A 72089-nucleotide genomic window follows, 5' to 3' on the forward strand; every position below is an offset into this window, starting at 1 on the left:
ATGTGTTTAAACACATTTTCCTTTCCATTGTTCTGTTTAATCTGATAATCACATTTTCCTTTCCATTGTTTTGTTTAACCTTCTTGAGGTTTATATGATCTAAGCAGTAATAAGTCACTGCTTTTGTAAGCACCTCGGTGTACAACTCTGTCAGTAAGAACCTGTTACTATTGTTGATGACATTCCGGTATCCACCGATGGATGAGAACTTTGCCTAATGGTCCGCCTCATTCAACGAGCAGGAAAATGGTTCTCTTCGTCCCTCGCCCTTGGTACCGAGGTTGTTGCTGACATAACTAACAGGCTATCCTCTGACATGCCTTGCTTACATGATCGTGCAAGACGTCGCCGCCCTTCCTAATTTTAACCCACATGGTGGACCCATAACCCACAGTTCCACAGGATCGAAACCTGACTCTCCTGTACATCCCTGCTTCAAAGTTATCCCTTATGCTTGGCTTCGTAGGTAATTCGCGAGCTACCTTCCTACTGCTCTATTCTGGTACCAGACGCAATGCTTACTCTCGCCACTCTGAACCCTTTTCTCACTCTGGTTCAGACTTTGAGCAGCTATCTATCCGCTTGGACCCTCTCCTTGTACCTTCGTATTGTACTCTCGATGTATTTTATATGTTCAACTCGAGAGATAATCTTATGCTCATTCATGGTTAACCCCAGATGGTTTCCCTCATAAACATTTTGTCGTGACTGAGCTGCCCCTTACCTATTCGTAAGTACGTTGGAGTGCCTGAAGAAAAGGACGACTTCACCATAATGACCTGAAGCAGAGAAATGAAGACATCAATATAATGGATCGACCACTTCGAGAAGAGCAACCAAGACCGAAAAGATTCGTTAGAATTTCGTAACCAAATCCCTTCCCCCTTACTCCCGCTCCTAAATCTCGGGACGAGATTTCTTGTAGTGGAGGAGAATTGTGACGCCCGGGTAATCAAGCTACAGTAACCCTCTGGTAATGACGCCACGTCACCTCGATTATTGTTGATAATCTCGTGTTAGCTCGGAACCGAACCAAATTCAAATTTGAATTAAAGTCAAAACAATTAAACTTTTCAAAAGTCAAAACTAAATTGTCCCTAATGTGTCTGATAATCCATAATAAATGCTGGTGAAGAAATCATCTCTTAATAAAATACTTAAATGCACTAAATAAACTAAAACAGTAGCAAAAATGATTATTTAAATGCTTTAAAATGATAAACAATTACAAACTAATATATTTAGGTGCCAAGTTAATTGTGGCAGTGGTATAATTCCTATTACCAATTTAGGGATCATTTTTGCTACTTCACAAAACTAAATTACAATGTGGAACAAAATAAAACAGAAAAGAAAATAAATAAAAAAGAACAGAAAAAAAACAGAAAACAAACACAACAACAACAAAAAAAGAACCCCCTCCCCCTGGGCCGAATGGCCCAGCTAGCCATCAGGCCAACAGGCCCAACCGGCCCACCCCCACTCCCCTTATCCCTGGACCCCGAAACCCTAGCCACTACCCGTCGCCCCACTCCCCCACTTCCCCCCCCATGCCTCTGCACCCGCCCCCGATCCAGATCGGGGCAGCGCCCCTGCGCTCGCCGCCGCTCGCCTTGCGCCCGCCTAATGCCGCCCGTCGTCGCCCGGGGCCCGCGCCGCCGCCTGGACCTCGCCGCCTCGACCCCCGACGCCACCGTCGCCTTCCTCCTCGCCGGCACCGTCGCCCCCGACTCCACCTCAACCACCGCTGCCACGTCCCTACGCCTCGCAGTGAGGCCCCGACCTCCACTCTTTCCCCTCCATCGTCGGCGCCGTCCGCGCGCACGCACGCGCGCTCACCGCCGAGCCCCGCCTGCTGCCTGCAGCCACTCCCTCCCCTGACCAGCGCTCGACGCGACCGGGTCGTGCCCTGGCCATGCTTGGCCCCTGCGCGGACGCGCTCGCCGCCCGCGCGTGTCTGCACGCCCGCCTCGCTGCCGCGCCCCCCTGCTCCGCGCTCGCCTACGGCTCGCCCCTCCCCTTGCGCACCTTACGCCGCTCTCCCGCCGACGCCCGCAGCTCTAGGCGACCATTCCGGCCATGCCGTCGTGCTCCCCTCCATCGGACGCGGCGTGAAGAGGCCGTTCCAGAGAGCCTGGCCGCGCCCGATTTGGTGCCCCGTAGCGCGATTCCGGCCAACTCCGGCGAGGGGCCGCCTCTGTTGGGTCGCCGGAGTCGCTCCGGCACCGTCCGCCGATGTGGCTAGGCGGGCCCCACCCCTGGGTCGCTGCCTGTGGGCCTGGGGGCCCCAACTGACCACGTTGACCAAGTCAACTTCGCTGACGTGGCAGCTACTGCCACTGACATGCGGGCCCCATGCCATAAAACAAATGAAAACAAATAAATAAACTACTAATTAAATAAGTTAATTAACTAAAGCCTAATTAGACACTGACTGCTGGGGCCACCCATTAATTAACCCATTTTAGTTAGTTTTAAAACTTTGTTAAGGCCCTTGACAATGACATGTGGGTCCCATTGGACCCACCTGTCTGGTTTGACTGGTCAACCGACCAGTTGACCTGCTGACATCACTCTGATGTCATGCCTACGTCATCACACACTGTTTTGGATAATGTTGGAATTAAATATATAATTAAAATCAGAAAATGATTTAAATCTTTAGAAAATCATCTCTTTTAATCCGTAACTCGGATGAAAATACTTTGTACATGAAAGTTGCTCAGAACGACGTGACGAATTCGAATACGCAGCCCGTTCGTCCGCCACGCATCCCTAGCATACCAAACTCGCAACTTTCCCCCTCCGGCTCCTCTGCCCGAAAACGCGAAACACCGGGGATTCTTTCCCGGATGTTTCCCCCCTTCACCGGTATCACCTCATACCGCGTTAGGGCACCCCTAGCACTGATACTTGTCGTGTCATGCATCGCTATGCATCTGTTTGCTTAAATATTTATTGTTTCTTCCCCCTCTTCTCTCGCTAGACACCGAGACCGACGCCGCTGTTACCCAGTACGACTACGGAGTTGACGGCCCCTCTCTCTTGCCAGAGCAACCAGGCAAGCCCCCCCCCCTTGATCACCAGATATCGCCTACTCTTCTCTATACTGCTTGCATTAGAGTAGTGTAGTATGTTACTGCTTTCCGTTATTCCTATCCTGATGCATAGCCTATCCTTGCTACTACTGTTGATACCATTACCTGCTATCCTACTGCTTAGTATAGGATGCTAGTGTTCCATCAGTGGCCTTACACTCTTGTCCGTCTGCCATGCTATACTACTGGGCCGTGATCCCTTCGGGAGGTGATCACGGGCATATACAATATACTTTACACAGTTACCTTACCTGTGATACTGTTCGGAGATGGGGGCTGAAGGGGCAGGTGGCTCCATCCCGGTAGAGGTGGGCCTGGGTTCCCGACGGCCCCCGACGGTTACTTTGAGGCGGAGCGACAGGGCAGGTTGAGACCACCTAGGAGAGAGGTGGGCCTGGCCCTGGTCGACGTTCGCGGATACTTAACACGCTTAACGAGATCTGGGTTTTTGATCTGAGTCTGGCCATTTGGTCTATACGCACTAACCATCTACGCGGGAGTAGTTATGGGTATCCCGGCGTCGTGGTATCAGCCGAAGCCTTCGTGACGTCAGCGACTGAGTGGCGCGCGCCGGATTGGACTGGAAGGCCACTAGGCTAGGTCTGCTTTCGGCCGCGTTCGCAACGTGCAGGTGTGCTAAGGGCGATGGGCCCAGACCCCTGGGCGCTTAGGTTTAGACCGGCGTGCTGACCTCTCTGTTGGTCTAGGTGGGGCTGCGACGTGTTGATCTTCCGAGGCCGGGCATGACCCAGGAAAGTGTGTCCGGCCAAATGGGATCGAGCGTGTTGGGGAATGTGGTGCACCCCTGTAGGGAAGTTAATCTATTCGAATAGCCGTGATCATCGGTAACAGGACGACTTGGAGTTGTACCTTGAACTTATGACAACTAGAACTGGATACTTAAGAAAACACACCCTTCCAAGTGCCAGATACAACCGGTGATTGCTCTCTCACAAGGCAATGAGGGGAGGATCATCGGTTAGGGTTATGCTATGCGATGATACTTGGAGGACTTCAGTCTACTCCCTTCTACATGCTGCAAGACGGAGGCTGCCAGAAGCGTAGTCTTCGAAAGGATTAGTTATCCCCCTCTTATTCTGGCACTCTGCAGTTCAGTCCACATATGATACCTTTACTCCATTTGATACCCATGCATATGTAGTGTAGCTCCTTGCTTGCGAGTACTTTGGATGAGTACTCACGGTTGCTTTCTCCCTTTTTTCCCCCTATCCCTTCTTCCTGGTTGTCGCAACCAGATGTTGGAGTCCAGGAGCCAGACGCTACCGTCGACGACGACTCCTACTACACCGGAGGTGCCTACTACTACGTGATGCCCGCTGACGACGACCAGGAGTAGTTAGAAGGATCCCAGGCAGGAGGCCTGCGCCTCTTTCGATCTGTATCCCAGTTTGTGCTAGCCTTCTTAAGGCAAACTTGTTTAACTTATGTCTGTACTCAGATATTGTTGCTTCCGCTGACTCGTCTATGATCGAGCTCTTGTATTCGAGCCCTCGAGGCCCCTGGCTTGTAATATGATGCTTGTATGACTTATTTTATTGGTAGAGTTGTGTTGTGATATCTTCCCGTGAGTCCCTGATCTTGATCGTACACGTTTGCGTGTATGATTAGTGTACGGTCAAAACGGGGGCGTCACAAGCTGTTAATGAGAAGAGGATCAACTTGGACCCAGAAGCCATCAACCCGGACTACCACACGGTGAACATGGTGAGTGTGGCCTCATCCCCTGCACCAGGTCAAGAGATGGAGCACGAAGAAAAGTGGGTGCCACTCGCGCAGGTTGAAGACCAGCTATCTAGCCTCATTCTGTCCACGACGCAAGCACTTTCACTCCATCAGGGGGCAACCCCAGCCATCCAAAAGGAGGAGCCTTGGAAAATGGTTCGCCGGAAGCCGTACCCGAGGAGCCTTCCACCTCGACCTCCACGCGCAGCTCCCATGGCGCAAGCCGCCCCAAGGATCCTAAGACGAGTTGATCCGAGTCAACACCGCCCTCCACCAAGATTCGTCCCTAAGTCGGAGGGAAACGAGTCGTTCCCACGGCCAGGGCGCGTGTTACCCACCTTGGAGCAGTTCATGCCACGCGCTCGAGTGCAGGTACTGGCAAAGGGGAGGCAAGAAGACCAAGAAGGAGCTAGACCATCCCAATCATCAAACATAGAAAGTTGCAACGCCATCCTCAGCTATAGCGACACACCAAGCTCTGATTCGGAAGATGTGTTCACACCCGAAGAGCAAGAGGTGTTCCATGCCGAAGACACGAAGAAGGACGTGCAAGCAGAAGAGGTGAACATGAACTTGCGTGGAGGCAAGGTTCTACCTGAGCCACTGAAGATCAAGCCAACAAGGGTGCCCAAGTCGGCTGCCTCAAAAGAGGCGCCCTTGCAAGAGGAAGTGCATGAAGAACAAGGCCAAGGGAAGACGAAGCAACATGACATCGACTACAACATCATCGCCCACCTCAAGCGAATCCCCGCACTTTTGAGTGTGCATGATGCCCTGATGATGGTGCCCAACCTTCGCGAAGTCCTCATCTAGGTGCTTCAAGCTCCGGAGCTATACGAGGTGTCAATGGCGAAGCATCGCCTCTTCTCCAACCCCCTATTCATGAATGAAATAACATTCGACGGGGAAGACAAGCTCATAGATGATAGTGACCACAACCGACCGCTCTACGTGGAAGGTAACATTGGCACTGCACACCTTCGCAGGATCCTCATCGACCCAGGGTCTGCCGTGAATATTCTGCCCCTTCAGAGCTTGACGTGGGCTGGTTTCACGGTGGACGACTTGGAGTCCACAGATGTAATGATCTGCGGCTTCGACAACCAGGGAAAGGCAACATTGGGTGCCATCACGGTGAAGATCCAGATGTCTACGTTCAGCTTCAAGGTGCGGTTCTTCGTCATCGAAGCGAACACCTCCTACTCGGCCCTTCTGGGGAGGCCGTGGATTCACAAGTACCGGGTCGTGCCATGCACTCTTCACCAGTGCCTGAAGTTCCTTGACACCCAAGGCACGCAGCAGTGCATCATCGGCAACATCTCTCCTTACACTGTGTAGGAATCTCACCATGTAGATGCAAAGTACTACTTCCCTGTAGAAGGCAGCGATCAGCAGTTAGGGCGGACGACACCTTCGGCTGATGTCTTGATCAAGCCAGGTGTGGCACCGGCGGCCGAGATAAAGCGCCTCCTCATGCCGTGCTCACCTTCCGGGGCAAAGGACTCCTTCCCGCGAAGCCATAGGAGCCAAGGACGTAGGCGATCATCCTCAACAGGGCGCCACGACTCCAATCGCTCTTCCCCTGTAGAGATCGGGAGCTCTACTTCGACCTCGCGTGGGACAGGATCTTTTGAGCCTGTTCCAACAGCCCCGTTACTATTGAAGGCAAGATTCCCGACATCAACGTCAGCCAACCTGAGGTCGGCAACGACGCCTCGTCAGGAGGCTACCCCTTCTTCATCGACCTCGGCGCACCGAGACCCTAGCTGTTTAACACTTGGAAGCTCTGCAGGTGCCCAGGAGGGTCGAAAGATGCTAATAGGCAGCAATGATGCGCCACCAACCATCACGTTGCGGGCACGCAGGACTCCGAAGGAGGAACCCGCGCCCGCACCAGGAGTGGTTAGAACAAGAATAAAAGAGATGGAGGAAGTCGCAAGGGGAGCTCAAGGCGTGCAGCCCCCGTCACTCTACATCTCAGTGGCTTCTTCGTTGGAGGTTTGGGCGATTCCCAACTCACCCGGATGTGGAGTCCATACCATTTTCTACAAGGTTCCCCAGGTAAAACAATGTGATTCTATATGTGAGTTTCCCAAACCTTGCAGTGACCCAGAGGAGGTGCTACACACGATGAAGGCTGAGCCCAAGATGGTTCGCTTGCTGGAGAAGGCCGGGATCACTCTTCGTCGAAACAACAGGATGCCTCCACCGCCGGCTATATGTGAAGAATGGTGGAGACAAGCAGAGGGCCTCGTCAAGCAAAAAGGCAAGGCCCAACCAAAGTTTGGGCTCGGCTACATTGATCTTGACGACCCTAGCGATGAAGGGAAGCTTGGCCCCGCGCCAACACCACGAGAACCAGAAGACGAAGGGCGACCAATGCTAGAAGGGGACCTCTACAACACCAGCATGCCTTTCGGGTTGAAGAATGCTGGTGCAACATATCAGCATGCCATGACATGTGTCCTTGGCGATCTGACCCGCCCTACGACGAAATGCTACACCTATGATGTCTCTGGAGATGAAGGGGAGGAGCCCGACGACGGAGCACGAGTCAACTGTCATGCCACGTCGGTCTCGTCGAGCGACGACTCTGACACTTCGCCCATCCTTCCTCATCAACAACACCCCATCAACGTCGAGCCAAGTGATGATGAGTTCATCTCCTCACCAGCACCCCAAGAACTCGAGGATGGAGGGCAGCCGACCATTGACGAGCTTGTGCAGGTCAACCTCGGGATTGAAGATGATCCACGCCCCACTTTTGTTAGCGCCATGCTGACAGAAGAGGAGCGAGAAGAGTACCGAAGCTTCTTGATGGAGTACCGAGATTGCTTCGCCTGGAACTACAAGGAGATGCCGGGGTTGGACCCTCGTGTCGCCACCCACAAGCTGGCCACCTACAGTTCCCTCTTGGCCATTTGACGCCTGGGGAATCGACGTCATCGGCCTCATTGACCCTCCGTCATCCAGGGGGCATCGTTTCATCCTCGCCGCGACAGACTACTTCTCCAAATGGGTGGAAGCCGTTCCACTACGGGAGGTGAAGAGCGACAACGTCATCAAGTTCCTAGAGCGAAATATTATATATCGCTTTGGGATACCACACCACATCACCTCCGACAATGCCAAGGCCTTCAAGTCCAACAAGATGTACAGGTTCATGGAGAAGTACAAGATCAAGTGGAACTACTCCATCGGCTACTACCCTCAAGCCAACGGAGCGATCGAAGCCTTCAACAAGACGCTCGGCAAGATACTCAAGAAGACGGTGACAAGGCACAAGAGAGACTGGCATGATCGTCTCTTCGAGTCCTTATGGGCGTATCGTGTTACAGTCCGTACCCTGACATAGGCTACTCCCTTTTCTCTTGTTTATGGGAGTGAAGCCGTACTACCATTGGAAGTCCAGCTACCCTCTTTACGGGTGGCTCTCCAGGAAGGACTCACCCAAGATGAACAGGTACAACTTCGTTTCCAGGAGCTCGACCCCCTTGAAGAGGAGCGACTTCATGCCCTACAAAACCTAGAGCTCTACCGCCAGAACATGGTGAGAGCCTACGACAAGCTCGTCAAGCAGCGCGTATTCCGAAAGGGCGAGTTGGTCCTCGTGCTCCGTCGACCCATCGTCATCACGCACAAGACGAAGGGGAAGTTCGAGCCAAAGTGAGAAGGACCATATGTCGTCGAGCAAGTCTACGACGGGGGTGCATACCAGCTGATTGATTCTCAGGGAGTCCGGCCTATGCCTCCAATCAACGGAAGGTTCCTTAAAAAATATTTTCCTTAAAATGTTGCCTCTTTCGTTGCCTTTTTCTTTTCTTTTCTTGGGAAGACCCTTTTTTAGTGGGCTATCGGATCCATGATGCACTCTTCATTGCATGTTGTGGATATTTTCTTGGTCTCCCCAATTTTAACGGACTCAGTCTAAAAAAACTGGCTTTTACCCTACCACATCATGCTGTTGATTGAAGTTTCGGCTACCCTAGGACTTGTCGGAGGGTGGCACAATGTGTCAAGTTGCAGGCAGAGCGGCTCCTACACCCACAATGCACGACACATATCAGGTGTATGCTTTCGGAGGCAGTGGAGACGATTACTTAGGCACTTCTGAGCGCCGAGACCCCACACCCTTCATGTTTCCTGTCATGCTTCATGTTCGCCGAGACTCGCATCCCAGGGGAGACTATAGGAAAAGATTCATGGTGGCTACCTGGCCCAATGCAAGTCGGTTCGGTGCGAAGCCACATGACAACCCTGGGATACGCCATCAAAAAGCTCCAGATAAAATGCCTGAGGGTTTTCTTAGTCCACAGAGGTGAACAGGTGCCTTCCAAGTTCTCAAAGTGGGTCTTCGAGAAGTCATGGAAGAAGAATCATCAAGAAGTGTAAGCGAAATCCACAAAAGTTCAAGCAAGTTCATGAAGTCCGCGGGCAATCAATTAATCCACACAAAAAAAACAATCCCAAATCTCCAAGAAGAAATCAAAAAAAACCACAAGAGTCCAAGAAGCAATCAAGTTGTCCCAAGCAGTAAGAGACACACTGGAAAGAAGGCGGAAGGTAGATGTTCACCACCCCTCGATAAGGCATGAAGAAAAATCGCCAAGCTGTTCTCCCAAAACCATCTACCCTGAACCTACCATACCCAAGTATCTGGGTTCATGAGGCATGTACAAGGGGCATGGCGAGTTGTGGGGCCCCTCAGCATGATGATGGGCTAGAATATGAATTTCTGTTGCCTCTCGGAAGCATCCCGAAACACGGCGTCTTCATACACGTACACTGAGGCTTAAGCAGTTGTTGATTTGTAATCGTCATGGTACTTCGACGATTCCCGATGACAAGTCCTTTGGTAGCCTTCTCGGATGTCACACCCATAGCTGGTGTATAACGGGAAAGCCAACATTTTAAAACCCAACCAAACCTTCCTTTTTGTTTTCTTCCTCCTTGTTCGCTTTCTTTTGTTGGGTATTTCTAGTCGTTGCGCTTCCCCAACATCTTTTGCAGGCAATGAAAAGGTACTTCTCGGCGTTGCTGACGCCAACACGACGTCGAGTCTCTACACCAACCAACAACACAGGCATCGGGGCAACCCTGTACGCCTGTGGATGTCGATGATATCCCGACGTCAACCTGCTATGCTGATGGCATCCCGGCAAGCAATCATCTGCACCAACATGAACAATGGGTGTAAGAAAGAAGCACCTGAGCTCAGGAGGTGCTGATGTCACTCCGGCACCCTGTCTACAACAACAATGAAGCTTGGGGGCAATATCATCCCTCGATCATCCATAAGGCTGATGGTGTCCCGGCATACCACCTGGCGGTACACTATTTGTGGTGAAACAGAGTTGTCGATGGTCTACCGACGCCTCACCTACATCATCATATGAAGATAATGGGAGCAATGCAATGCGCCAGTGCGGCCAGCATGAATCTGTGAAACCCTCCGATCTAGTCGTCTAGCACCGCAACAGTTAGGCGGTCACGACAAGTTTGATAAAATCTATTTTGTTTTTAGGACAAGGCATGATGTTTCGCCATGAAATGAAGACGAAGTAGGGCTGTCTCGTCGGCTGGCATCGTCCGTTGGGCGATCGCAAGGAACTCACTAAAGAATGCGCGTACGGAAGAACATACCTGCAACTACGTGCCTACATGGTGTACATGGCGTCCAGAACATGTTGTTCACGCGACGAGAAGTCTCTTACCTCGGCGGTGATGGTGTGTTGCGGTGGCGCCGAGCACTACAATGATCAACAAAGACCAGGAGTTTACCGTCCTTATCACGGTTATGGCAAGGCAACCTTTTTTTTCTGTTTTTTTCTCTTATCTCTTTCTTTTCCTTTTTCCTCTTTATTTTCCATACAGGTACAATATAGAGGACGTGCAGGATATGCGTGCAAGCAACGGTGGAGCCGGCCGGACGGAGCTGACGACGCGGTGGAGCTAGCACAGAGTGTATGGAGGAGCGAGGGGAGCCTGAAAGGCCGCGGCGTCCGCGAAGTCATTGTGGTCGGCGCTCGCCGCCGGAGGCGGAAACAGTGATGATTCAAAACCGGCACGAGCGAATGCATGACTTACTCAGTGCGATCGTGAATACGTGCGTGCATGGGTCATGCATCTAACCCTTCACACGTATACTTTGGTTTGTTTTTTCTGTTACACAGGTAAAACACGGCAGGCGGTCAAGATACACGTACCCATACACTAGTCACCGGCCTCGGAGTTCGTAACAGCCGCAGTCGAGCTAGCCGGGTACCTGATGAGCAGGAGAGGATCGTGCGCGTAGCGAGCCGGAAGGACGACGACGCGCAAACAACCCTTCGTCACCGGAGCAGAACTGCAGAAGATGATGAAACGGACCGGCTCCTCACCCAAGAGGACGGTACGACAGGATGATTGCGATCTCTGGGGGAGTGCCGCTAGCCGCCAAGAATGCGCCCGCCTCTTCACGGCGTCTCGCATACAAATCGGTCTCCTCGGAAGAGATCCGAACGGCTTGTTTGTGAGCTCTAAGGTTCTGGGTGCAGGACGTCGTCATCTCAGTCAAGACTGTCGCACGCTTCTCAGCTTGCGTTGCCAACTTTGCATGCTTCTCCGCAAGGGCCGTGTTATCCTCAACAAGCTTGCGGTGTCCCTCGGCCATCCTCCGATGAACTTCAGCTTGCTCCAACTGCCGGCGGTGGACGGACGTCAGGTCGGCAAGGCGTTCCTCCAGACGTGGCCCATCCTCTTCAAGACGGTGACGTCCAGAAGCGATTTCCACAAGAGCTGCATCAAGTTTACCTATCAGGGAGATCACACGCTCAGGTGCGGGGGCGTCTGCAGGAACGGCGTCACCATGCCCTCGAAGCCAAGCAACCACCACCTGGAGGCGTCCAATTAGGACCTCGAGATCGGGCGGGGTCTTGCTCCCGTAGCAGCTCTTCCATGGGCCTATTGCTGAGGTGATCATCTCTATGGCTTCTTCCTTGTCAAGAGGCCGCTTCCTGAGTGCTTCTTAAATATCAGCAAGTTCCCAGTTTATATATTTCTAGCTAGCTGCCGGGAGGATGAGGCTGGGCGTAGGTGTCTTTTCAGCCGGAGGAGCTTTAAAGCTATCAAACGTGACGCCCTCCTCTCCAATGATCTTCTGGTGCTTTGACACCAAAGCCCGGAGTTCCTTAGCTTCGGGAGAGCAAAAGTCGTCCAGGTTTGGTGTGTCATTCGCGACACCTAAAAAAAAGTGCACGAGAAATATATGTAAGAGAAAAAAAAGAGGGGTCATCCAAAGGACATGCATGTGGCAAGAGCAACGCTTACCTGCAGGAGGAGGTGATCTGGGCTTCTTGGAGACTACCCCAACGTCTACATCGCCAGGTGATCGCTTGTTGCCCACTTCTGTTGCACTGGTTGATGGTGCCGGAGACAAGGGCTTCTCCGCCGGGCTACCGGTCATCGGTGGCGCTGACTTCACCACCGGATCATGCACCAACGGCGGTGCAAGTGTCACCGCGGGAGCATCCTTCACTGGAGACGTGGCCTTTGCCACAGGCTGCTCAGTCATCTCCACCGCCTCGGCCAAGAGGCGCTGCGCGCCGTCGCTCACGACGACGTTCGGCAATACATCCTCCAGCTGGTCCTGCGTACACGAAGATGAAGATAGTTAAAATAAAAAAAAGAGAAAAAAAGGTATTTAGAAAAAAAAGGTATGTAGACATTTTTTATTTACCTCAGGGATATCCAATGGAGCGTCCGAGTCAATAGCAATGACCGTCCCCTCGGAGGTTTTGGAAGTGTGGTTGGGTCGGTGGCGTGAACTCCGCGGCGCCGTGCTGCCCGGAGGCGGCAAGGGCGGAGACAAACGGGTGTACTCCATCCCGTCGGACTTGTTTCCCGACCTAGAAGGCGCCAGAGGAGCTGAGCGATCCTTGTGACGGCGGCTGCTGGACGAACCTCCGGCATCGCTGCTGCCGTAGTGCTTCGACGTCTTGGCGTCACCTTTGCCATGGTCTGACTTGTTCAGCCTCTCGCGACCCATCCTAGCAAGGTACAACAAATGAAGAGAAGTCATGGGAGAGTGCCTGCATGCAGAGTCGCCTAATCGCCAACGCCAGGGAGAAAAGGTAGAGACTAGCTAGCAGCAGCATACCTAGCTGGACGGAGGAACTTCGGCTGGATGGGAGCACGTCTTCACGATCGGATCTCTGTATTTGGCCGGCGCCGGAGGAAGGTGAGTACGAGGCCAATGCACGGGGCCCTTAGCTATATTTATAGCCTTGGCCGCCCGTGCAAAATCACAACGGCCTCGCCGTTTGTAGAAAATGTACGCAGGTCGTTATGATGCGATCACACGTATGATGCGCCAAAAATCAGGCTGCACACGTATGATGCGCCAAAAAAAACTAATCACCAAATAAAGTTCGACCTGCTACGCGCTCGAACTTTCTTCGGTGAGGGGGCATTTGTTCGATGTATTTTTGTGATTACTATTTTCAGAAGATATAAGTATAAATGTATTTTTTTCTATATTGCAAGTTATACACATATATGTTTTTATTGGGTGTATACGTACACACACGCATTAGGCAATCCTCGATGCAATGGTACGTGCATGCATGCATTTTGAGTTTGCTCACGTACTAACCAATGTATACTTGCACTTGATGCTCCGTGGCATAAACTTATACACACATGCAGGTTACAATCAGAAGGCGGAGTCCACATCTACGGCGCGCCCACAAGATGACATACAGTATGCGTATTTCTTTAAGTGTCGTATATACCGGCCGGCAAGCGCGCGTATACGTACTTGAATACCTGTGATTATTTCAACTAGCAAACCCCGGAGATAAGCATGAAGGGGGCGATCGAATGAACCAGGCCCACCGTCAGTCAGGTAGCTAGGTACGCATGAGACGGTTTTCATTTTCTGTGTGCAGGCGTACGCGTCAAGAAGAAGAAAGATAAACATCAGCGAGATGATAAGATTCAGGGGGAGATTGCATCCATATCTAGTCCAAAAAAATCGGGACGTTTGGCCCGTCTCCATCCGCCGGGTCGCCCATCTCCTACCTATAAATACACACACCTAGCTACGCAGAGGAAGCCTCACGTACACATCCATTCTCAAGGCAACTGACGCACGCATACATCCATCGCACAACACCTCCGGCACCCATCCATCGCACAACACCTCCGGCACCCATCCATTTGTCATCTCACGCACACATCTATTCGTCAAACCACGCAGCAACCAATCCATCCGCAACCCACGCACCCATCAATCGGGACTCATGGCCAGGCCGAGGGAAGAACGCACGTAGAATCCTCATGCATCGGCCGGAGGCGGAGTGGATAGCCTCTGGCAGAGTTTCAGACGACTGCATCCCTGGAGCAAGGCGAGGAGGAGGAGGCGAACCACCATGGAGGCCAAACTCGTGTTCCCGAACGGTAAAACTTTGATCTAACAAATCTCTTGCTTAGTTCTTTCTTGGCATATAGCATGCACGCACACAAGTCGGGAGCGTTGCCCGGCATCGTTCGCATGTTGGACCGCCGCCGGAGATGGAGCCGCCGGACTGGATGATGAAGTCAACGTTGCCGGGGATGGTCTTCACCAAGCCAGCGTTACCAAGAACGACGTGGAGGTCGCCATCACCACCTGCTGTCCACCTCGTCACGACGGTTCGACTAAGATGATGACATGGAGCACGCCACAACGCCGCCCACCATGGAAGTCGGCGCCATGGAGGCCGACCCCGCTCACCACCGCTCGACGAAGACGACGCGTCGCCGGAGCTCGTCTTCACCAAGCCCGCGCTATGAACGTGGACGCCACCGAGGTCGGTGCCCTGGAGGTCGGCGCCACGGTGGCCGCCCCCACTCATCACCGCTTGATGAGAACGACGCGCCGCCGGAGCTCGTCTTCACCAAGCCCGCGCTATGGACGCTAACGCCATCAAGGTCGATGTCCCGGAGGTCGACGCCATGGTGGTCGCCCTCCACTCATCGCCGCTAGACGAAGATGCCGTTTAGCCAACCGTGGTGCTCCCCGCCAGATTCTTCACCAAGCTAGCTCTATGGAGGCCAACGACACACAAGTCACCATCACCATTCACGCCCACTTCGTCGCGAGGCGCCGCGGAAGGACAACGACACAGAGCACGCCATGATGCCGCCCACCGTTCGATGTCGCCAAGCCGGCGCCATGGAGGCCGACGCCACGGAGGCCGCCCCCACTCCTCGCGCCCACTTCGTCACAACAGCGCCGCAGAACACAATGACACAGTGCACGACACGGCGCTGCCCACCATCAATATCGTCAAGCTGGTGCCTTGGAGGTCGATGACACGTAGGTCAACCTCACCGCTCTATGGAGCCCGCCGTCCGCTTCGTCGCGCCGGAGAGACGCCGCTGAAGACGGTGATCTGGAGTTCGCCGTCGGGCCATTCGTTCACTTCATCAAGATGGTGTCGTAGAAGTTGACGACGCAGAACTCGCCATCACACTGCTCACCTCCATTTCATCACGCCGAGGACCACGACATGGTGCTCGCCACGATGCCTCCCGCCATTCAAATCACCCGTCACACCCTTCGCCCACCTCGGCGAGCCGGTACCATGAAGGACGAAGCTGCGGACCATGTCGACATCACCGACTCCTTCACGTGGCACGACGGTGCTGCTCGCGTCTCCTTCAGGGGAAACGAGATCCCATTTGGAACCGGGGTAGTGCCTATCCTTCATCTCGCCCGGACTCGATGGTGCCTTGGCGATGGTGTCAGGTTAGTCCAGCCAAACATCATGAAGTGGTCTACACAAGAACAAGAAGGCATGCTCCTGATACGTACTCGTGTGCGTCCAAGGCGTGAAGATGGCCGTTGGGCTCACCACCGCATGAAGCAATGGACGTGGTACTTGGGATGTCGCCGCACCTGCCGTCCATTTCCAGCCAGAGGATTTCGTCTACATCAAATGCTATAGAAGAATGAAGCTGAACATTAAGTACGTCTGAATGTGTGGCAGTGCACTACGTAAGTGGCCTTTGCACATGCATGGGCCATGCACGTAGCCAATGGCGAGGTGGCATGCTCACCGCTGGTCGTCGTTCGCTTTAGCGCGTCTTACATCATTCAAGAAGAAGAGGTGGAGCTCGTCACAGCGTCGTACATTCGTGGCGCCGCACGCTCAAGGAAGAGTCCCTGCAAGTGACGCCACATCGTGAAGATGACACCTTACAACGGCGCCTGTATCCTGCTTGTGAAGATGGTGCCTTGCCATGGTGCCGCTGCTACACGCGTCACGCTCATTCATAGGCCGGAGCCGAGCAGGTTGGCACCGCCCGAGGACAAGGCGCGGCTGCAGGACGACGCGACTTCAACAACAACACCGCTCCTCTACGATCTCGTGAGACGATGCCTTGACTACGCCGACTGCCGTGGACTCAGCGTCTGGCCGGGACGAGGTGTCGACCACTCAGGCCACGCTGGCGCGAGCAACGCGACGGTCATCACGGATGATGGTCTCCACCGACAATTACTCCCGCAAGGCGTAGCCCCTTGCACACCCTGAGAAGCTACTGGTCGTCGAGAAGTCTGAGCCGAGCGCGATCCATGCTACCCCAACAACAACTCCTCCAACGCCGTCAAGACCGACGAGGCACGACGGCGAGGGCAAGCGCGGCCACCGCAAAGGCCACGCTACTTGCGGCGCGTGTACCGACGAGGACATGGGCTCTGCCGCCGCCCACACACACACATCGCCATCATCATGCATGGAGAACGCGAAGCGAAGACGACGAAAACGACCACACAGCTCAATCGGAGGTATCCCGCGGAGCAACCCGCGGGAGTAATTAACCGGGAGCCTTCCGAGGCCCCGGGAACAGGAGATCACACAATCGCCACAGCCAGCTTGGCCGTGCTAGTAGGCCACGGAGCGCACCTTTTTTTATGGGATATTGTAATTTTATTTCTCCAATGAGATTAATGAAATACATGTTCCCGTATCTCTTTTTCTTTGTGTACTACGGTACACGGGCACGCCCGCATACTCAGTTTTCTTTTCCCGGCGTCTGAGAGAAACACACTCCCTTCTCCCTTCTCCCTGGAGTTTTAGATATTTTTCTCGTGTCAAACACGTCTGAAACCCTGATACTCCGAAAGAGATTGTCCAGTTTGTACATGAAGTGCGTCCAGTTTTTGCCGTGACCCTCTCTACTCTTTCGCACATACTATGCGGGTGAAATAATGATACTATGCCAAGTTTCAACATTTTCACAGTTCATTTTGTAGTGATTTTCAATTTACGGTCATTTAGCTCTCTAAACAATTAGGCAAATGATTGAAAAACAGCAAATGATGTCAGAACATGTTGGAAATTGATTACGTCGCTTTGAATGCTGCATACTATGCGGGTGAAATGATGATACCATGCCAAGTTTCAACATTTTCACAGTTCATTTTGTAGTGATTTTCAATTTCATGGTCATTTAGCTCTCTAAACAATTAGGTAAATGACTGAAAAACAGCAAATGATGTCAGAACATGTTGGAAATTGATGACGTCGCTTTGAATGCTGCATACTGAACGCAAAAGAAGTCCGGAGTTTAAATAAGTTTAAAAAACATTGAAGTGCGCATGTAACAGATGAGTTCTCGTCCAAAACCCTGATACTCCGAAACAGATTGTCCATTTTATCCACGAAGTGCGTCCAGTTTTTGCCGTGACCCTCTCTACTCTTTCGCACATGCTATGCGGGTGAAATGATGATACCATGCCAAGTTTCAACATTTTCACAGTTCATTTTGTAGTGATTTTTAATTTCACGGTCATTTATCTCTCTAAGCAATTAGGTAAATGACTGAAAAACAACAAATGATGTCAGAACATGTTGGAAATTGATGACGTCGCTTTGACTGCTGCATACTAAACCCACAAGAAGTCCGGAGTCCAAATAAATTTAAAAACATTGAAGTGCCCATGTAACAGATGAGTTCTCGTCCGAAACCCTGATACTCCGAAAGAGATTGTCCAGTTTGTACACGAAGTGCATCCAGTTTTTGCCGTGACCCTCTCTACTCTTTCGCACATGCTATGCGGGTGAAATGATGATAACATGCCAAGTTTCAACAATTTCATAGTTCATTTTGTAGTGATTTTCAATTTCACGGTCATTTAGCTCTCTAAACAATTAGGTAAATGACTGAAAAACAACAAATGATGTCAGAACATGTTGGAAATTGATGACATCGCTTTGAATGCTGCATACTGAACACACAAGAAGTCCGGAGTCCAAATAAGTTTAAAAAACATTGAAGTGCCCATGTAACAGATGAGTTCTCGTCCGAAACCCTGATACTCCGAAAGAGATTGTCCAGTTTGTACACGGAGTGCGTCCAGTTTTTGCCGTGACCCTCTCTACTATTTCGCACATGCTATGCGGGTGAAATGATGATACCATGCCAAGTTTCAACATTTTCACAGTTCATTTTGTAGTGATTTTCAATTTCACGGTCATTTAGCTCTCTAAACAATTACGTAAATGACTGAAAAACAACAAATGATGCCAGAACATCTTGGAAATTGATGACGTCGCTTTGAATGCTGCATACTGAACGCAAAAGAAGTCCGGAGTTCAAATAAGTTTAAAAAACATTGAAGTGCACATGTAACAGATGAGTTCTCGTCCGAAACCCTGATACTCCGAAAGAGATTGTCCAGTTTGTACACGAAGTGCGTCCAGTTTTTGCCGTGACCCTCTCTACTCTTTCACACATGCTATGCGGGTGAAATGATGATACCATGCCAAGTTTCAACATTTTCACAGTTCATTTTGTAGTGATTTTCAATTTCACAGTCATTTAGCTCTCTAAACAATTAGGTAAATGACTGAAAAATAGCAAATGATGTCAAAACATGTTGGAAATTGATGACGTCGCTCTGAATGCTGCATACTGAACGTAAAAGAAGTCCAGAGTTCAAATTAGTTTAAAAAACATTGAAATGCCCATGTAACAGATGAGTTCTCGTCCAAAACCCTGATACTCCGAAAGAGATTGTCCAGTTTGTACACGAAGTCCGTCCAGTTTTTTCCGTGACCCTCTCTACTCTTTCGCACATGCTATGCGGGTGAAATGATGATACTATGCCAAGTTTCAACATTTTCACAGTTCATTTTGTAGTGATTTTCAATTTCACAATTATTTAGCTCTCTAAACAATTAGGTAAATGACTGAAAAACAGCAAATGATGTGAGAACATGTTGGAAATTGATGACGTTGCTTTGAATGCTGCATACTGAATGCAAAAAGAAGTCCGGAGTTCAAATAAGTTTAAAAAACATTGAAAAGTGCCCATGTAACAGATGAGTTCTCGTTCAAAACCCTGATACTCCGAAAGAGATTGTCCAGTTTGTACACGAAGTGCGTCCAGTTTTTGCCGTGACCCTCTCTACTCTTTCGCACATGCTATGTGGGTGAAATAATGATACCATGCCAAGTTTCAACATTTTCACAGTTCATTTTGTAGTGATTTTCAATTTCACGGTCATTTAGCTCTCTAAGCAATTAGGTAAATGGCTGAAAAACAACAAATGATGTCAGAACATGTTGGAAATTGATGACGTTGCTTTGAATGCTGCATACTAAACCCACAAGAAGTCCGGAGTCCAAATAAGTTTAAAAACATTGAAGTGCCCATGTAACAGATGAGTTCTCGTCCGAAACCCTGATACACCGAAAGAGATTGTCCAGTTTGTACATGAAGTGCATCCAGTTTTTGCCGTGAACCTCTCTACTCTTTTGCACATGCTATGCGGGTGAAATGATAATACCATGCCAAGTTGCAACATTTTCAAAGTTCATTTTGTAGTGATTTTCAATTTCACGGTCATTTAGCTCTCTAAACAATTAGGTAAATGACTGAAAAACAACAAATGATGTCAGAACATGTAGGAAATTGATGACGTCGCTTTGAATGATGCATACTGAACCCACAAGATGTCCGAAGTCCAAATAAGTTTAAAAAACATTGAAGTGCCCATGTAACAGATGAGTTCTCGTCCGAAACCCTGATACTCCGAAAGAGATTGTCCAGTTTGTACACGGAGTGCGTCCAGTTTTTGCCGTGACCCTCTCTACTCTTTTGCACATGCTATGCGGGTGAAATGATGATACCATGCCAAGTTTCAACATTTTCACAGTTCATTTTGTAGTGATTTTTAATTTCACAGTCATTTAGCTCTCTAAACAATTAGGTAAATGACTGAAAAACAACAAATGATGTCAGAACATGTTGGAAATTGATGACGTTGCTTTGAATGCTGCATACTGAACACATAAGAAGTCCGGAGTCCAAATAAGTTTAAAAAACAATGAAGTGCCCATGTAACAGATGAGTTCTCGTCCGAAACCCTGATACTCCGAAAGAGATTGCCAGTTTGTACACGAAGTGCGTCCAGTTTTTGCCGTGACCCTCTCTACTCTTTTGCACATGCTATGCGGGTGAAATGATGATACCATGCCAAGTTTCAACATTTTCACAGTTCATTTTGTAGTGATTTTTAATTTCACGGTCATTTAGCTCTCTAAACAATTAGGTAAATGACTGAAAAACAACAAATGATGTCAGAACATGTTGGAAATTGATGACGTCACTTTGAATGCTGCATACTAAATGCAAAAGAAGTCCGGAGTTCAAATAAGTTTAAAAAAACATTGAGTGCCCATGTAACAGATGAGTTCTCGTCCGAAACCCTGATACTCCGAAAGAGATTGTCCAGTTTGTACACGAAGTGCGTCCAGTTTTTGCCGTGACCCTCTCTACTCTTTCGCACATGCTATGCGGGTGAAATGATGATACCATGCCAAGTTTCAACATTTTCACAGTTTATTTTGTTGTGATTTTCAATTTCACAGTCATTTAGCTCTCTAAACAATTAGGTAAATGACTGAAAAATAGCAAATGATGTCAGAACATGTTGGAAATTGATGACGTCGCTTTGAATGCTGCATACTAAACCCACAAGAAGTCCGGAGTTCAAATAATTTTAAAAAACATTGAAGTGCCCATGTAACAGATGAGTTCTCGTCCGAAACCCTGATACTCCGAAAGAGATTGTCCATTATGTACACGAAGTGCGTCCAGTTTTTGCCGTGACCCTCTCTACTCTTTTGCACATACTATGCGGGTGAAATGATGATACCATGCCAAGTTTCAACATTTTCACAGTTCATTTTGTAGTGATTTTCAATTTCACGGTCATTTAGCTCTCTAAACAATTAGGTAAATGACTAAAAAACAACAAATGATGTCAGAACATGTTGGAAATTGATGACGTCGCTTTGAATGCTGCATACTGAACACACAAGAAGTCCGGAGTCCAAATAAGTTATTAAAAATAAAAAAGAGGTGCAATGCTGGTTAATTTGCTTCATGCCTTTCGGAATAGTGTAGACTGCACTGCACATAGCTCAGTGCAACCTATGCTATTCCGAAAGGCTTGAAGCAAATCAATGTGCAGGTGAGCATTGCGCCTCTTCGTCATTGTCTCTGCACGCACGTCTTATATACCGCTCATACTGCCTCTCCCTTGACGAGGTGGGACTAAAAATCAGCTTAATAAGAAACTCTAGTACCGGTTCATGCCATGAACCGGTACTAAAGGTCTTCGTGGGGGCCCCAGCCTGACCACAGCCGCACTGGCCTTATTAGTACCGGTTCGTGGCATGAACCGGTACTAAAGGTTGCCCACGAACCGGTACTAAGGATGTCCGCCCGCCTAGCCGTTGGAACCGGCACTAATGGTCACATTAGTGCCGGCTCAAATTCAAATCGGCACTAATGTGCTTCACATCTGACCCTTTTTCTACTAGTGGGGTGACCCCATGTCCCCAATGTTATTTAACATTGTTGCTGACATGCTGGCTAGCTATTCTGATTGACCGTGCCAAGCAGGATGGACAGATTGCGGGAGTAGTGCCACACCTTGTGGATGGTGGCCTCTCTATTTTACAATATGCCGATGACACGATTCTTTTTATGGAACATGACCTAGACAAAGCTCAAAATCTGAAACTATTGCTTTCAGCATTTGAGCAAATGTCGAGCCTCAAAATTAACTTTCATAAAAGCGAATTGTTCTGCTTTGGAGAATCCGTTGAGGCGGCGGCCGACTATGCTGACCTGTTTGGTTGCGCACTTGGCCAATTCTCGATTAAATATCTGAGAATACCAGTTCATTATCGGCGTCTCACCATTGCAGAGTAGAAGCATGTGGAGGAGCATCTAGAGAAACAGTTGAACAGTTGGAAAGGAAAACTACTCTCAGTTGGTGGTCGGCTGGTTTTGATTAACTCCGTCCTCACAAATATGGTTCTCTATATGCTTTCTTTCTTCCAACTCCCAAAAGGGTCCTGCAAAGACTGGACTACTTTAGATCCAGATTCTTTTGGCAAGGAGACGGTGAAAATAAAAAATACAGGCTGGCCAAATGAAGCGTGGTTTGTAGGCCTAAAGACCAAGGTGGCCTTGGAATTCATGACCTGCAGGTCAAGAATGAGGCCCTTCTCAGTAAATGTTTATTTAAACTTCTTAACGAGGATGGTGTTTGGCAAACCATGTTGCGCAACAAGTATTTAGGCCAAAAGGCGGTATCCCAGGCATATTGGAAACCTGGCGACTCGCACTTTTGGGCTGGCCTAATGGCGGCAAAGAAACACCTCTTTCGCTTTGGGTCTTTCGCGATAAAGGACAGGTCGGAGATTCGTTTCTGGGAAGACATCTGGCTAGGCAATGCCAGTCTCAGAGAACAATATCCAACCTTATATAACATCGCTCGCGATAAGAATAATACTATTGCGCACGTGCTCGCTTCTTCCCCATCAAATATTTCGTTCAGGCGGGATTTGATTGGCCCCCGGCTTGTGTCATGGCATAATCTTTTATCCCGGCTGGATTCGATTAACCCGACAGAAGGTCAGGATGTGTTTCGCTGGAACCTTACTACATCAGGGTCTTTCACAGTAGACTCTATGTACCGTGCACTCACGCATTCTGAGGTACCAACGAGTAATAATAAGAAAATTTGGAAGTCTAAAATTCCACTAAAAGTGAAAATCTTCATGTGGTATCTCCGTAGGGGAGTTGTGTTCACTAGTAGAAAAGGGGGCTTTGGTCCAGGTCGGGTAACCCCATTAGTCCCGGTTCAGTCCAGAACCGGGACCAATGGGGGCATTGGTCCCGGTTCGTGAGCCCAGGGGCCGGCCGGGCCACGTGGTCCATTGGTCCCGGTTCATCTAGACCTTTTGGTCCCGGTTGGTGGGATGAACCGGGACCAATGGGCCTCGCTCCTGGCCCACAACCATTGGTCCCGGTTCGTGCCACAAACCGGGACTAAAGATTAGACCTTTAGTCCCGGTTTGAGGCACGAACCGGGACTAATGGGGATGAGACCTTTAGTCCCGGTTCGTGCCACGAACCGGTACTAAAGGTCCCATTTTCAAACTATACCCCCCCAGTGGATCGCCTTTTCAGTTTTAAAAAAATAAAATAAAATGATGGAAATATCAAAAAAATAAAAGAAAATAAGTTTCCCATGTGATATGTGGTCTAGTTGTTGGGAAAATTTGCAAATGTGAATTTTGACTTTATTTGCAAAATCTCTCTGAAATTTGTAAAAATGGGCATAACTTTTGCATACTAACTCGGATGAAAAAGTTTTTTATATGAAAAATCATCTACTCGAAAAGTTACATCCATCCTCAAAAACCTAATAGAAAAAAAGTTACGGGGCTTTTAAGATCTAGAGTGAAAAAAATCGAAAAAAATTCAAATAGTGGGCAAATTGTGGTCAAACAATGGTCAAACTAATTATTCTAGAATATTAGTGTTACTAAATAATTTTTTCAGTTATTTCAAGTTTGGTCAAATCTGGTCAAACTGTGGTCAAACAATGGTCAAAGTAATTATTCAAGAAATATTAGTGTTACTAAATAATTATTGTTTTTTAAAACAATAGTTTCAAAATAAAACTATGAAATGTGTCACTTCATGCTCAAGCAAAATTCCTGAAGGTTCATAGGATTGACATCTTAGTATTGTCAGGAAAACAACAAATGCAGACTTGGAACGAGGGAGAATAGAACCTGGAAGTTAAGCGTGCTCAGGCTGGGGGAATGGGAGGATGGGTGACCGTTCGGGAAGTTAGATGATTTGGAATGATGAGGGGTGATTAGAGGATAAATTGAGAAGTGATGAGGGGTGGTGATTACAGACTAGAGGTTAAAATAATTCAGAAATTTAAAAATAAAAAAAATTCAAAAAAAAATTTCAAAATTTTTTTTCAAAAAAAAATCATAAAATTTCCTTTAGTCCCGATCTAAAGGTGGAGCTCCACGTGGCCGCACCCTTTAGTCCCGGTTCTGGATTGAACCGGGACTAAAGGGAGAGGCATTAGTACCGACATTTTAGTCCCCAGAACCGGGACTAAAGGGAGAGGCATTAGTATGCCATTTTAGTCCCGGTTTCAGAACCTGGACTAAAGGTCCTTATGAACCGGGACTAAAGGCCATTTTTCTACTAGTGGTTAACCAAAGACAACCTCGCACGGTGAAACTGGCGAGGTAGTAAGAAGTGTTCTTTTTGTACTCATGACGAGACAATCAAACACCTCTTTTTCCAATGCAAATCTGCACGTTCTACGTGGTCAGTCATCCAAATAGCGTCAAATTTGTATCCGCCCACAAGTGTTGCCAATATTTTTGGTCATTGGTTGTACGGTATTACAAATAGGTTCAAAATGCTAATAAGGGTGGGAGCATATGCCTTAATTTGGTCGCTTTGGCTATGTAGAAATGATTTGGTTTTTAATGATAAAAATGCTTCTCCTCTACAGGTTATTTTTCGGTGTACGCACTCGCTACGTATGTGGTCTATGCTACAACGGCCGGAGTACCAACCGTTGTTTATGGTGGTGTGTACGCGATTGGAGCAGGTGGCTATGGAGGTTTTTTTTCCCAACATGAGTGGCAGCATAACCTACGGATCGATCCACCACCTCCGACAGAGGCATAGTGTCGGTCTAAAGGAATCTACTGTTGCCGATTTGTCGATTTTTATTTCATGAATTTTTGTCAGACTTCTAGATTTGGCTATGTGCATCTTAGTTATGCAGAGCCGGGTGTTACTCATAATGCTTTGTACCCGCTTGATGCTACATTTTGAGATAATAAAGTCGCCCTTTATCAAAAATAAATAAATAAGACTACCTCCTTTCCAGCAAAAGGAAATAAAAGAAAAACAAGACTACCGTCTGCTCCTGAGGTGCTTGTTTTTAAAATTATAAGCACTACCACGCGGTTGACCCTTTGCATTATAGTGCACTTAGGTTTTGACCTCCTTATATGTAATATGATTTGACATTGACATCATACTTCTTTTTTGCGGGGCATTGACATCATGCTCTCTTCAGTGCTTGAAAGCTGTCGTCGTTAGGGCCATCACACGGTTTCCATGTGATTTGAACGCTGGAAAAAGTTAACAAAAAATATAATAAGTGTGCACATTTTTTAAAACAAATAGAATAAGTTAGAGGTGTGGTATTAAAATTTAAAATTTTTAAGGTTGGACTCCGTTCAAATCTAAAACGACAAGTTTTAGGAAAATTGAATCAAGCGCGTTAATTTTACGGGCTCTAGTAGTCCAGCTTGTTCGAGTACATTTCACTCAACTTCAGATCCATTTTTCGAGCCCATGATATAATCAAATAGGATCGATCATCCACTGGCTTAGCTAAGAAAGAGTATATCGATATGAAGATTTTTAGATAGTAGGATGTTGCTCAGCATTAAACTGAGGCCCTTGATCGGTACGAAGACTGAAACCATCAGTAGCCGTGAATATCTCCTCCCCAAATTCAAAACTGAAAGATCTAAGAGGAATCTATGAAGAATGTAAATACTCCCCACGATCATTGCACTAAATCAGCGACAATTAATATGGATCGGAGCGAGTACTATATTCTGCAAGCGAATGATATATCTTAGAGCAACTCTAGCAGACGCCGCAAAAATTCGACCCGCAAAACACGATTGCGGTTTCACGAAAATCGCGTTTGCGGATTAAAAACATGCGCGGCCGAGCAAAACCCGTATCTAAACCTGCATAATTTGAAAAAACACTTTCGCAGGGGAAATTGCACAAACATAGTTCATCACATACTCCTACTACATAGTTCAGCACATTATCAACAAACTACAAGCATAGTTATACTACATACTACGTTAAACTAGTACTAGGGGGTCGGATCTGACGGCGGCGAGGTCGCGGCAACTGGACGGCGCCATGGAGGAGCCGAACGCTCAATCCTCCTCGCCGGAGTTGCACAGATCGACATACTTCTCCGTCTGCTCCGCGCGGATGCGGCGCCACTCGTCAGCCTTCTCGTTGGCGGCGACCGCCTGCCGCCACTCGAGGGCTTCGAGCTCCTCGGCGTGGCACCGGCGCTCCTCCTTCTCGCGCATGCTCCGCTCGGCGACGGCGGCGGCGACCGCATCGAAGTCCGTGACGTAGTCCTCGGGCCCGACGACTCCGCGGCGGCCGAGCGGAGCGGGCTCCTCGAGCTCCTCCTTCACCGGGACGAAGGCGAACAGCATGGGCAGCTCCGGTTCCTCCTCCTCTCCCGACCACTCCCTCTTCGCGGGGAGGAAGCCCGCGGCGGAGGACGAGGAGGATCCGACGTAGGAAGACCTCGCGGAGGAGAAGGACGCGCGCCGGCAGTCGTACTCCTCCGTCTCACGGCGGTTGAAGCTCGCCGATGGCGACATCCTGTGGTTGGTCCACTTTCGGGCGCCGCGCTTCCTCGCGCCGTCGGACCGGACGCGCCGCTCGCGCTCCGGGTCCCTCTCACGGCCGGATCTGCTGCCGAAGCCGCGTCCGGAGCTCCACATTCGCCCCCACATGGCGGCTGGAGGCGGGGCGGGTGGTCGCCGGTAGCGAGAAATTGGGAAAGGGGAAAGGGGAATCGGGCGGCTCGCGACGACGGGGGAATAGGGTTTGGACCCGCAAAAGGGTCGCGGAACCGTACTTATAGTGCTCGGGGCGTGCGGTTTGCGGGCTACGGCATAATTTTTTACGGGCCAGGCGAGTATGCGGGCTCTGTTCTGGCCGGAAAATTGGTCCGAGCCCGCATACTCGCCAGAATTTTTACGGGCCAGGTGTTTTACGGGGTCTACTAGAGTTGCTCTTAGTCTAGTTGTCGCATGTTTGCCTCAGCCTCATGTTATTTATGTTTCAGTTAGATGCCCGGCCCGAGCGGAATTTTAAATAAGATGAGGCCGAACTTCTTTTGGTTTTGAAGGAAATGAACATGTGGAACAAACTATTCCCACCCACCCAGAGTTAACATGGCAGACCCGAAGTGGAACCTCTAGCTAGGATGGCTAGCTCGCCAACTATGGTGCAACAAATGGTTGTTGAACTGTGCTGTGTTGAAAGTATGTACGTACTATATACTCGGCACATCGATCTTCTCTAACTTGAAGAAGGAAAGTCACTGGCTGATACAACTCACACATTGCAGAAACAACGGAGTGCAGCGATTCGGTGCCAGGCTCATCTGCACCCGGTAAAAAAAAAATTCAAAAAAAAAATTATTTTTTTAAAATTATTTTTTCTCATGGTAGAAAAATTATTGCGTGTGGTTCGCTCCAAATATTAGCTCATTTGAATATCTGAGTAGCTCTCAGCAAAAAGACAAATCGGGTTAAAAAAGTATATGAACAGTAAACTGTTTTACAGAATCTGAATTTGTTTTTTTTGCCGAGAGTTGCTTAGTCGTCCAAATGATTTGAAAATTGGGACGGACCTCATGCATCAAATTGTCTATCATGAGAATTTTTCTTAGAATTTTTTGAATTTTTGTAGTATTTATTTTGATTTTTTATTAAATACAGGTGCAGACGACCCGGGCTCAGAAAAGGATTTCTGACAACAATGGTCATACTATATCTATCCGGCCTAATTATTAATGTAGCAAGAGATCTGGATGGTTCCTTTTAGATCCTACGGGCCAGAGTGGTCAAACTCAGGCTACTGTAGCGCGCTGACTTAAAAGTGACCAAGTCCAGTCCGGCCATATATCTGATCTGATCTGCATCACACGAATGCATGCAGCTCTCTATCACATCTCGTTGCATCATCTCCATCTCCGGCTCAGGCCAAGTGGAGCGTGGCATTTGCAAGAGGACGCACCGTCTCCGTCCGTCGCTCCGGTGGCTGATGGCGCTCAGAGACCATTATAGATTTATAGTGCCGGATAAATGCGTGCATGAAACACGTGCTCCGCCGCGCCGCGCAAAGTCAGAGCCAGCCAGCCAATTTCAAAAGGAGATTTTCTTTTTGTTAGAAGAGATTGAAATGTGTTGTACGATGGCTGGCGTACTGCGCGTGTTAATTAGTGAGCGCAGTGAATGCATGTACACATACGTTACTGCTCCTACGCAGGTCAGCAACGACTTCGGTGGCAAGCATGAGTGCATGACGTCGTCGTCGTCCGATCCAAATTTGGTTGAAGCCCAACGACGGATCCAGGGTCAGCTCTTTAGGTGTATCAGGCATGCATATACTACCTCGGCTGCTAAGTCGTAAATACATGGTCTTCTAGACCACGTGACACATGTGGTAAGAAATCTAAACTATTAAAAAAAACACATGGCCCACTAGCCAGAAACAACACAGTAAAAGGAATTTCTAAGGACATGTAAAATGATGTTATCTTATGAGTATTTTGTGGGATAATTGTTGCGGTGGATGAGAGAAAAATCATAAGATAATGCCCTCATTTAATTAAGCGATGGTCTCTTAGCACAACTAGATCATATCCCCCGCGTTTCTGCTGGAATCTTAGTAAAATAAATGCATAAATATATGCTAAAAACTAAAAGTATTGGAAAACAAATTTAAGATTGCCCTAAAAACTAAAAGTATTGGAAACCAAATTTAAGATTGCCCCCCGTTTACATTTTTTCTAAAAAGAAGCAGGTGATGAAATGTTGTATAAAAAGAGAAAAAAAAGCTGGATCAAAGTCAACGGGGTGCCTACATAAGAAGTATGTAAGATGACCAACATATATTTGCTCCAATCCGACATGCCTATGCCCACACAAAAATTAGTGAAACAAATTGACATGCATGATTGTTAAGGTCCGCATGATTGCATGGATAGATTAGTGTACAAATTCTAACTTATGACCACATGCATGACTTGATGATGTGGCATAGTTGTATGAAGTGGGAAAATAGGTAGTGGGTTGCAACTATTTAAGAATAGAGGATATCTCCCACCACATATTTAGGCATAGCTAGTTATTGAAGATAAAATGAAGAAACAACCCATTGTACGCACAATTTTATCGTCATATCTAAATTACGTGAAAACTTCAGATATAATTATTTATCAACCACTGTATATACCCTAAACTTAATTATTAACATATATAAAATAATTTATATTTCTTAAGGTGTAAGAAATGCTTAGGTTTGTCAAGAATTTTGCCATGTGATGTCAGGGACCAAATACTGGGAATGCTCTCACAAAATTAAAGGGCAGTATACTGTATTTACACCATAATCTTATCCTTTTTCATACATAAATTGCTCAAAGTAACACCCACATGATTATAAATTGTCTCTAAAATTGTGCTCTACTCATTCAATATTTTGTTTTTATTTCATATACACAATAACTCACTCCCGGTTTGCTTTGACTACCGTACCTAACTACTATTCCTAATACTCCACCTTGTACAGGTGCTAAGCGTGCCATGTAGGCAAAAAATCTGATGTGGCAAGATAATTAAGAGGAGAGAGATGAGTTTGGTGACCCCAGAAAGAACCAATGCTAAACGCGTAAACCTATGCAGAACATTTAAATGAAGCAAGCTCACCAATACATGAAAGAGTTTAGTAGCTAACTCATTAAATGAAGGTAGCTTAGGCTGGTCATAGTGGGGATCAGTAACTTATACTAGTGCCATGCATATGACACTAGTCTAAGTTACTACCTTCATAGTGCAAAGTAACTAAGTAATAGTGTCATAGATGGTTTCATTTATTAGCTCATAGACTCATTTTGCCTTGGAAATCACTACTCCTTCCTTTCCGTTTTATAGGGCTTATCTCAAAATTTTAGTTTTTCCATTTTATAAGGCTCAGTTTGGTTGTTCCCCATCACATGTTCAAACTTCAAGGTGCATTAAATCATTGCATGCAAGTATTAAGAGAAAACTGATCAATGCATGCATGCATTGCAATTAATGCATTCGTAAACATGATTTTTTGAGGAAAACAAGAGCATTAATTGGGTGCTTTTGCAAACTACAAAAAATATTCCACCACTCATCATCTACCTTGGTTGGTGAGATTTTTGAATTGAGCCTTATAAACCGGAAAGGGGGAGTATGTTACAGTAACATATTATGTTACCACAAACATCTCTTTCCTTATTAAATACTTGCCACATAAGCAAAAATGTCTTGGGATGTGTTAAGTTACTACCTAAGTTACCCCCACTATGGCTAGCCTTAGCAACAACAAGTTAAGCACCTATGCATTGGGGACTAGAGTTGCTAAACTATTTAATGCGCTTAGCACCTCATCTAAGCACCTGCCCATTGGAAGAGGTCTACGAATTGTTTTTGATGCGACACCTTAAATCTTATTTAATGAGGAAAGCCAGTTAATGTCTTAATCTAGACATGATTCTTAGCACTAAACAAAACAAGTGATGATTTTTCTCTCATAAACACACACAAAATGAGAGTTTGTGTATCGCCTAGGCACCTTCCAAATGCATATGGAGCACACTCTATGTGCATTATGACGACTGCCCATATGACAACTCTGTTAGAGTCGCCTTAAGGCCGTGTTTGGCAGCTAAGTATATTTAAATAAATTTTAGAATATCATTTTGTTAGAAACTATAGTCTTAAAAATATTATTGTGTTTGGCATCAACAAATACCATAGCTTATAAACCGTAGTATCTCCAACGAGTAGTATCTTCGCAGTATTTTAAAGGGACATTTACATCCCCCCCTAACTTTGTCCCGACCTCATCTTTACCCTTAAATAAAAATAGTGCTCAACTATACCCCTCTTCTGTTATATGGCGTTATGAAAATACCCTTTCACACTGTTTTTATTTAGGGGTGAGGATGAGCTCGGGACAAAGTTAGAGGGGGGGGGGGGGATGGAATTGGCCCTATTTAAAAAGGGGCCTTGAGCTCTTTCTTCCTTTTCTAGAAAAACAATGGTTTTTAGAAACTGAAATATTCATTGCTCAGACACTGGAATATTGGGGTTTTACATTACCATGGTTTTAAAAATACCATGCTCTCAAACTAAGCCTAAACATATATCCTATAAAAACAGTTGTACGCGGATGCGTAGGAAAACCATTAAAGAAGTTATATCTACACTAAGATACAGGCTAATGAAGATAATATACAAGCTATAGTATCAAAGAAGTTGTATCTACACTAGATATATTGCATTTAGACCTCTAGGCTGTGGCGGAGCTTAGCGCAAGTCTGAGGGCCGTGCCCAAGGCAAAATAATGAAGAAAAATTATTATGCATAACTTAGATTAGGAAAAAAATCAATTCTTTGCCCTCCTGGTTGTTCATATTTTCGCTTTGGCCCCCCGAGATTCTTATCAAGCTCCGCCACTGCCTCTAGGTGTGATGTGAGTGTGAGTTGTGACACACTTCTGAAAAAAAAAAACGCCAACAAATCCCTCACATCGATTCGTTCCCTCAAGAACTTTGATAAAAATCAAAAAAACGAGGCCTCCTTTCGTGGATTCGATTCGCGCGCGTGCACACACAAACACACACATGGAGTATCTCAACAGCGACGTGGCCTTTCTTCCCCCAACTTCCCCTGCCCCGCCCCCCCCCCCCGCCCCGTCCATGCCCCACCCGCGCGGCTATATAACTGGGCCTCTTTTCCTCCCAGCCTCACACCAAAAACCACAGATCAATCTACTAGTACGTCCAAAAGCGCAGTGGAGTGAGTCCTTTTGGTTAGTTTGGACTTTGGAGAGAGGTTGATTCGGTGATGAGGAAGCAGCAGGGTTTAAGCGGCGGCGGCCATGGCGTCGGCGACGGAGATGGGGAGTGGGACAAATGGGTGGACGACTCCTCCGTCGACCACCGCGGCCGCCCGCCCCTCCGCGCCGCCACCGGCTCATGGAAGGCCGCCATGTTCATCATCCGTAAGCTCCCTCCTGATCTCTCTGTCTCTGTCTCTGTCTCTGTTCGTCTGGTTGATGGCAGTGTGTGAACGTTATTGACTTCTTGTTGTGTGGTTTTGGCAGTGATCGAGTTCAGCGAGCGGCTGAGCTACTTCGGCATCGCCACCAGCCTCATGATCTACCTCACCAAGGTGCTGCACCAGGACATGAAGGTCGCCGCCGTGAACTCCCAGTACTGGATGAGCGTCACCACCCTTATGCCCCTCCTCGGCGGCTTCGTCGCCGACGCCTACCTCGGCCGCTTCCGCACCGTCCTCCTCTCCACCGCCGTCTACCTCCTCGGCCTCGTCCTGCTCGCGGTGGCTCAGCTGGTGCCGGGCCTCAGACCGGACGGCGCCTCCGTGCCGCGGGTTCACGAGACGCTCTTCTTCGTCGGGATCTACCTCGTGTCCGTCGGCACCGGCGGACACAAGCCGGCGCTCGAGAGCTTCGGCGCTGACCAGTTCGACGACGGCCACGCCGGCGAGCGGCTGCAGAAGATGTCCTACTTCAACTGGTGGAACTGCGCGCTCTGCTCCGGGGTCCTGCTCGGGGTCACCGTCGTCGTCTATATCCAGGAGCGGATCGGATGGGGCGCCGCCACCGTGCTCCTCGCCGCCGTCATGGGTTGCTCCCTCGTCGTCTACCTCGCGGGGTGGCGGACGTACCGGTACAGGGTGCCGCAGGGCAGCCCCCTCACGCCGTTGCTGCGGGTTGTCGTGGCCGCGGTCATGAAGCGGCGCCTTCAGCTGCCAGCCGACGCCGGCCAGCTGTACGAGGAGGACGACGGCAAGAAGAGGCTGCTCTGCCACACCGACCAGCTCCGGTGTCTCGACAAGGCGGCAATCTTTGAGCATGGTGGCGAGGTCTGGCGCGGGGCGTGGCGTCTGGCGACGGTGACGCAGGTGGAGGAGACGAAGCTGGTGGCGTCGATGGTGCCCATCTGGGTGGCCACGCTCCCGTTCGGGATGGCGGCGGCGCAGGTGTCCACCTTCTTCATCAAGCAGGGCATGGCCATGGACCGCCACCTCGGCCCACACTTCGTGCTCCCGCCGGCGTCCGTCTTCGCGCTTGCCGCCGTGGCCATGATCGCCACCGTGGCGCTCTTCGACAAGGTGCTCGAGCCGTGCCTTCGCCGCGCCACGGGCGCCGAGCGCGGGATCAGCGTCCTCAGGCGCATCGGCATCGGCATGGCGTTCGCCGTGGTGGCCATGGCCGTGGCGGCCGTCGTCGAGCGGCGCCGCCTGGACTCCAAGGTCACCATGTCGGTGTTCTGGCTGGTGCCGCAGTTCGCGCTGATGGGCGTGGGCGACGGGTTCGCGCTGGTGGGCCTGCAGGAGTACTTCTACGACCAGATGCCGGAGACGATGCGCAGCCTGGGTATCGGGCTGTACCTGAGCGTGATCGGCGCCGGGAGCTTCCTGAGCAGCCAGCTGATCGCGGCGGCGAGCCGCGTGAGCTCGCACGGCGGGCGGCGGGACGGGTGGTTCGGCAAGGACCTGAGCCGGAGCAGGCTGGACCTCTTCTACTGGCTGCTGGCCGGCATCTCCGCCGCCAACCTGGGCTTCTACGTGCTCGTCGCCATCCGGTACTCGTACAAGCAGCAGACCGCGAAGGCCGGCAGGGTCGGCGTCGAGAAGGACGTTGCCGGCGTCAATAGTCCGTACAATCACAAGTGCGTAGCACAGGGGAGCGCTTTTGGTGTATGACATAACAAAGAAGCATCAACACATCGTCAACATTTTAACCACCAGAGGAAGATGGCCAGGCATCAGCAGAGAAGGAATGAACGTGGTTCCTGGGCACATATGTACCTTATATAGAAAATAAAATTAAAAATAGCAATTCAACAAAAAGTCAAAAATTTCTGAAAATATTTTTGAAATGAACTTGGCCTTTCATTGTTCTAGTGAGAAAAGTTCCACAAAAAGAAAATTCTTCTCTGACTTCTTTTCAAAAAAGACAAATTTTCGGTCAAAATAGCGTGAATAGTGATCTATAATAGCAAATAAATTGTCTTTTTCGCTGTGAAGTCAACGTTGGTTTTTTCTGGGAAAAATTATATACTAGTGCGCAAGTTAAGTTTAATCTAAAAATAATTTTGAACTATTTTGACTTTTTCTTTAATTATTTTTTAAAAACTACCCCATATAGGGTGTATATACATGCGGGAGCCAAAGGGTATTTCCCGGCGTTTCATACCATTCTTTCCTACATCCATCCAGATCATAAGCAAGAAGGCGCTCCCTGCCCATGACCTCCCTGACTCATCTAACTGCCCCCCCTCCCCATAAATTTAGAGCCCTGCAAATTTAGAGGAGTAAACGGGCGGAGTATCCTTTACAGGAGTATTTGTGCTCTTCTAAAATAGTATGGTTTCTAACCAAACCCCTAAACTTAACTCCTTAAAAACTGAACACAAATTCGATGCAAATTTGATCAAACTAGTGTATCAAACTTGATTCAAACTCTATTGAACATTAAACAAAATATAAAGATTACATAAAAACGAAACAAACTACTCATCGCCGCTATCTGTGATCTCGGCCATCATCCTGTCCCATTCCTCGTTGGGCATGGGGCCGGTGCCCTACACTATTACAGAAACATGACCCTCATCTTCTTGAATTCGAGGGGAAGGTGGCGGCTTTATATTGTGTATGTATACACACATGTTTTTATGAGGATGCAATATTTAAGGAACTGCAACTTAACACATTAACAACTTATGAATGGTGCATACTGAAGGGGAGTACTGTAGGCTCCATCGTCTTCGTCGTAGGCCTCCCTTCTTTTGTGGAACCCTGTTGTGATCTTCATTTGATGCAGTGCAACTAAACATATGTTGTGGCTCACATACATCACCATGCTCCCATCCATAGACTAAATATGAGCAAGTTGGCTGAGATCCTGTGGCAATATCCTTTTGTGCAATGCAACTAAAATGGGTATCTGGTTCAAAAAAAAATCTTGTTATCTAGCTTAAACAGGGTTAAGATCCGAACAAAAGACAAGTATGTAGAAAGTCTCGACCAATGGAGTGAGTCCATGATCATCTAGGGATCATCTAGGTACAATGCTATAGAAATGTATCCCCGTTCATAAATGTAAAGTTGAATGAACGATTCAAACATACCAAAAATTGTAACTCAAATAAATGTAGACAACGAAAGAAAACAGAGTGATATATCATGATCTCAGAAAACATAATGGACCTTATGAACACACACAAAATGTACGACTGCCTTCGATGCATAAGTTAAGGAGTATAAATTATTCGTCAAACTTTTGCATCAAAAGGTTGTCGTGCATTTAATATGAGAAGTAGATCTGAAGTTTCATCATTGATCTATAGACAAGTGTAATTCTTTTCAAGTTATATGTTGCCTAAGGTATTAGACACATGAACCAAATGCTACTTATTTTGTTCACCTTCATTCAACAAATAATAGCCTAGTCCAAATATGTCATTCACTTGAACGGTATTGCACTCTATCTCCCCTCCAATCTTGTAATCACAATGGATGCGTAATGAGGCAGTTGGTTGCGTCTACAAAGTTAGAAAGCGACGGCCACTTTTGAGCAATATGAGCAGCATCGTTGAACGAGTCCAATGATGCTGCTCATATTGACTCATGTAGATTTACCTATATATTTCCCGCAAAAAAAGATTTACCTATATATATACTTAGTTAAAAATTCCTACATACGCAATGCTAAAAGTTCTCACTATATTTTACACAGCAATAGTATGGAAGCTTTTTTATTACTTGATAGTACAAATGGACAATTGATGACGCACATTAAATAACCAAATTTGGCAATTTCCGTATAAGGTTCGCCATGCAAAAATCTATGGAAGGTAATCCATTGACACGCATCAGAGCCATGCAAAAAAGTATGAAAAGTTTTTTTGACAAAGATATGAATTAAAATATAAGCTCATTTGTTAAAGGATCAAATCCAATAACTCATATATCCATCATCACAACACAATCATGCATGATGCAACCGAAGGACATCATCCTAATATATTAATAACTAAATTTTCAAACATAACATGCATTATATATAATCACATGCATCACCAAATTGTAACACGAACATTACGAGCATAATAACATTGCAAACAACAAAAATAAACAATATGGTTGTACTACAATTGTAAGAGAATCATCCATGACATGTGTCGTGGTCTTGTCATGACAGATGCCCTTGTGAAAGGACTTAGGTGTGGAGCCATCGCAACGTAGGTTAGCTTGAAGGGGTTGAATGGGACAAAGGACACAGGGTTTACCCAGGTTCGGCCCCTCACAAGGAGGTAAAAGACTACTCCCGCTTTTGTTGACTATTGCTTGAATATCGATTACAAGGGAGCATAATCGCTTGACCTAGCTATCGATCAATTGTTTCTTGAGTTAACCCGCTGCAGGGTCTTGCCTTTATATACATAGGTCGAGCCCGAGGGCTTTACAAGAGTCCAAGTCGGATCACACAACGTGACCAACTCGGTTTCTAAGTCGCCTTGCCTTACTAGGCAAGTCACCATCTGGCGGCTCACACCTCCGGGTCTTGGGCCTTCAACAGGCTTGCCTCTTAAGATGCCTCTAGTCTCCACGTCTCCTTAGGCCCATCTAAGCCTTTCATTCTTGAGTCACCAACAGTGTGACCCAGCCCCTCCTGAGCGGGTCACACCGTGGGGCTGTATTCCCAACATTAGGCACCATATTGATTTGAACTTGTTCATGTCAATCTTCACTGCTTGTTGTTGGCGAGTCTTCCTTCCAATGCTTAACTTTGAACAAATCGCTATAACCAGCCGCAATGTCATGTGAGATAAATGCAGAAAAATCCGATAACATCACAACGAATCCTTTTACATTAATTGGTCGTCCGAGAATCAAGGCGCCTCCAGTGTTAAGATAATCATGACGTCTCATCGATTTCCGCGCCTGCCATTCCACTGTTTTACTCTTTCACTTATAAATAGGCAGGGGGCCCTTTTTTCACTTTTATGCCCTTTGCTTCCACTTATTCTTCCTCCCCGCGACCTCTGCCGCACAAGAGCTCCGCCGCCCCGACCGTTCTTCACGAGCGACTCCGACAAAGGCCGCTGCATCAACCTGAATGGACCAGATAACTGCAGCGCAACCGCGCTCTTAATTAACCTCATCAGGTATTCCTCCTTTTCCGCTTCAGATCCGCATTAGGTCATAGAAGTTCATGTAGTTCATCAGCTTGCTCATCGTGGTTCTCTCAAGTTCATCCACTTTCTGGCTATAGAACTTAGTTCAATCCAAGAACGGCTTGCCACTTTTGCCACCACTGTAGCTTAGGTTTTGGAATTGTTCTTCATTTTCCAAAGCTGTAGTAGATCCAAAATTATAGGCATAAATTGTAAAACTTGTTTGTCCCATACTTAGAAAAATTTCATCAATCCCAGATCTATAGATAACTGCCCTGCCAATGTTATTCGGGCAGCTTAGATAATAACTTAGTAACCCGCTAGCCTCTAACCGGCTTAATTATGAATTTGTGACTCGCCAAGAGTACCGAACATGCTTCTGCAACTTGACCTGCCAATATGCTGCTCATAACTTGATAATTATGCTCCATGGTTAAGGTATTTCTTAGTTGCAGCTGACCCGACCTTCATCACGAAGGTATAACCATGATCAATTGTATATCCATAGTTGGTTTGTAGCTATTGAACTATTATATGCAACCATTAATCAAATTGTCACCGTAGTATTAACTCACCACATTATATCTCCAGGCCGTAGCTTTTAAACCACCAAAAATGACTATCGTCAACTGGGAACGTTCTCTGGTTACCAAGGAAATCCTTGATGATTACGTAAGCCAAGGCCTATTGGCGAGTCAGCAGGAAATAGGATGGAGAGCTAGCAATGGGGAAGTAATTGAGGGAGTCCTGGACTAAGGGGTCCTCGAGCGTCCGGCCTGTTATCCTTTCGGCCGGACTGATGGGCTGTGAAGACATGAAGGCCGAAGACTACACCGTGTCCGGATTGGACTCTACTTGGCGTGGAAGGCAAGCTTGGCAACCGAAGATTCCTTCTTATGTAACCGACTCCGTGTAAACCCTAGATCCCCTCGATGTCTATATAAACCGAAGGGGATAGTCCGGAAAGGACACGACATATACTCATTACCATACCCATATAGGCTAGACTTCTAGGGTTTAGCCATTATGATCTCGTGGTAGATCAACTCTTGTAATACTCATATTCATCAAGATCAATCAAGCAGGAAGTAGGGTATTACCTCCATAGTGAGGGCCCGAACCTGGGTAAACATCGTGTCCCCCGTCTCCTGTTACCATCGATCCTAGACGCACAGTTCGGGTCCACCTACCCGAGATCCGCCGGTTTTGACACCGACATTGGTGCTTTCATTGAGAGTTCCACTTTGCCATCGATAAAAGGTTCGATGGCCCCTTCAATCGTCAATAATGACGCTGTCCAAAGAGGAACCTTCCTCCCCGGACAGATCTTTGTATTCGGCGGCTTCGTACTGCGGGCCAACTCGCTTGGCCATATGGAGCAGATCGACAGCTACGCCCTTGGCCATCAGGTCAGATTCGGAAGCTTGAATTACGTCGCAGACATCCGTGGAGATTTGATCTTCGACAGATTCAAGAACGCGGCAACCGCTTCCCATCGCCTTGATGAACATGGCTTAAACCTGTCATTGGGCCGCATCTAGGAGATAGCTCCTGTAGCAACTCTGGCCCTAAACCCGAAGTAGATCAAGTCACCCGAAGATGGGAAGCTCGACCCCATCACAGGGGCTACCGATTCCGCGACGCCGGAGCCGCACGCAGATTCCACTTCATACGGTATCTGCATCACCGGTACCTCGGACTCGCCTCCGATGTCGAACTCCGAACCCTACGAGCCCGCGTATACCGAACTCGATCGTTTATCGATCTTCAAGTTCGGCGCGGCGGATGTCTTCCAACACTCGCCCATGGGTGACATACTAAACTTGCTAGAAAACCTATCTCTGCCAGATGACCCGTCGCCGAACTATGTTCGGTTCTAACTTTCGGCGGACGATGGAGAATTTTGTTTCCCACCCGCCACCCACTTCATAGCCACTGTTGAAGACCTAACCAACACGCCCGACCCCCGCTCCGAAGACATCAACGGTGTGGACGATGATGAGGAGCAAGGCTAGAGCTTACTACCCGCTCGACATGGGATGACCACTTCCTGGTATGACGTGTGTATGATAGACACACCTTACGACGCTCGCGACGATGACAAGGAGGATCTGGTCGAGAATAAACCGCCTGGTACACAGCCCGGACACCGGCGTCCTAGGTCACAATGCCCAAGAGAAAACACTGCCAGCACCAGAGAAGACGATACTCCGGATAACAAAAACCCAGTTGAGGTAGAATCCGGGCAGGAGGAATAGGGAGGCGGGCAAGACAGCTCTGATGAGTAGACCACATATGGGGACTCGGAGGACAGAAATTATCTCCCACTCTTCGAGGAAGAGGAGATCCTCGGCAATGAGGATTTTATCATGCCCAAGGAACCTCTCGAGCAAGAGTGCTTTAAACGCCGGCTTATAGCCACTTCAAGGAGCCTAAGAAAGAAGCAGCTGCAGCTTCAAGCAAGCCAAGATTTGCTCAATGATAGATGGACCGAGGTCTTGGCCGCCAAGGAATACGACCTCAGCAGCCCAGTAAAAAGCCACCCCAAGAATATGTGGCTCCCTCAATATGATGGTAGGGCGATGGAACCCATACCACCATCAAACAATGCGGCGGGCCGACCACAGTTCGGTCCAGACAAAGCAGCAGCCCAAGCAGAGCACCATACCAACCCATCCGGCCGTCAAAACAAAACAGCTCGGGGGAATACCCGCGATATCAACCAAGACACGGAGGGTAGAACAGGACGCACAAGATCGATGTACAGATCACGAAGATATACCCCGACCGACGATGATGGTCGCCTATTCGGACGCTATAAAGCCAACCATGCCCGGTCCGAACACCGTAAACGGAGCCCGCCGGAGGTGCTTCATAGTGTGGCCCAACATAGAGGAGCAGCACACCCTCTCTGCTTCACTAACGAAGTAATGGAGCACGAATTTCCAGACGGGTTTAAACCCATTAACATCGAAACATACGATGGAACAACAAATCCCGCGGTATGGATCGAGGATTACCTCCTCCATATTCACATGGCGCGCGGAGACGACCTCCAAGCCATTAAATACCTACCTCTCAAACTTAAAGGGCCAGCTCGGTACTGGCTAAACAGTTTGCCAGAAAATTCCATTGGCAACTGGGAAGATTTGGAAGACGCCTTTCGAGACAACTTCCAGGGAACATATGTCCGGCCATCATACGCCGATGACTTAAGTCACATTGTCCAGGAGCCCGGCGAGTCAGCCAGGGAGCTCTGGACCAGGTTCTTAGTCAAAAAGAACCAAATTGTCAACTGTCCGGACACAGAAGCCCTTGCGGCCTTCAGACATAGCGTCCGGGATGAATGGCTAGCGCGTCACCTTGGCCAGGAAGGACCCAAATCCATGGCAGCCCTTACCGCTCTAATGACCCACTTCTGCGCAGGAGCAGACAACTGGCTTGCTCGTAAAAGCAACGACGCCAGCGGCCCGGGCACTTCCGAAATCCGAGATGGCAACGGCAAGCCACAACGAACCGAACACAACAGTCGCAGTAATATACGCGACACAGCGGTGAACGCCGGATTTCACAATCCGAAGCCCGGTGAACGGAAGAAGCCACTAAAGGCAAACCAGGATGGACCATCCACCCTTCACAGGATATTGGACCGACCTTGTCAGATTCACGGTCACCCTGATATGCCAGCTAATCATACCAATCGAAATTGTTGGGTCTTCAAGCAGGCAGGCAAGGTGAACGCCGATCACAAGGGGAGGGGGCCACCAGGCGATAAAGACGACGGATTGGCTCGCCAGCAGAATGCCAGGAGCCAGAAACAGTTTCCTCCGATGTTCGATCACTTCGGGAACGCGAATAGCAGTTTGTCTTCCGCCACCCACATAATGTACTGGAAAAATTTGCACCACGCGCGCATCACTACGCACTCAAGATACCATGGGCATCGGCGGAAGCACAATACGGACAACCCTGCAAGCATCCCCATAACGTTTTTTATCTGTTCACCTTATTTTTCTGTTGGTGCCCATGGCCTTCTGAAAAGAATCCCAAAACTTGGAGGTAAAGATGCTGCCACGGTCTGAAGAGATCACCTGTGGAATACCGTGCAGCGAGACAATTCAAGAGGTATAGAGCTCCGCCAATTGAGCTATAGTGATTGACTCTTTGATAGGCAGAAAGTGAGCCACTTTAGTGAGTTTGTCGATGACAACGAATATAGCATCATTGCCACGCTTGGACTTTGGAAACCCAGTCATGAAGTCCATCTCAATGTGGTCAAACTTCCATTCTGGAATGGTAAGAGGTTGGAGGAGACCAGCTGGCCTTTGGTGTTCTGCCTTCACTCTTCTGCAGACATCACACTCATTTACGAACTGAGCAATCTCGCGCTTCATTCGAGTCCACCAATAAGCCTAATTGAGGTCCTGATACATCTTCGTGCTCCCAGGGTGGATGGAGAGGAGTGAATTGTGAGCCTCGTTCATGATAACCTTACGAAGATCACCTTTGGGCACAACAATATGATCCTCGAAGAAGAGAGTATCCTTGTCATCAAGGCAGTAGCACTTGTACTTGGGTTGGCTCTTGGCCATCCCAATCTTCACCTTCTTCAGCATAGCATCAAGAAGTTGAGCCTCGCGAATCTGGTCTTCCAAGGTAGGAGAGACTTGAAGGTTGGCGAGGAAACCTTGAGGAACAACTTGCAGATTGAGTTTGCGGAAAGCTTCACAAAGCTCGGGTTGATAAGGCTTGAGAATCAGACTGTTACAATAAGCCTTCCTGCTCAATGCGTCAGCAATCACATTGGCCTTGCCTGGAGTATACTCGATACTCGGATTATACTCTTGAATCATTTCGACCCATCGAGTCTGCCTGAGGTTGATATTAGGCTGAGTGAAGATGTACTTGAGACTCTTGTGGTCAGTGAAAATGTCCACTTTTCTTTCCAATAAGAGATGTCTCCAAGTCAAAAGAGCATGCACAACTGCCGCCAACTCGAGGTCATGAGTGGGGTAGTTATTCTCGTTGGGCTTCAACTGGCGAGAGGTATAAGCCACAACTTTCTTCTCTTGCATCAACACTGCACCAAGACCTTGGAGAGAGGCATCGCATAAGACCTCGAACGGTTTGGATTCATCAGGAGGAGTCAGAACTGGAGCAGTGATCAATTTCTCTTTCAAAGTGTTGAAAGCAATGTCACACTCCGGAGACCAAACGTACTTGACGTGCTTCTGGAGAAGATTTGAGAGAGGCTTCGCGATCTTTGAAAAGTTCTCAACGAACCTTCGACAGTAGCTTGCGAGACCGAGGAAGCTACGGAGTTGCTTCACGTTCTGAGGTGGTTCCCAATTCACAATTGCAGACACCTTCTCAGGATTCACCGCAATGCCCTTGGCAGAGATGATATGCCCAAGATAAAGAACCTCATCGATTCAAAATTCGCACTTTGAGAACTTGGCGTAGAACTGGTGTTCCCTGAGCTTATCAAGCACCAAACGCAAGTGCTTGGCATGATCTTCCTTGTTCTTCGAAAAGACCAGAATTTCGTCGAGATAGACCAAAACAAAGTCATTTGTGTAGGCGTTGAAGATGAAGTTCATCATGCGAGAGAAAGTCGGAGGAGCGTTGACGAGGCCAAAAGACATGACAGTGTATTCACATGAACCATAGCTTGTCCTGAAAGCCGTCTTGGGAATATCTTGCTCACGGATTCGAATCTAGCTTGGAGAATACTTGGGCACCTTTGAGTTGTTCGAACAGCTCGTTGATGTTGGGAAGTGGGTATTTGTTCTTGATAGTCTTCTTGTTCAATGGACGGTAGTCAACACAAAGTTGGTCCGTTCCATCCTTGTTCTTCACAAAAAGAACTCCACAACCCCACGGAGAGGAACTAGGTCGAATGAGACCCATTCGCTCTTGAATATCGAGTTGCTTCTTCAGCTCCTTCAACTCTTCAGGTCCGAGCTTGTAAGGACGCTTGCACACTGGTTCCGTGCCAGGCTCAAGATCGATGACGAATTCAACTGGCCGGTGCGGAGGCATTCCTGGAAGCTCTTCTGGAAAGACGTCTTGATATTCGCAAACGACTGGAATTTGAGAGATGGCATCCAGTTCACCCTTCTCATTGAGAGAAAACAGACGGATTGTATCATCGCGAGCGGCAAAGACAATTACATCCTCAGACGAATGAGTCAATTGAATCTTCCTGGCAGCACAATCAAGATGCGCCTTGTGCTTAGAAAGCCAATCCATTCCAAGAATAAGATCAATATCCGAGTCACCAAGAACCGAAGGAGAAGACAGAAATTTGTAGTCACCCAAAGTGATAGTAACATCCGGAGCAATGGAGTTAGCATGCATGCGCCTACCGGGAGAGACAACTGCTAACGGTCTAGGCAAAATTTGCAAGGCCAACCCATGCTTAGATGCAAACGGTCTCGAGATGAAACAATGCGATGCACCAGTGTCAAAAAGAACTTTAGCTGGAATATTGTTAATAGGGAGGTTACCCATGATGACATCTGACGAGTCCTCTGCCTGAGCTGCATTCATCAAATTGACCTTGGCGTGCTTGGGGTTATGCTTGACCACATCTGTACTTGCTGATCTCACACGAGGAGGAGGAGGTTGACGCCTCTGATTGAAGCATTTGTTGGCATAGTGACCCTTCTGTTGGCACTTGTTGCACGTGACCTCTGAAAGCAGACGGTGATACAGAGCACTCGATCTTGGAGCTTGAGATGAAGTCTTGTTCTGAAAGCCAGGGTTGGGTGGGTGGGAAGATCCACTGCCACCTTTGCTCTTCTGATACGGCTGCCGGAACGGAGGAGGAGGAAGCCAATACTTCTGCTGCTTGGCCACTTGAGTAGAGGAAGAAGGAGTAGCATCTCTGACTCGCTTCTTGGAAGCATCACACCTTAGTTGAGCAGCCTCTTGCTTCAATGCCATGTTGTAGAACTCATCGTACCTCAAGGGCTCAAAGAGAACAAGAGCTAGTTGGATTTCTTCTCTGAGACCACCCCTGAACTGGTATATCATGCTCTTCTCGTCAGGGACGTCCTGCTTAGCAAAGCGGGCGAGCTTCTGAAACAACTTGTTGTAGTCATAGACAAACAAAGAACCTTGCTTCAGGTTGCGGAATTCCTCACGCTTGCTTTCAACCACGCTCTGAGGAATATGATGAGCTTTGAAGTCTTGACGGAATTCATCCCAGGTAATCACACGGCCACCTCTGGAATCCTTGTACTGCTGGAACCATTCTGCAGCTTGGTCTTTGAGTTGAAAGGAAGCGAACTTGACAAAGTCCTCAGGCCTGACGTTACTGCACTCGAAATGCTTGCATAAGTCCACGAGCCAATCGTCAGCATCAGTTGCCTGAACACAATTGCTGAAGGTCTTTGGCTGGTTAGCAAGGAACTGGTTGAGTGTAGCAAAATAATTCTGATTGTTGCCTTGGTTGCCTTGGTTCGCTTGATTGCGCTCTTGAAGAATTTGCATGATCAACTGCATGTTTGCATTGGTTGCAGCCATCACAGCTTGCCATGCCTCCGGAGGAGGAGGACGTGGTGGCGGATCCTGATTCTGATTCTGATTGCTGCTCTTAGCGGGAGCCATCCTGAAGAGGGTGACAACCGTTAGCACATTGACAGATAAAATTGAAGCTGAATCAAGTGGGTATAATTTGCAACAGATAGTCTTCACATCCGAACATAAGAACGAATGCATTCCACTTGAAATGGTAACATATCCATAAATTGAGAAGCCACTTAGAATTTAGGTAGAGGAATAAATCGACAAGGTACGGAACAAGAACGAATACTTGGTAAGAAATCCCAATCTCAAACCAAATATCCGTGGAAGAAGAACTAGAGCTACAAGAATTCCCACCTATGAAACTCCCAAACCTTTCCGGTTATGCAATCAGGTGTTGGGGATACAGGGGAAGCATAATATCTCACCCAAATCTAGCAAATCCTACATCCTGCTGTATCCATCCTTCAACACATAACCGAGAAAAACTTCGTAAACCATCTACCTCAACCTTCGAAAAGCATCCGTTATACAAGTTATGGCAATACTCCCGAACTCCCGCCCTAGTACTGGGTGGAGTCGAGGTTATCTCACCAACAACTGCATAAAAGAGATTTTCGATGTCGGCGAACTAAACTCAGGTATTCCAGAACTGCAACGATAAAATTGTGACGACAACACCTCGGAGCTCAACTCCCCGGGACACTGCCACAACCCCTGAATGACAGGAGGCACCAAGAACAATGTTCTCGTCACAAAACCATCGGAACGATTCCAAGATACCCGCGTGATCCTAATTTTTTTTAGTGAAATTTGAGAAGAGAAGAGTCAAAACTCTACGTCAGGATGCCTTACCAGAGCGATGAAGGGACTGGGGAGTAAAAAGAATTCCTAAACTCTCCGATATATAATTCCTAAATGACTCAAAACATTTTTCTAGACTCAACAACGGCTGCTAAAAATGATCAAGCAGTGGGGGCTCCTAAGGTCGGGGAAGGGTCTGATTACCAACTTGTAACGCCCTCGATGCGGCTATATCTCCTACGTGTCGAAGCACGACTTAGAGGCATAAACACATTGAAAGCAATGTCGCAAGTAAGGCAATCTTCACAACATCCCATGTAAATAGATAATAAAAGGGGAAGGTACATAGTTGGCTTACACTCGCCACGTCAACAAAGTACATAAATAGCATTACATCATCCAATCACTCATGGACCGACTATGGTGCCAAAATAAAAGATCAACCCAACATGCGACACGGTCCCGATCGCCCCAACTGGGCACCACTACTGATCATCAGGGAAAGACACATAGTAACGGCGTGAGTCCTCGTCGAACTCCCACTTGAGCTCAAGCGCATCATCTGGAACGGAGTCGTCTGGCCCTGCATCTGGTTTGGAAGTAATCTGTGAGCCACAGGGACTCAGCAATCTCGCACCCTCGCGATCAATACTATTTAAGCTTATAGGTAAGGCAAGGTAATTATGTGGAGCTGCAGCAAGTGACTAGCATATATGGTGGCTAACCTGTTCACAAAAGAGAGCGAGAAGAGAAGGCAAAGCGCGAACGAATAACTAGAGAACAACCTGCGGCAAGCATTACTCCAACACCGTGTTCACTTCCCGGACTCCGCCAAGAAGAGACCATCACGGTAACACACACAGTTGATTCATTTTAATTAAATTAAGGTTCAAGTTATCTACAACCAGACATTAACAAATTCCCATCTGCCCATAACCGCGGGCACAGCTTTCGAAAGTTCAAATCCCTGCAGGGGGTCCCAACTTAGCCCATGACAAGCTCTCACGGTCAATGAAGGATAAACCTTCTCCCGAGACATTCCGATCAGACTCGGTATCCCGGTTCTACAAGACATTTCGACAAGTTAAAACAAATGCAGCAACACCGCCCGAATGTGCCGACAAATCCCGATAGGAGCTGCACATATCTCATTCTCAGGGCACACTCAGATTGTCTAAGGTACGGGTAGGCCAGCCCAGAGTTGCCCCTGGTGGCCACCGGCAGCTGAGAGGTTGGACCAACACTCAGAGGAGCACTGGCCCGGGGGGGTTTAAATAAGATGACCCTCGGGCTCCGGAAACCCAAGGGAAAAAGAGGCTAGGTGGCAAATGGTAAAACCAAGGTTGGGCATTGCTGGAAGAGTTTTATTCAAGGCGAAGTATCAAGGGGTTCCCATTATCACCCAACCGCGTAAGGAACGCAAAATCCGGGAACATAACACTGATATGAAGGAAACTAGGGCGGCAATAGTGGAACAAAACACTAGGCTAAAAGGCCGAGCCTTCCACCCTTTACCAAGTATATAGATGCATTAAGATAACAAGATAATATAGTGATATCCCAACAAGTAACTAATGTTCCAACGAGGAACAATCTCCAATCTTCACCTGCAACTAGCAACGCTATAAGAGGGGCTGAGCAAAGCGGTAACATAGCCAATCAACGGTTTGCTAGGACCTGGTGGGTTAGAGGTTTGACAAGGCAATTTGGGAGGCATGATAAGCAAGTGGTAGGCATCGTAGCATAGGCATAGCAAAAGAGCGAGCATCTAGCAAAGCAAAGATAGAAGTGATTTCGAGGGTATGATCATCTTGCCTGCAAAGTTGTCAGAGTTGACTGGATCCTCAAAAGCAAACTCAACGGGCTCCTCGTTAGCGAACTCGTCTCCCGGCTCTACCCAAACAAGACAAACAAGCAAAAAGGACACAATCAACCACGTGCAAACTCAAACAACATGATGCAAACATGGTATGCTATGTGGGATGCGATATGTGATGCATATGCAAGATTTGACAAGGAATAAATGAACCTGGCCTCAACTTGGAAATCCAAGTGTGCCACTGGAAAGGTGAGGTGATTTCGGTTGAAATCGATATAAAGAACACCGGAATCGGAGACACGGTTTGGAAATGGCAAGCAAATCAAATATGGCACCGGTCTGTGATATACAGCAAGTAGCCATCTAGATGCAACAAGTTAAACATGATACAGCACCCAAACATGGCAACAAAATACATGGCAGGGATCCACTCGTGAAGCTTAACAAAAGATGAACGCTGAGCTACAGCCAATTCATCCATTAAAAGGTCCAAACAAGCATGGCAAAAGTGCAATTGGTAAACAGGTTTCAGACTTAGTGAAATTAACACTTGTCTGGAATTTCAGATTAGGTAGCACACTTTGGAGCATGCAAACTAGATGCTACAAGAACTTAACATGGCAAAGAAAGACATGGCATGGAGCTACTCAATGAGCTTAACAAAAGTCCCTTAGTGACCTTGAGCCAAAAGGGATCATAAAATACAAATGCAAGCATGTGAACATGGCAAAAACATAATCAGATCACAGACTTAGTGAAAAACTGGAGCATGCAAATCAGATATCAAGTAGGCATGTTTACGAGCTCGATGCACTCACTATATAGTAAGGCATGACAATCTAAGCATACACCCATCAAGAATACACATTATACAAGCTAGACATGGCAAGAAAAACAACATAGCATGCACGGATCAACTACAACATCCTCGGCAAAATCGCTAACAAGTAGACAATCTGCCCAGATTCACGAAATAGCAAAAGTAGAGCTCGATTGACTCAAGCTAGGGTGCTCCATAATTGCAAACAAAGACATGGATGGATAGAGCACTACAAGATTAACAAAACATCCTTACTGATCATCCTCAAAAGAGGCACGGATCACTAGAAAACAACATGAACATATGACATATTGATAAAAACAGTCCAAGGACTTAGTGGAATTGCTAAGTCCCTGAAATCAGCATTAACGAATGCACCACTTTGCAAGCTTGTGCTAGTCACCACACACATCACAAAAATACATGGATAGCACCTCTGGAAAAATGGTAAAGCATATAACAAAACACATGTAGAGCTCAGGGGCATATCATGCACACAATAATCATGGCAAAAATGACAAATAACTATTTGGAGCAGCAGATGTGACAATTATCTCAAATAGCACTTTTCTGACAGCATTTCGGGCATCAAGATGAACTCAAATGGAAATGATTTAATGATATGAAATGATGTGCTTTCTGAGACGAACATTTTGATATGCTATATGCCCAAAACGGATCTACGGACGCAAAGTTACGGCACGATGAACATGGCAATATGATTTGCAGACTTGGGAAAAAAGGAGGCAACCTCTAGGGTTTACTGTTCACCCGACGAGATCCACTGTTCACCCGATGAGATCCGAGGTCGCCGGCGAGGGCCACCTACTCCGGCGAGGAAAAGGACGCCGCTCCGGCGCGGGGGAGCCAGATCCGGTGAGAGGGAGGACGGGGCGGCGACGTGGCGACTCCGGCGAGGACTTGTGGCGGCGGGGCGAGGTCCGGTGGCGGCGGGGCGAGCTCCTGCCGGTGATGGCGCGCCGGGCGGCGGCGGCCGGCCCCGAGGAAGACGGCGGCGGGGCGCGGGCGTGAGGTGGCGGAGGAAATGGGCCTCGGGGGCCCGTCCTGGGCCTCCCGGGCCGGCGGCGGCGACGAAGTGGGGCGGCGGCGCGGGCCAACGGGCGGATGACACGTGGCGGCGGCGGCGCGGGTCGGACACTGTCCGGCCTGCGAGTTTTTGTCCGACGGCGGCGGGTGGAGATGGATCTAGGGTTTCGGGGAGAGGAAAACAAGAATTTCGGATGGGGCTTTAAATAGGCATAGGGGGAGCTAGGAGAGTCCAAATGAGGTGCGGTTTTCGGCCACGCGATCGTGATCGAACGCTCTAGATGATGGAGAAGGTTTTGGTGGGTTTTGGGCCAAATTGGGGGGTGTTGGGCTGCAACACACACGAGGCCTTTTCGGTCCCTCGGTTAACCGTTGGATCATCAAACGAAGTCCAAATGGCACGAAACTTGACAGGCGGTCTACCGGTAGTAAACCAAGGCCGCTTGGCAAGTCTCGGTCCAATCCGGAAATGTTTAATCCCCACACACGAAAGAAAGGTAGAAATGACCACCGGAGGAGAACGGAGCATCGGAATGCAAAACGAACAACGGGGAAAATGCTCGGCTGCATGAGACGAACACGTATGCAAATGCAATGCACATGATGACATGATATGAGATGCATGACAACAACAACAACACACGGAGACAAAAACCCGAACCCGAGAAAATAAAATAACTTAACGCCGGAAACGGCAAGAGTTGGATTACATATTAGGTAAATCATATCCGAGGTGTTACATCCCCCGCAACCCCGCCGCCACCCTCCTGCCGTGGCTCGCATCTAGCGCCTCCGACATCCTCCCGCGGACCCTCCCGTCCGGCGATGCGGGACGCAAGGGAGGTCGGAGCCACCATCCCCAAGCGCGGTCGCCGGAGTTCGATTCGCGTCGCGGCCGACCCCGCGCGCTCCCACAACCCACCTCCGAGCCCTGCCCCGACCACAACCTTCCTGCGCCCCGCGCCCGTCGCTACTGCCACGCGCCCTGCGCTCCCTTTTATTTGGCCAGGGTCGCTGCTTCCTTCATCTGCGCCATGCCGGAGCGCATACGCCGACCTTCCGCCATCAAGCTCAACAAGTGAGGGCTGCCAGCAAAAAAGAGGAGCCACCTGCCATCACCGACCTCGCACAGCTCCGGCCAACAGTATACATCCGCTGTCGACCTTCTCGCGGCAGTCACCTTGACCTTCTTGACATAGCATCTTGCTAGCGACAACCACTACAAGAAATATGTCAACTTGTGACCACCACTATTGGTCACTAAAAGGTCATGGTTTTTCATTTGTGACCTTTTTGTGACCAAAAACAGAAGGTCAAAAGTTGGCGGTCATAAACTGACTATAGCGACCTTTCTTCTGGAATGGTCGAAGACGTTTATGACCAAAATACGTCTACTGTTTTGTTTTGGTCACTAGCAACCTCCCCAGGCCACGTAGGCATCCAGCGTGGCAATCTGACGTGGCACAAGATTCAGCCCGGTCCAATTCGGTGTTTATATGGGCCGAGCCCATTAATTCAGCCCATTTATATTTTTTTCTGTGAATTTTTTGTCAGCTTCATAGACCAAGCCCAACATTGCAGCCTTTTTATTTTTGGCACATGGCCTTTTTGTCTCAACAGTTTCATTTTTTTCTTTTTTTATAAATTGGGTTCACTAGTCAGGTGGGTCCCCATTGTCAGGTTCTAGTACTAGGTCCTAGCCATCAGGGCAATATTCTTCATTTTTTTATTTCACGCAAATAAATACCTGGTATTTAAATTGGCACACAGAAAACACACGAAATACTTCAAATATTATCAACCATCAAAGTGCTACATCATATAACACACATACAAATGTGATCAGCATCAAGTTTACAATCAGATAACAAGCTCCACAAGTGTACAATCACATGAGCCTAGTTCTGCTACATCATACACACATTCAAATAGGAGCAGCATAAAGGGCTTCATTAATGCAAAACTTGACACTTGACAGCAATGTTAGAACTATGCTTCCTCCGACTTCTTTGTCCTGATGCTCACGAAGAAACATGAAAGCCCAGCATCTGCATGTTACAGAACAAAATGTTTAGGAACAAAATAGAAGTAAATCTAACAGCATATTTAACAATAAATAACAGAATAATGAAGTTAACAAGACATTTTAAAATCAACTTGACAGTTGACAGCAATGTTTGCATTGGACACATCCAAAACTAAAATTATACATAAATGCCTAAATTCCAATGCCCAATGCCTCAGTATAGTAAACGCTAAGCATGGTACATAGTAAAGATTGGACACAACCAAAATTGAAATCATTTACTCTATCAAGCAACAATGATGCAACACACAAGAAAAGAGAGATGCACAACGGAGCAGCATCATATATCACACAATATGGACACTGCCAGCTCACCGAAGAACTTGTGGTCGCCGCCGTACACAGCCACCATCACGCCGGTCACCTCGTTGATCTTGTCCTTGAAGTTCTCTAACTCCAGGTTGTTCCACTGCAACTCGGTATTTTCTCAATCGTATGTGTACATGCATCATGTCATACATAAAATATTCTAGTCAATATTCTCAGCTAACTTTGATGTAATGAAAATAATTACTTAAGGACTTGGGGTAAAAATTGGTATTAGACATCAAAATTAGCAGCGCTCATTTCAACCATGTTCAGATTAACTTGAGGTAAATTAGCAGTAATGATATTAGTTACAAGCTAGGTGTGTAACTGCTGTCAACACCACCACCACTAGAGACACGCAAAATAAGCATCAACACCACCATGATTTTGATATCAGCTACTCCATATCACCAGAGCATCACAAGGGCACATATGTAAAGCAAGTACATGTGGGCAGCTACTGATAGACCCTAGAACCACATGAATTTATCACCAGAGAGCTCCAGTAGGAGTTGATGCTTGGTTACAGCATCTAGCAGCAACTAGTACAGCCCCACGTCCAACCCAAATCATGGCCAAGGCCATGCAGGAGCTACATCAGAGAAGAAGGAATGGGGAGGAGCTCACCAGAGGGACATTGTAGCCGTAGAAGAGGCTCAGCCACACCACGGCTGTGGTGTGACCATCACCACATCCAGGAGAGGGTCTGGAAGCCGCCGAAGCACCACCGCGGTGACCAGGGCAAGCGTCGGGCACAGTGGCGCCACCCCAGGGACATCACCGCATGGACATCACCAGCCTCGCCCTGTTTCAAGAAATGTTCAGAACAAATTTGTCAGACTTGATCAATTCTGAAGAAACCAACTTCGTCGTCAGACACATACATACATACAGGAAGCAAAAGAAGAAGAAACAGAGCTCTACATAATGTTTATATCACATGAGCAAGACACAGGAAGCAAGACATAGACGAATTTTAGCTTTACATAATGTTTACAAGAATAGGACCCCAATACAGGATTTAACTTGTCCTCAACACTGTTAACAAGGTACTGAAAGTAGCTATGTGCATCAGCCTCACCAAGTCTTATCATGAATTGGTTGCTTTTACAAACTGTAATATATTTCTGGACAGCAAACTAAATAGATGGCTGCTCTCAAACCGTACATCCAAACGAAGCAAACAAGTACTCTATGGAAACCTTAGAACATGCTTTACAACTCATATGTAGAGGCCAACTTGAAATTATGAGCATAACGAACTCATTTTTTAGTTAGAAGCTCGCTGCCCAAAATAGTCAGGTAGTGCAGGTTTTTAGCTGAACCAAAATCAGTTTACACAGAGGCAAGGAACTACTTCAAAAACAGAGGTAAGTAAGGAACTACTTCAAAAACAGAGGTGCTAACTATGTTTACACAGAAAAAAGAGTATGATATCTATTTGCTAAACTAGCAGGAGCTAAGAATTCATTATCCACAGAGAAAATGAACTGACTGAGACTATGATATATTTGTCGGTGGCCTACATTTACGGTATCCTATTAACACAGCATAAAGAAAAGAGATCATGTCCCATCGTCATTATATTAAATTTCTACTAGTACACAGTGCTAGAATCATACGACCTAAATCCACACGACCTAAATAAATCTCAATCAAACCAAATCCCGCAACAGAACCAATCATGGCGGGGGCTCACAGCATCAAAACAGAAAACATAGAATCCCAGCCACCGGCGCGCTGGAGCTGCAGAATTAACCTGTATGTGCCCACGGCCATCTCTACGGCGCATTTGCTGACGGCCGTCTCGAAGCGTTCAAGCTCATCCACAAGAAACGCGTGCCTGAAGCATACTGCCAGGCAATGCTTGTGTGGCCTCAAGCTCGGAGGAAACCCTTCTCAGATACTTCCTTGTTAACTTCACTAACCGGATTTTGATCTGCAGAATCAAGACACTGGACTTGTCAAGCAATGTTGCTTTTATTCAAAGAAACAGTGGTGACTGCCACTTGCAGATTATTAACAGGCATAGGCCCATGCTCAGTTTACAGGGCCTATTTATTCAGCTAATTTACAGATCAGTTGTGTACTGTCTACGAAAATAAACATTTTGGTACCCCAAAGTTGCAGATCATGTATGATTGCCTAGTTTAAGAGCAGAATTCCAATGGAGACAATGCACATGTAGCAGGTACATAAAAGACATTTTTCAGGAAGTTTATGAATGAGAATATTAGCCTAGTAGTAGCAGCAGCTGTGGAACTACCGCGCTAAGATATTACTCCAGATGGTTGGATGAGGTTCTGGTTTGACAACATCTCTGAAATCAAAGGTGAACAAAACCGTAGGGAAGGAGCAATATCCAGCAGCAAACGCTCATTCATTAAGTACTAGGAAGCATCGACTGATCTAACCGAGTCAAAATACATGAAAATCGTCATCCATCTGCCAGCCGTGCTCCGGTTGGTGGGCGCACGCGTGTCACAGCCGATGGAGGAGGCGAGAGGGGGAGGAGAGGATGATGCACTGTTGGAAATATGCCCTAGAGGCAATAATAAATTAGTTATTATTATATTTCCTTGTTCATGATAATCGTTTATTATCCATACTAGAATTGTATTGATAGGAAACTCAGATACATGTGTGGATACATAGACAACACCATGTCCCTACTAAGCCTCTGGTTGACTAGCTCGTTGATCAATAGATGGTTACGGTTTCCTGACCATGGACATTGGATGTCATTGATAACGGGATCACATCATTGGGAGAATGATGTGATGGACAAGACCCAATCCTAAGCCTAGCACAAAGATCGTGTAGTTCGTATGCTAAAGCTTTTCTAATGTCAAGTATCATTTCCTTAGACCATGAGATTGTGCAACTCCCGGATACCGTAGGAATACTTTGGGTGTGCCAAACATCACAACGTAACTGGGTGGCTATAAAGGTACACTACAAGTATCTCCAAAAGTGTCTGTTGGGTTGGCACGTATCGAGACTGGGATTTGTCACTCCATGTGACGGAGAGGTATCTCTGGGCCCACTCGGTAGGACATCATCATAATGTGCACAATGTGATCAAGGAGTTGATCACAGGATGATGTGTTATGGAATGAGTAAAAGAGACTTGCCGGTAACGAGATTGAACAAGGTATCGGGATACCAACGATCGAATCTCGGGCAAGTACAATACTGCTAGACAAAGGGAATTGTATACGGGATTGATCGAATCCTCGACATCGTGGTTCATCCGATGAGATCATCGTGGAACATGTGGGAACCAACATGGGTATCCAGATCCCGCTGTTGGTTATTGACCGGTGAACGTCTCGGTCATGTCTGCATGGTTCCCAAACCCGTAGGGTCTACACACTTAAGGTTCGATGACGATAGGGTTATAAAGGAAGTTTGTATGTGGTTACCGAATGTTGTTCGGAGTCCCGGATGAGATCCCGGACATCACGAGGAGTTCTGGAATGGTCCGGAGGTAAAGATTTATATATGGGAAGTCCTGTTTTGGTCACCGGAAAAGTTTCGGGTTTTATCGGTAACGTACCGGGACCACCGGGAGGGTCCCAGAGGTCCACCAAGTGGGGCCACCAGCCCCGAAGGGCTGCATGGGCCAAGTGTGGGAGGGGACCAGCCCCAGGTGGGCTGGTGCGCCCCCCACCAAGGCCCAAGGCGCAAGGAAGAGTGGAAGTGGGCAAACCCTAGGCTCAGATGGGCCTAAGGCCCACCTAGTGGTGCGCCCCCCTCTCTCCCCCCTTGGCCGCCCCCCCTAGATGGGATCTAGGGCTGGCCGCCACCCCTAGGGGTGGAAACCTAGGTGGGGGCGCAGCCCCTCCCCTCCCCTATATATACTTGAGGTTTTGGGCTGCCAGAGATACGATTCAATCTCCCTGGCGCAGCCCTACCCCTCTCCCTCCTCGTCTCTTGCGATGCTTGGCGAAGCCCTGCTGGAGTACCACGCTCCTCCACCACCACCACGCCGTTGTGCTGCTGCTGGATGGAGTCTTCCTCAACCTCTCCCTCTCTCCTTGCTGGATCAAGGCATGGGAGACGTCACCGGGCTGTATGTGTGTTGAACGTGGAGGTGCCGTCCGTTCGGCACTAGGATCTCCGGTGATTTGGATCACGACAAGTACGACTCCTTCAACCCCGTTCTCTTGAACGCTTCCGCTTAGCGATCTACAAGGGTATGTAGATGCACTCTCCTTCCCCTCGTTGCTAGTTTCTCCATAGATAGACCTTGGTGACACGTAAGAAAATTTTGAATTTCTGCTACGTTACCCAACAGTGGCATCATGAGCTAGGTCTATTGCGTAGATTCTATGCACGAGTAGAACACAAAGTAGTTGTGGGCGTTGATTTTGTTCAATATGCTTACCGTTACTAGTCCAATCTTGTTTCGACGGTATTGTGGGATGAAGCGGCCCGGACCGATCTTACACGTACTCTTACGTGAGACTGGTTCCACCGACTGACATGCACTAGTTGCATAAGGTGGCTAGCGGGTGTCTGTCTCTCCCACTTTAGTCGGAACGGATTCGATGAAAAGGGTCCTTATGAAGGGTAAATAGCAATTGGCATATCACGTTGTGGTTTTTGCGTATGTAAGAAACGTTCTTTCTAGAAACCCATAGCAGCCACGTAAAACATGCAAACAACAATTAGAGGACGTCTAACTTGTTTTTGCAGGGTATGCTATGTGATGTGATATGGCCAAGAAGAATGTGATGAATGATATGTGATGTATGAGATTGATCATGTTCTTGTAATAGGACTCACGACTTGCATGTCGATGAGTATGACAACCGGCAGGAGCCATAGGAGTTGTCTTTATTTTTTGTATGACCTGCGTGTCATTGAGAAACGCCATGTAAATTACTTTACTTTATTGCTAAACGTGTTAGCCATAGTAGTAGAAGTAATAGTTGGCGAGCAACTTCACGGAGACACGATGATGGAGATCATGGTGTCATGCCGGTGACAAGATGATCATGGAGCCCCAAGATGGAGATCAAAGGAGCTATATGATATTGGCCATATCATGTCACTATTATTTGATTGCATGTGATGTTTATCATGTTTTTGCATCTTGTTTACTTAGAACGACGGTAGTAAATAAGATGATCCCTCATAATAATTTCAAGAAAGTGTTCCCCCTAACTGTGCACCGTTGCGACAGTTCGTTGTTTCGAAGCACCACGTGATGATCGGGTGTGATAGATTCTAACGTTCGAATACAACGGGTGTTGACGAGCCTAGCATGTACAGACATGGCCTCGGAACACATGCAAAACACTTAGGTTGACTTGACGAGCCTAGCATGTACAGACATGGCCTCGGAACACAAGAGACCGAAAGGTCGAGCATGAGTCATATGGTAGATACGATCAACATGAAGATGTTCACCGATGTTGACTAGTCCGTCTCACGTGATGATCGGACACGGCCTAGTTGACTCGGATCATGTAATCACTTAGATGACTAGAGGGATGTCTATCTAAGTGGGAGTTCATAAGATGAACATAATTATCCTGAACATAGTCAAAAGGTCTTTGCAAATTATGTCGTAGCTCGTGCTTCAGTTCTACTGTTTAGATATGTTCCTAGAGAAAATTTAGTTGAAAGTTGGTAGTAGCAATTATGCGGACTAGGTCCATAAACTGAGGATTGTCCTCATTGCTTCATAGAAGGCTTATGTCCTTAATGCACCGCTCAGTGTGCTGAACCTCGAACGTCGTCTATGGATGTTGCGAACATCTGACATACACATTTTGATAACTACGTGATAGTTCAGTTAAACGGTTTAGAGTTGAGGCACCGAAGACGTTTTTGAAACGTTGCGAAACATATGAGATGTTTCGAGGGCTGAAATTGGAATTTCAGGCTCGTGCCCACGTCAAGAGGTATAAGACCTCTGACAATTTTCTTAGCCTGCAAACTAAGGGAGAAAAGCTCAATTGTTGAGCTTGTGCTCAGATTGTCTGAGTACAATAATCATTTGAATCGAGTGTGAGTTGATCTTCCAGATGAGATAGTGATGTTTCTCCGAAGTCATTACCACCAAGCTGCTAGAGCTTCATGATGAACTATAATATATCGGGGACATATATGATGATCCTTGAGATATTCACGATGTTTGACACCACAAAAGTAGAGATCAAGAAGGAGCATCAATTGTTGATGGTTGGTGAAACCACTAGTTTCAAGAAGGGCAAGGGCAAGAAGGGACACTTCATGAAACGGCAAATCAGCTGCTGCTCTAGTGAAGAAACCCAAGGTTGAATCCAAACCTGAGACTAAGTGCTTCTGTAATAAGGGGAACAGTCACTGAAGCAGAACCACCCTAGATACTTGGTAGATGAGAAGGCTGGCAAGGTCGACAGAAGTATATTGGATATGCATTATAATGTGTACTTTACTAGTACTCCTAGTAGCACCAGGGTATTAGATACCGGTTCGGTTGCTAAGTGTTAGTAACTCGAAACAAAAGGCTACGGAATAAACAGAGACTAGCTAAAAGGTGAGATGACGATATGTGTTGGAAGTATTTCCAAGGTTGATCAAATATCGTACGCTCCCTCTACCATCGAGATTGGTATTAAAACCTAAATAATTGTTATTTGGTGTTTGCATTGAGCATAGACATGATTGGATTATGTCTATCGCGATACGGTTATTCATTTAAGGAGAATAATGGTTACTCTGTTTATTTGAATAATACCATCCCGATCGTAGTGATACACATTTTCATGCCAAAGGTATAAGATAGTAATGATAGTACCACACAAATGTGGCACTGTAATTTGAGTCATATTGGTATAAAACGCATGAAGAAGCTCCATGTTGATGGATCTTTGGACTCACTCATTTTTGAAAGGATTGAGACATGTGAACCATGTTTGTTGGTAGATATGCATGAAGAAACTCTATACAGATGGATCGTTTGGACTCACTTGATTTTGAATCACTTGAGACATGCAAATCATACCACATGGGCAAGATGACTGAAAGCCTCGTTTTCAGTAAAATGGAACTAGAAAGCAACTTGTTGGAAGTAATACATTTTGATGTGTGCAGTCCAATGAGTGCTGAGGCGTGTAGTGGATATCGTTATGTTCTTACTTCACAAATGATTTGAGTAGATGTTGAGTATATTTACTTGATGAATCACGAGTCTGAATTATTGAAAGGTTCAAGTAACTTCAAGGTGAAGTTGAAAGATCGTCGTGACAAGAGGATAAAATATCTATGATATGATCATAGAGATGAATATCTGAATTACGAGTTTGGCACAGAATTAAGAAATTGTGGAAATTGTTTCACAACTAATACAGCCTGGAACACCATAGTGTGATGGTGTGTCCGAACATCATAACTACACCCTATTGGATATGATGCATACCATGATGTCTCTTATCGAATTACCATGATAGTTTATGGGTTAGGCATTAGAGACAACCACATTCACTTTAAATAGGGCACCACGTAATTCCGATGAGATGACACCATATGAACTATGGTTTAGAGAAACCTAAGCTGTCATTTCTTAAAAGTTTGGGGCTGCGACGCTTATGTGAAAAAGTTTCAGGCTGATAAGCTCGAACCCAAAGCGGATAAATGCATCTTCATAGGACACCCAAAACAGTTGGGTATACCTCCTGTCTCAGATCCGAAAGCAATAAGGGATTGTTTCTAGAATCGGGTCCTTTCTCGAGGAAAAGTTTCTCTCGAAAGAATTGAGTGGGAGGATGGTGGAGACTTGATGAGGTTATTGAACCGTCTCTTCAACTAGTGTGTGGCAGGGCACAGGGAGTTGTTCCTATGGCACCTACACCAATTGAAGTAGAAGCTTATGATAGTGATCATGAAACTTCAGATCAAGTCACTACCAAACCTCGTGGGATGACAAGGATGTGTACTACTTCAGAGTGGTATGTAATCCTATCTTGGAAGTCATGTTGCTAGACAACAATGAACCTACGAGCTATGGAGAAGTGATGGTGGGCCTGAATTCTGACAAATGGTTAGAAGCCATGAAATCCGAGATAGGATCCATGTATCAGAACAAAGCATGGACTTTGGTGGACTTGCCCAATGATCGGCAAGCCATTGAGATAAATGGATCTTTAAGAAGAAGACGGACGTAGACGGTAATGTCACCGTCTATGAAGCTCGACTTGTGGCGAAGAGTTTTTCACAAGTTCAAGGAGTTGACTACGATGAGATCTTCTCATCCATAGCAATGCTTAAGTCCGTCGGAATCATGTTAGCATTAGCTGCATTTATGTAATCTGGCAGATGGATGTCAAAACGAGTTTCCTTACCAGTTTTCGTAAGGAAAGGTTGTATGCGATACAATCAGAAAGGTTTTGTCGATCCTAAGGATGCTAAAAGGTATGCTAACTCCAGCGATCCTTCTAAGGACTGGAGTAAGCATCTCGGAGTTGGAATGTACGCTTTGATGAGATGATCAAAGATTTTGGGTTTATACAAAGTTTATGAGAAACTTGTATTTCCAAAGAAGTGAGTGGGAGCACTATAGAATTTCTGATGAGTATATGTTGTTGACATATTGTGGATCAGAAATGATGTAGAATTTCTGGAAAGCATATAGGGTTATTTGAAAAGTGTTTTTCAACAGAAAACCTGGATTAGGCTACTTGAACATTAAGCATCAAGATCTATGAGGATAGACCAAAAACGCTAAATGGTACTTTCAAATGAGCACATACCTTGACATGATCTTGAAGGTGTTCAAGATGGATCAGTCAAGGAAGGAGTTCTTGCTTGAGTTGTAAGGTATGATGTTAAGACTCAAAGCTCGACCACGGCAGAAGAAAGAGAAAGGACGAATGTCGTCCCCTATGCTTTTGTCATAGGCTCTATACGGTATGCCATGCTGAGTACCGCACCTGATGTGTGCCTTGCCACATGTCTGGCAAGAGGGTACAAAGGTGATCCAGGAGTGGATCACTAGATAGCGGTCAAAATTATCCTTGGAGTAATAAGGACATGTTTCTCGATTATGGAGGTGATAAAGAGTTCGGCGTAAAGGGTTACATCGATGCAAGCTTTAACACCTATCCGAATGAATCTGAGTAGCAAACCGGATACGTATAGTGGAGCAACCATTTGGAATAGCTCCAAGTGGAGCGTGGAAGCAACATTTATAATATGACCTAGAGATTTGCAAAGTACATACGGATCTGATTGTTGCAGACCCGTTGACTAAAACCTCTCTCACAAGCAAAACATGATCAAACCCCAGAACTCATTGAGTCTTAATGACATGATGATGTGAACTAGTTTAGTGACACTAGTAAACTCTTTGGATGTTGGTCACATGGCGATGTGACCTGTGAGTGTTAATCACATGGCGATGTGAACTAGATTATTGACTCTAGTGCAAGTGGGAGACTGTTGGAGATATGCCCTAGAGGCAATAATAAATTATTTATTATTATATTTCCTTGTTCATGATAATCGTTTATTATCCATACTAGAATTGTATTGATAGGAAACTCAGATACATGTGTGGATACATAGACAACACCATGTCCCTAGTAAGCCTCTGGTTGACTAGCTCGTTGATCAATAGATGGTTATGGTTTCCTGACCATGGACATTGGATGTCATTGATAACGGGATCACATCAATGGGAGAATGATGTGATGGACAAGACCCAATCCTAAGTCTAGCACAAAGATCGTGTAGTTCGTATGCTAAAGCTTTTCTAATGTCAAGTATCATTTCCTTAGAACATGAGATTGTGCAACTCCCGGATACCGTAGGAATACTTTGGGTGTGCCAAACGTCACAACGTAACTGGGTGGCTATAAAGATACACTACAGGTATCTCCGAAAGTGCCTATTGGGTTGGCACGAATCGAGACTGGGATTTGTCACTCCATGTGACGGAGAGGTATCTCTGGGCCCACTCGGTAGGACATCATCATAATGTGCACAACGTGATCAAGGAGTTGATCATGGGATGATGTGTTACGGAACGAGTAAAAGAGACTTGCTGGTAACGAGATTGAACAAGGTATCGGGATACCGACGATCGAATCTCGGGCAAGTACAATACCGCTAGACAAAGGGAATTGTATGCGGGATTGATCGAATCCTCGACATCGTGGTTCATCCGATGAGATCATCGTGGAACATGTGGGAACCAACATGGGTATCCAGATCCCGCTGTTGGTTATTGACTGGAGAACGTCTCGGTCATGTCTGCATGGTTCCCGAACCCGTAGGGTATACACACTTAAGGTTCGATGACGCTAGGGTTATAAAGGAAGTTTGTATGTGGTTACTGAATGTTGTTCGGAGTCCCGGATGAGATCCCGAACGTCACGAGGAGTTCCGGAATTGTCCGGAGGTAAAGATTTATATATGGGAAGTCCTGTTTTGGTCACCGAAAAAGTTTCGGGTTTTATCGGTAACGTACAGGGACCACCGGGAGGGTCCCGGAGGTCCACCAAGTGGGGCCACCAGCCCCGGAGGGCTTCATGGGCCAAGTGTGGGAGGGGACCAGCCCCAGGTGGGCTGGTGCGCCCCCCCACCAAGGCCCAAGGCGCAAGGGAGAGTGGAAGGGGGCAAACCCTAGGCTCAGATGGGCCTAAGGCCCACCTAGTGGTGCGCCCCCCTCTTTCCCCCCTTGGCCACCCCCCTAGATGGGATCTAGGGCTGGCCGCCACCCCTAGGGGTGGAAACCTAGGTGGGGGCGCAGCCCCTCCCCTCCCCTATATATACTTGAGGTTTTGGGCTACCAGAGATACGATTCAATATCCCTAGCGCAGCCCTACCCCTCTCCCTCCTCATCTCTTGCGATGCTTGGCGAAGCCCTGCTGGAGTACCATGCTCCTCCACCACCACCACGCCGTTGTGCTGCTGCTGGATGGAGTCTTCCTCAACCTCTCCCTCTCTCCTTGCTAGATCAAGGCATGGGAGACGTCACCGGGTTGTACGTGTGTTGAACGCGGAGGTGCCGTTCGTTTGGCACTAGGATCTCCGGTGATTTGGATCACGACGAGTACGACTCCTTCAACCCCATTCTCTTGAACGCTTCCGCTTAGCGATCTACAAGGGTATGTAGATGCACTCTCCTTCCCCTCGTTGCTGGTTTCTCCATAGATAGATCTTGGTGACACGTAAGAAAATTTTGAATTTCTGCTACGTTACCCAACATGCACTTACCCACGCGGGCGGGGCGGCGGAGGAGAAGCGGGTGGTGAGCGAAGCGCACGCTATCGACCTCCTCAACATCGCCGAAGTGGGTGGGGGAGCGGAATTGGTGCATCCGCACCTGCTCGCCTGCCTGACTACCTGCGCATGGCTGAGACGTTAGCGAGGGGAGGGAGGAGGAAGCGGGGGGAGTGCACGAGCAAGGCGGGACTGACCAACGACGCAGCAGCCACCGCCGATGGTCGTTGGCGGCAGTAGTGGTGCCGCGCCCGTGGGTCTTCCTCCATGGCTCCGCGACACGAAGCAAGCGGAAGGAGAAGCCCGCATCTGGAACGCGTGCACGCGCTCAGAAGGAGTGGTGGTGGCGGCGGCGCGAGGGAGGGGAAGGGGGAGGGGAGGGCGTGGGGGAGGCCATGGATGGGGGGAGATCCATCGGAGGGAGGTGGCGGCCGTGATCTGGAAGGGAGGAGGTGGCGGCTGCGATCTGGAAGGGACGAGCGCGGATCCCACCGCGGCCGTGGGAGAGAAGGGGAGGGGTGGGGAATCGCCGCGGCGCTTCCCATCGACGAGATCGAGGGAAGGATCAGTGGAGCTGGCGGGGAGGAAGGGGACGGGATCGAGAGGAGCTAGGGTTTGCGCTGGTGAGGAAGGGGACGGAATTGAGAGGAGCGAGGGAAAGAAAGGAGGCGGGGGGTGGATAGAAATTGACCCGGAGGACATAGCTAGGGTTTCGGGGTTGTGTGGATGGGTCGAGGACAGCCGTTGGATCCCCGAGCATCCGATTGTGTTGGATGCACGATCCGCGTGATATGTCCACGGACCAATCAGAATGCAGTACGATTTTATGACCATCTAAATTGGTCGTAGTTGACTTAAAATAATGTGTTAAAATTATTTAAGCTACTTTATGATCTGAGAAATTATAAAACAAATGGAAAACCTTCTCATTGTGTCACCAAAATTTGAACAAGTTTTCAGAAAAAACAACAACATGGAATAAGATAAATATCTTTAAAAAGGTGTCGTCGGAAATGAGTTTTTTACAAAAAAACATTTTCCCTTTTTCGAGTGCCCAAAATGAGTTTTTTTTGTGAAGGACCTACAATATATTTATTGCAAAATTGGATGAAATCAATTTTATAAACTATTAGGCCATATTTAATGCACAAATGACCAAATATTTGGGTGTCAAAAGATTTTATCCACCTCCGATAAAAAAGACAAATTTCCGCTGATCCAGTTGGAAGCAGGTCAAATTTGAACTGTAGCTGCCTCATAGTTTGCTATTTATTTTTTCCAAAAATCATTTCTAGGTACATAAGTATCTATTTAATAAGAGAAACATCAAATGTTTTCCAAGATTCAACCACTAGCTAGGAACGGTCAAGCCCGCTGTTTTGACCGCATTTTGAAACGGGCATAAAAAATTCAAAAAAAATCAAAAAATTGGAAAACCTTCGCATTGTGTCATTATATGTGACCAAGTTTCCAGGAAAAATAATAAACTTGTAATAGGGAAATTATTTTAGAAAAGTGTTCTCAGAAATGAGCTGTCATGCGTGAAGATTCATGGCTTTCAAGCCAAATGATCAAACTTATGGCCACATTCATGGCATAGTTTGTTCAAATGATCTCATATTGTGCACAAGAGTGCATCTTGGAATTCCAAACAATGTTGATTTGGGAGGTTTTCATTTTCTTTGCTCAAAAGAACCATTTTTCATTTTCTGAGTGACCAAAATGTGTTTTTTTGTGAAGGACCAACCATATGTTTCTTAAAAAATTAGACCAAATCATTTTTCTAAAATACTAGGCCATATTTAATGCACAATTGACCAAATGGTTGGGTGTAAAAAGTTTTGATCGACCTCTGGTAAAAAGACAAATTTCCGCTGATTCAGCTCGAAGCGGGTCAAATTTGAACTGCAGCTACCTCATAGTTTCCTATTTTGTCCAAAAATCATTTCTAGGTACATAAGTATCTATTGAATAAGAGAAACATCAAATGTTTTCCAAGATTCAACCACTAGCTAGGAACGGTCAAGCCCGCTGTTTTGACCGCATTTTGAAACGGGCATAAAAAATTCAAAAAAATAAAAAAATTGGAAAACCTTCGCATTGTGTCATTTTATGTGACCAAGTTTCCAGGAAAAATAATAAACTTGTAATACGGAAATTATTTTTAAAAAGTGTTCTCAGAAATGAGCTGTCATGCGTGAAGATTCATGGCTTTCAAGCCAAATGATCAATCTTATGGCCACATTCATGGCATAGTTTGTTCAAATGATCTCATATTGTGCACAGGGGTGCATCTTGGAATTCCAAACAATGTTGATTTGGGAGGTTTTCATTTTCTTTGCTCAAAAGAACCATTTTCCATTTTTCGAGTGCCCAAAAGGAGGTTTTTTTGTGAAGGACCTCCCAAATAATTGTTGCAAAATTGGACCAAATCATTTTTCCAAAATACTAGGCCATATTTAATGCACAATTGACAAAATGGTTGGGGTGTAAAAAGTTTTGATCCACCTCTCGTGAAAAAGACAAATTTCCGCCAATTTAGCTGGAAGCGGGTCAAATTTGAACTGCAGCTGCCTCATAGTTTGCTATTTATTTTTTTCCAAAAAACATTTCTAGGTACATAAGTATCTATTTAATCATAGAAACACCAAAAAAAATTCCAAGATTCAACCACCTGCTAGGAACGGTCATTCCCGCCGTTTTGACCGCATTTTGAAACGGGCATAAAAAATTCAAAAAAAATAAAAAAATTGGGAAACCTTCGCATTGTGTCATTATATGTGGCCAAGTTCCCAGGAAAAATAACAAACTTGTAATACGGCAATTATTTTAAAAAAGTGTTCTCAGAAACGAGCTATCACGTGTGAAGATCAATGGCTTTCAAGCCAAATGATCAATCTTATGGCCACATTCATGGTATAGTTTGTTCAAATGATCTCATATTGTGCACAAGGGTGCATATTGGAATGACAAACAATGTTGCCTAAGGAAGTTTTCATTTTCTTTGGACGAAAAAACCATTTTCCATTTTTCGAGTGCCCAAAAGGAGTTTTTTTTGCGAAGGACCTCCAAAATAATTGTTGCAAAATTGGACCAAATCATTTTTCTAAAATACTAGGACATATTTAATGCACAATTGACAAAATGGTTGGGTGTAAAATTTTTTGATCCACCTCTCATGAAAAAGACAAATTTCCGCCGATTCAGTTGGAAGCGGGTCAAATTTGAACTGCAGCTGCCTCATAGTTTGCTATTTATTTTTTCCAAAAATCATTTATAGTTACATAAGCACCTATTTAATCATAAATACATGGTTTGGTGGCGATACGTCGAGGTTTGGACGGTGGCCGAGGGATCCAACTCTAGAGCGCGTAAACTCGCAAGCCCGCCGCATGGTTAACGCGTGACCGTGGCGTTGCCATGTGTTCTGGGTGGCCTAGGCATGTCTAGTGGGTTGGGCAGTCCCCAGGTAGGTGCTAGGAAGAAAACTACAACATAAGATTCTCACGAGGAGACCGATCGATGCTCAAACATGAATTAGCAGCCAAGTGTTTGATTAGCGATACAGGAAATGTACATGGCTAATGGGCGTGTGTTTTGGCTGAGTATGATCATTTACTAAGAAGACCGTCTTCACAAATTTTCAGCTCAAAAGGAGGAGCCTAGGTGGTACTTGCTTTGCAAACTACCACATTGGACATAAATACGAATGTTGAAGCTTGGCTCAAAATAATGAATGGATTGAGCTGGCATTTGGTGGAGGATGGTTATTTGGGCATAGGAAAGCACTATAGAAAATGGATACTATTTGGACATGTCAAAGTTGTACTTCCTTCACAAACTGTTGTTGTGAACAGAATAGGAAAATGAATATTGTTAAATTATTTTTGAACTAGGCAAGGAAGGTTTTTACATATTTGACGAAGATATGACCCAAAGAATTTATGAGATTTTTTTGGTAATTTTGGGAATGACAGAAATATAGGTTGCTTCACAACCTAGGGCAAAAACTACCACATGGACATGACACATAGGCAAAACTGATGAGGTGGCGCCTAGTCATAGCAACCCACCACAATTTACAAGGCTATGACCATCTATATTGGTCGTTAACAACTAGAAATAAGGCAGCGGACTAGCGCTATTTGCTTTATGACCATTTTCTCTAATGAAATTATGACCTTTCTGACCAAAATGGTCATTATGGTTTAGGGTTTAGAGCCCCCCAGATAGCTTTTGACCAATTGGTCTAAAATGTTCATAAATTTATGACCAATTCTTCGAGGGTCACTGACAGAAGGTCATAAGTTGACATATTTCTTGTAGTGAACTACCAAGCAACACATCCCGCACGAGGTCAGCACGCTGTCCACCACTAGTGGAGCACCACTCGTGCCATCGACCAACTCACCTTCGTCGATGTCGGCCGCACCAGGCACCTGCCCGCTCTATGTTGGCTGCCCTACGGATGGCTGTTTCTCGCAAGGGTCCATGCGCTGGCCTGGCCATGGCCTGCGGGGGCACCTGAACCTGAACTTCAGTAGTGCCTCTCTGACATCGTCGTTGAGTGCCATTGTCGGCCAGCGAGTAGCCACACCCGTGCTCCCAATTTATAGGGCCATCTCCATCACTCTGCTTTCCCTGTTGGGTGCTTGGAATGGAACGAACTAGATTTGGGGAAAAAGCAATCACTGTTCAACTTTCCCCAAGCATGCTTCAGTTAAAGCAAAAAGCTACAGGAAAGTTCAGAGTCGGGATTAGTTTGACTTCAAGTTACCTCCTTGGTTTAATTAGCCATACTTGGACTGCTAGTCTCGATTGAGATTCTTCCATTTGTGTGCTTCAATCCAGCAACTGATGCATCTCCTGCGACCGGCTAGTCCCCTGGTCCCTGCTTCTTCAGAGATAATTTGCATACACGTTTTGTGGAAGCTATGCACTATGGATATGTACACAAACGTATACTATTGCGCTGCCACTCCTCAGTCTCCCAAATCACAAAATAAAGCAGACGTTCGGGTTCTATCGAGCTACAAGTTCAGAGTTTCTCCCTTCTGAATAATTCAGATTTCTGCACCTGCATAAGCGGGGTAGTAATTTCCCTTATACAAGTATGATGTCCAGCTCAGTTGCAAAACATTAGCTTTTTTGTTTTTATTGTCGTATACTTCTGCTACCTGAGAGATGGATAACACTAGGTAAGCTGTCAACTTCTGCATGTGCACTATGCTTTGAAAGCTTCAGTATACAGTGGAGAGAACTCTAGAGAGAGACAGATGGCATTGTGTGATGAGGATAGGGTGTGAGAGTAGTAATGAAAAGAGTGGTGGAGACGTCTACTTCAATTTGACCACTAGTTAGTGCCTTTTTATAAGTACTAAAGCTACATGCGTTTCTAACAATTTGAGTGTGCCCTCTACCTGTTTGTTTTAATGCTTGGGGGAGCTTATTCTAGTATTATTTGTGGAAAAGAACGTACAACAGAAGTGCCGTTCTAGGTGAAGTTTTTTCTAATTTTACATATGACCATTGCGAACATAACTTCTAGGTTGGTATTCCAGGAATTTTACATTTGTCTGCCTTGGTAATTTCTTTCCTATAAATGTCTACACAGGGTCACAGGGAGCAGACTGACAGTATAATTACTAGATATAAATGTGAAGTTCATGTTTTAGAAATTCATAAGTTCACGTGTACCACATACTGAAAAAATCCATCAATGGAAAAAAGGACTGCCTAGACCATTTCACGGACAGCAAAAAAATGCCTTAAAATGTCGGGAGACAAAAAACAAATCATAGAAAGTAATTTTTTTGTCAGTTTAACCATTTCTAAAAAAATACCTTGAAGTTCAAATTTAAACAATATGGTGCTTCAATGCTTATTACAAACATGTCCTTTTCCCCGTTACCATAGAATAAACCAAGAAGTTCAAAATAAAAAATGAAGCAGTTCGAAAACTTTATAAACTCTAATTCCAGATGCTTATATGGTCGTCCTGTGACACTGAAATCTTTTTCATTTTAGGCGAGCCAAACTTTTGTGTGGATGTGTTGTGCATCTGCTTATGCGTAGTACATTGAATAAAACAAAAAAAAACTATTATGGGTGCCCTCTAAATGTTTGTACTATTGCTTATGAGAATTGACCAAAATTTTCCTATTGTTTTTGCATATCTAGGATTCAAGGGGAAAATGTGTATAAAAAGGTGTGATTTCGAAAATTCAGGTGTAACGAACTTCGAAGTTCAAACAAAAAAATGTAACAAAAATCATGGAATTCAAAGAATAAAAACTATGGAGTTTCCTGAAAAAACATTAATAGCACGCGAACTTCATGTTTCAGAAATTCCGAAGTTCATGTGTACCACGCACAGAAGAAAAATCATCGAATGAAAAAAGGGACCGCCTAGGCCATTTCACCAAAAAGCAAAAACTGCATAAAATGTTGCGACAAAATTCTATAAGAAATTAAAATTCAAAAACCAAAGGAGGTAAACATTAAAAAAAGAAGTTTTTAATATCTAAAAGAAAATTTGGAAGTTCAAAAAATTTGAGCAAGAAGTTAAAAAAAGTAGTTCAAAAATCTTTATAACGGATTTTCCCCATTTGTAAAAAAACCCGAGAGAAGTTCAAATTAAAAAGAGGAGCATTTCAAAAGATTGTATGAAAACTGGTTTTCCCCATTCTATAAAAACTAGAAGTTCAAATTAAAAATAACAGCACAATATCATTATTTATATAAAAAATCATTTTCCCCGTTACTAACCAATAAAACTAAGAAGTTCAAATTTAAAAAATGGTGAAGTTCGATGTCTATAAAAATTCGGATATTTCACACTATTAAAAAATAAAAACAAGAAGTTCAAAATTTTAAATCAAAGTGGTTCAAAAACTCGATTTTCCTCATTACTAAAGAATAAAACTAAGAAGTTCAAATTAAAATAACAGAGAAGTTCAAAGTTGATAAAAACCTCACATTCTCGTTCTAAAGAATAATGAATATGTTCAAACTAAAAAAAGGGGACAACAAAAAAAGTTTTAGAAAGATTTTTCCTGTTTTTAATTCGGATTTTCCCCGATACTAAAGATTAAACCAAGAAGTTCAATTTAAAAAACAGAGTAAATCAATGTACATTAAAAACTCAGTTTTTCTCTTTACTGAAGAATAAAACCAAGAAATTCAATCTAAAAACATGGAGAAGTTTGATATTTAATTAAAAACTCGAATTTTTTGGTTACTGAACAATTAAACAAGTAAGTTCAATTCCAAATAACGAAGAAGTTTGAAGTTTCTAACAAAATTACAATTTTCATATTTCTAAAAATACATAAAATAAATTCAAATAAAAAAGTAAGAGCGGTTCGATATAAAAGTTTGATGAATATAGAAAACTCAGATTTTCCTTGTTATTAAAGAATGAAAACAAGAAGTTCAAAACTAAAAAATAATAAGTTCAACTTTTAAAAATAGAACACTTCAAAATTTCATAAAAAAGATTAAATTATAAAAACAGGAAGTCCATATTAAAAAGATGGAGAAGTTCGATGATTATAGAAAACTCAGATTTTCCTCGTTATTAAAGATTGGAAACAAGAAGTTCAATAATAAAAAACAGGAAGTTCAACTTTTAAAAATAGAGCGCTTCGAAATTTTATAAAAAAGGATTAAGAAATTCAAATAAATATTTATAAAAAACTCACATATTTTCATGTAACCGAGAGAAGTTCGATTGACAACTGCCAGAAGTTCACGTACTACACGGTGTGCATTTTGTATTAAAAAAGAATAAAAAAGCAAAGACTAAAAGTTTTGTTGTTATAAGTGCAACTCCTCGGTCGAAGAAAGTTAAAAAATATTGTGAGAGGGGTTTGTACAAAAGGAGTATCATTTGTGTAACACTAACGAATGGATAAAGAAAATTACAAACAAAAATACATCACAGAAGTTCAACGTGAAAACAACACGAAGTTCAACTACTACACTGAATGAATTTGAGATGAATTTTTTTTAAAATCATCACGAGTATGAAAAAATGATCAACACGGGAAAGTTATGTGCTTACAATAGCTTTCCACCGGTATATCACTTGCTCAATTCCGGTGAGTGGATGGAGAGCTACGAGCAAAAAAATCATGTGAAAAATAGAGTGAAGTTGAAGCACACACGCTGAGAAGTTCAAGTTCTTCACGTGGTACATTTTTGAAGAATCTGTTTCGTGATAAAGGCAGAACGCATGATCTCGCCGTTTTCGAAATTATTTGAAAACAACCAGGATTCAGAGAAAATCATTAACATGAAAAAGTTTTGAATTTTCCGTAGCTTTTTAGCGGTATATTATTTGCCCCATTCCGATAAAGTTTGTAGAAATTACGACAAAAATACGTTTTTAGACATTTTCAAAACTGACATAAAACCGTAATGAATTAGGAGAAATAATATATACAAAAAAGTTTCGCATTTCTTCAAGCTTTCCAACGCCATATCATTTGCTGCATTTGGACGTATGGTTAAAAAATTATCTTGAAAATACGAACTCGATGGAACTTGTATCGTTTTCTAAATTACTTTTAAACCGTTCAAAATTAGAAAAAAACTTTTAACATTAAAAAGTAGCGCATTTTCATAAGCTTTCCAACGACATATTATTTGCCTCAATTGGATTAGCCGTTTAGAAATGACATCGAAAATACGAACTCGGGTGTTCCGTTTGCGAAATTCTACGATTTTCCGAATTACTCTATAACCGTAGGGAATTAGAGAAAAATTTCAACATGTGGAAGGAGCGGTTTTGCAGCAGCTTTCCAACGCCATATTATTTGCCTCATTCCAATAACTGGTTTAAAAATGCGATCAAAAATATGATTCACATTTTTTGTATGAAGAAAAAACGGGTTTCAAAACTGCTCTTAAACCGCTTACATTTTGCCAAAAATTTAACTTGGGTCATGATACTGGTGTCCATAGCTTTCCAACGGTATATAGCAAGCCCCATTTGGGCAATGTTGGCGGAAGTTCAACTTAGCACACGGGGAAGTTCAGGTCGAATAACTCAGGCAGTAAAATTGCAAAAAAACACAATTTCATCATGACCCGAGAGCAAAATCCGCCAACGAGCGAGATTCCTATTTAAAACCGGTATTTAGTTGCTAAA

General features: G+C 46.2%; 3 protein-coding genes and 1 long non-coding RNA gene across 4 annotated transcripts; 3 read left to right on the plus strand and 1 right to left on the minus strand.

Annotated features, from left to right (window-relative positions):
* Positions 1-5687: 5687 nt before the first annotated feature.
* LOC147973560 (uncharacterized) lies at positions 5688-6179 on the plus strand. The gene has a single exon (XM_087524721.1). The coding sequence runs from the start codon at positions 5688-5690 to the stop codon at positions 6177-6179; it is 492 nt and encodes a 163-aa protein (XP_087380847.1).
* A 7762-nt stretch (positions 6180-13941) lies between these two features.
* On the plus strand, positions 13942-16841 carry LOC147973561 (uncharacterized). The gene is made up of 2 exons (XR_015602954.1): positions 13942-15612; positions 15694-16841. It is a non-coding gene; the product is annotated as an uncharacterized LOC147973561 (long non-coding RNA).
* Positions 16842-26186: 9345 nt separating this feature from the next.
* Positions 26187-26786, minus strand: LOC147973562 (uncharacterized). Its single transcript, XM_087525038.1, has one exon. The coding sequence runs from the start codon at positions 26784-26786 to the stop codon at positions 26187-26189; it is 600 nt and encodes a 199-aa protein (XP_087381164.1).
* A 5049-nt stretch (positions 26787-31835) lies between these two features.
* On the plus strand, positions 31836-34027 carry LOC125506299 (protein NRT1/ PTR FAMILY 5.6). The gene is made up of 2 exons (XM_048671149.2): positions 31836-32100; positions 32203-34027. Exons 1-2 carry the CDS (start codon positions 31944-31946, stop codon positions 33825-33827), a joined length of 1782 nt encoding a protein of 593 aa, XP_048527106.2. The 5' UTR covers positions 31836-31943; the 3' UTR covers positions 33828-34027.
* The last annotated feature ends 38062 nt before the right edge of the window (positions 34028-72089 follow it).

The sequence above is a fragment of the Triticum urartu genome, chromosome 5A (assembly GCF_056163025.1).
Source record: "Triticum urartu cultivar PI428250 chromosome 5A, HENAU_Tu73, whole genome shotgun sequence".
In the NCBI taxonomy this organism is placed as follows: Eukaryota; Viridiplantae; Streptophyta; class Magnoliopsida; order Poales; family Poaceae; genus Triticum; species Triticum urartu.

Bases quoted from the DNA above. Each gene is read 5' to 3' on its own strand.
- LOC147973560 (XM_087524721.1), top strand. From the start codon at position 5,688: ATGGCGAAGCATCGCCTCTTCTCCAACCCCCTATTCATGAATGAAATA.
- LOC147973562 (XM_087525038.1), bottom strand. From the start codon at position 26,786: ATGTGGGGGCGAATGTGGAGCTCCGGACGCGGCTTCGGCAGCAGATCC.
- LOC125506299 (XM_048671149.2), top strand. From the start codon at position 31,944: ATGAGGAAGCAGCAGGGTTTAAGCGGCGGCGGCCATGGCGTCGGCGAC. The intron at 32,101-32,202 runs GTAAGCTCCCTC...TGGTTTTGGCAG, and splicing joins GGCCGCCATGTTCATCATCC to TGATCGAGTTCAGCGAGCGG.